Source organism: Staurois parvus, unplaced genomic scaffold (assembly GCF_062004578.1).
Source record: "Staurois parvus isolate SC_StPar_1 unplaced genomic scaffold, SC_StPar_1.0 ptg000529l, whole genome shotgun sequence".
In the NCBI taxonomy this organism is placed as follows: Eukaryota; Metazoa; Chordata; class Amphibia; order Anura; family Ranidae; genus Staurois; species Staurois parvus.
This window is the reverse complement of record NW_028318325.1, coordinates 600,199-672,287: the sequence shown is the minus strand read 5'-3', so window position 1 is coordinate 672,287 and position 72,089 is coordinate 600,199. Positions and strand designations below refer to the sequence as shown.

Sequence of the window (72,089 nt, the reverse complement as noted above, 5' to 3'; positions counted from 1 at the left end):
ACATAGTAACTGCAGGTGGTGATCCACCCTGTAGCACAGGCATCAAAGGTGACAACAGTCTGAGATAATGAACCTACCATACGGGATCGAGTGATCCCCTGTCGGATCCATAACCAGAGACTCCTGCACATCTGAGGAGAAGCACTTTGAATCAGTTCAAGTGCTGACTTCTGTGTTGTAAATAGGAAATTCTTTGGAAAGTGCAGAGAATCCAGTGCCCCCAGGGTAGCATAGGGATGCGCGACATCATCATTTCCAGGAGACCCCTGAATTGGGAAGCTTGACAAAACTGACAGAGATGCCACATTCCAAAGATGCTCCTTGGCCTATTCTGAGAAGGAGCAGAAAAGTACTCACTCGAGCACTGAACTGGGCTTCCATATTGATGAATAGATGGGTCTGCTCCCACTGTTTTGACACCTCAAATCCAGCCAAAACTTCTCAGGCTGGACGGATAAAATACCCTTTTGAACTAGTAGGTGATCTGGGCTCTGGGCCACCAGTAGAATACCATCCAAGTAATGACGGATGTAAAGCACCCCATTTCCTCAGAGGGGCTACACAGAGATTAGGACCTTCACAAAGGTCATCTGTGAGGTGGAGAGCCATGAAGGAAGGGATGTAAACTGGAATGGTCAGTCCCCCACTGAGACTCAGTTTCTTTAAATTCAACACCAGTTGAATCTTCCGTCTTCTTCGTTCAGACACCGAAGAGAATAAAGTCTGTGAGGGAGGACTTAGAATCCTTGCAGTCATATTATTGAAGCGCTGAAAGAGGACATCCACCTCTTGAGCAGAAAATGTTACTCTGGTCTGGATGAAGAATAATTCTAGAGGACGACGTCTGAACCACCAAAAGTAACGAGTTTTACCATAGAAGGCACCCACGGAGCCCAAAAATGGGCTTTACCATCTGTGTGTCGAATTAGCCACAGTAGCCTGGGATGGGGGGGGGGGGTGTCTTCTCAACAAAACTCCTGTAGGGATTGAAAGGAATGAAATTGACCATGGCAGTTCTTTCTTCAGAAAGGTGCCTTTGCACACTCTTCCACCAGCTCTTGAAGTTTCTCATTCTGGAGGAATAGTCTTGAGTCTTGAAATGTAAAGTGGGCCAACCTAGCCGCGAGAACTCACCTGAGCCTTGACCTCCTATGAAGAGGAAGGCCAAACTAACCATTGACAGCTCTCGAAATAGTGCTTAGCATAGGGATGCTGATTGGTATACAGAGCTGCCTGTCAAACATGAGCATTAGGGCTTGTTTGCATGTCCTGATAACATAGCCGCTCCTCTGAAAAGTGATCCCACATAGTCACTTTTCATAGGGCATTGAACAGTTAGTTTAGCATTGTCCATACCTTTGCAGTGAAGTGCAGTGCTGTAATGCATGTTACTGCAATGCATGTTAAGTGCGTTAGCATGTGGCCATGCCATTATCTTCACCAAGTGGCATTTTCCTCCGGGATAGGATATAATTTTGCAGCTGCTTACTAATGAAAAACTTCATACCACTATTGCCACTCCTCTTGAAACAACCTCTTCATCCTTCCATTCATCGGGGAGAATGGAAGGCTGTGCCTTGAAAATATGACTTCGAAACGCAGTTATCTGGGTCACACCGTTCTGGGCCTGTGACTGGACCCAAGAGACACTTGAACCCTGTTTAGCCTTTTCAAGGAGGATGATTGACCTTCTTCTTCCTCTGGTGAAGCCAGGTCCAAGGCAAGGGTGAATGGCTTAGATAAAGGTGCGTTCAGAGCCAGGAATAAAGATGGCTAAGATGGACTTGGGTCCTCCTTGCTAAGGAGGGCTGTGGTGCCCTGTACTCCTGCACAGGGCTGCATCCTTGACGTTGTGCCCAGAGTCTGCTGGAATAAGTGGTTGGAGAACTGAGGATCATTAACTATTTGTCCATGAAGGACCATGACTTGCTGGCTCCCAACCTCCTTTGTCCTTAGACAGGTTTCAGCTGCAATATCATCAGAAATGTTAGTCTGGTATTAGGTCCATGCCGCAGGATGAGCACTCTTTCCCTTTGCCACTCTTAGGCTACGTTCACACTAGCCTTGTGTGCAGGCGGCAGAGAGGCGTTTGGGAAGCGTTTTTACCGCTTCCCAAACGCCTCTGCCAATTCTGCACATTACAGCACATGGTGCTGTTCTAACGGGAGCGTTTGCGTCGCGTTGCGTCGCAGCAAAACGGATGCCTCTGGACGAGTCAGGAGGCTTTGAAGCCTCCTATTCTCGTCTATGGTGCCGCTCCGCAAACGCCCGGCCGGCGTTTGCGGTGCGGTTGCGACGCGGTTGCGCGGCGTTTGCGGAGCGGTAACACCACTCAAACTGCATTATAGGCGTTTGTGGGGCGTTATTAACGCTCGGCAAACGCCTAGCAACCGCCGCTAAACCGCGCATGCGGCGTTTGCGGAGCGTTTGCCAAGCGTTAAAAAACGCTCTGCAAATGCCGGACCAACGCTTGCCAAACGCTATAGGGGCGTTTGGCAAGCGTTGGCAAAACAGCCTAGTGTGAACGAGCCCTTAGAGCTCAGGGAAGCAGAGATGCCACTTACTGGGAACTTTATGTGCATCCCGGGGGAGACCTGCGGGGCTGGAAGAGCCGCTGGACTCATCATGCCATGTCAATGCTATTTTCAGGGGTGTATTTACCACAAGGCAAACAAGGCATTTGCCTAGGGCGGCATTTTTCAGGGGGGGGGGGCAGCACTGCCCCTCGGAAGAAGGGATGGAAGAAGGGACACATGTGGCATGACGACTTGGTGGGTTACCAGAGAGGCTGCGGGTTTCATGACGGTGTACACACAGCCCGACTCTCATTCCTGGGGATGTCCGGAGCTGTGAAGGTGAGTGTCTTTCTCTCACTCGCCATGGGGGATGGTGGCTGGTGTATGGGGGGGCAGTGATAGTGGAAGGCTCTCTCAGGTGGGGGGCAATGGTGTTCTTGGTCAATGTCAAGCTCTCTCTGTGGGGGGGGGGGGGAGGCGCCAATTTTTGCATTGCCTAGGGCAGCACAAAACCTAAATACACCCCTGTGAAAAGTGTTGTGGTCAGATGAGACCAAAATCCAGCTCTTTGGCATCAACTCAACTCGCTGTGTTTGGAGGAGGAGGAATGCTGCCTATGACCCCAAGAACACCATCCCAACTGTGAAACATGGTGGAGGAAACATTCAGCTTGGGGGGGGGTTTCTGCTAAGGGGACAAGACAACTGCACCGCATCAAAGGGATGATGGACAGGGCAATGTACCATCAAATCTTGGGTGAGAACCTTCTTCCCTCAGCCAGGGCATTGAAAATGGGTGGTGGATGGGTGTTCCAGCATGACAATGACCCAAAACACACGGCCAAGGCAACAAAGGAGCGGCTCAGGAAGAAGCACATTAAGGTCCTGGAGTGGCCTAGCCAGTCTTCAGACCTTAATCCGACTGAAAATCTGTGGAGGGAGCTGAAAGTTCGAGTTGCCAAACGTCACCCACCAAACCTTAATGACTTGGAGAGGATCTGCCAAGAGGAGTGGGCCAAAACCCCTCCTGAGATGTGTGCAAACTTGGGGGCCAACTCCAGGAAACGTCTGACCTCTGTGATTGCCAACAAGGGATTTGCCACCAAGTACTAAGTCATGTTTTGTGAAGGGGATCAAATCCTTCTTTCCCTCATGAACATGCAGATCAGTCATCATTTGTTAGACGCATTTCTGCTGAATTTGTTGTTGTATTCTGTCTCTCAGTGTTACACCGAACATTCCATTGTTAGACCGATCATTTCTGTGTGAGGGGCGAACATTCCATTGTTAGACCGATCATTTCTGTGTGAGGGGCGAACATTCAGCATCAGCAGGGGAGCAAATACGCATTTCCTGCACTGTATATGTAAACCAGGAAGGAGGGCAGAACCCAAAAAGCCTGGGAAACCAATTGGCCAAATGCTTAACCCTTCCCTAACCTGGGCAGCTCTCACTTACTAGCAGCACACTTAGTAGGCTGAAATTTCAGCTTTGTAATTGTTCGATCAAATGAAGCAAAATCTCATACCTTCATCAAGCTTGGTGGTTTTGGTTTGGCAGCTCACATACAGAATGCTCCCCTTGGTGGGCACTCGGAATAGGACTTGGGGGATAGGAATGCAGAAAGCTGCAATGAGCCAAATGATGAAAGAGTCCAAGTTGGTTTCATTTTTGTAACATAATCCCATAAAACATCCAATGCGTTTCGGGGACCAATACACAGTCTCTTCATCAGGGCTTGAGGAGAAAATGAGGGCTTTAAATAGAAAACAGTAAGAAATGAGTAGAGATGTGCGTGATGCAAAAGTTTGTTCTGATTCGGATTGCTTCGTTAACCACTTCAAGTCCGGACACTTTGCCCCCCTTCCAGTCCGGACACTTTCCCCCTTCCAGTCCGGACACTTTCCCCCTTCCAGTCCGGACACTTTCCCCCCCTTCCTGTCCGGACACTTTGCCCCCCTTCCAGTCCGGACACTTCCCCCCCTTCCAGTCCGGACACTTCCCCCCCTTCCAGTCCGGACACTTTCCCCCCTTCCAGTCCGGACACTTTCCCCCCTTCCTGTCCGGACACTTTGCCCCCCTTCCAGTCCGGACACTTCCCCCCCTTCCAGTCCGGACACTTTCCCCCTTCCAGTCCGGACACTTTCCCCCCTTTCCAGTCCGGACACTTTCCCCCTTCCAGTTCGGACACTTTCCCCCCTTCCAGTCCGGACACTTTCACCCCCGTCCAGTCCGGACACTTTCACCCCCTTCCAGTCCGGACACTTTCACCCCCTTCCAGTCCGGACACTTCCCCCCTTTCCAGTCCGGACACTTTCCCTCCCCTTCCAGTCCGGACACTTTCACCCCCTTCCAGTCCGGACACTTTCCCCCCCTTCCAGTCCGGACACTTTCACCCCCTTCCAGTCCGGACACTTTCCCCCCCTTCCAGTCCGGACACTTTCCCCCCCTTCCAGTCCGGACACTTTCACCCCCTTAAGTCCGGACACTTTCCCCCCTTCCAGTCCGGACACTTTCCCCCCTTCCAGTCCAGACACTTTCCCCCCCCCCTTCCAGTCTGGACACTTTCCCCCCCTTCCAGTCCGGACACTTTCACCCCCTTCCAGTCCGGACACTTTCCCCCCCTTCCAGTCCGGACACTTTCACCCCCTTCCAGTCCGGACACTTTCCCCCCCTTCCAGTCCGGACACTTTCCCCCCCCTTCCTGCCCCCAGGCCAATTTTCAGCTTTCAGCGCTATCACACTTTGAATGACAATTGCGCGGTCATGCAACACTGTACCCATATGAATTTTTTAGCATTTTTTTGAGACAGATAAAACTTTATTTTGGTGGTATTTATACACCGCTGGGATTTTTTTTTGCTATATAAATGAAAAAGTCCAAAAATTTTGAAAAAAATGTTTTTCTTATAAAATTTTGCAAATAAATAATATTTCATCATAAGTCTTGGCCAAAATATATTCCGTTATCTTATGAGTAAAAAAATAAATACCCCGAATTAGTTTATAACCAAAAATTATAATTTTTTAAAAAACATTTTTACATATTTATTTTATTTTTTTATATTATTTATATTTTTTTCTACATACTGTCACCCTAGCAGTGTGGGGTCACCATGGTGACACTGTACTACTTGTGGGGGGTGATGAAGATTTTTTTTTTTTACACTAATTGCTTTTACACCCATAAAGGCTGTAAAAGCAATAATTTCTCCTCTCTGGCTGCATTCCTGCAGCCATTGAGAAATACTGTGTGAGCTGTGATTGGTCACAGCTTGTCACATGGTACAAGGCTGTTGTGAATAGCCCTGTACCATGTGACCTCTGTGATCATTCACAGATTTCACACGTAGTAAGCAATGATGTCAGAAGTGACATCTTTCTTACTACTCTGCATGTGATCACTGATTGGCCAATCAGTGATCACATGATCGGGACCTCGCACAGAGGTGTCCTGTCTGGACACAGCGGGCACCGTATCGCGGTGCTACGCGCTCCCAGGGAGCGCGCACAGTCCATAATGGTGGGTGCCGTTTATGAACGGTAACCCGCCCCTGGACTGCCACCGTCCCGCCGTTTATATACAGCATCCAGACGGGAGGTGGTTAAGTTCCATCATATTCCTTGTGTTAGAATGATTCATTTTCAGAATTCATTTTGTATCTTCTGATTGGTTTTGTATATTTGGATTCGTTTTCTGTATTCATTATTTTCAAATCGATTTAAAATTTGCATTTCGACATTCAAAATTCAATTATCGATATTGAAATTAGAGAATTCGAATTTCGGAAGACAGCTATATTCATTCTATTCTATTGTAATCTATTCCATTTGTATTCTATCTGTTCATTTCAGTATGAATATTCTATTCAGTTCCATTCCTTTTTTTTGTATTCTATTCTGTTTTTATTTTCAATTCTGTTCTATTCTATTTCTTCTGATTTCTGTTCTGTTTTATTCTACTCTTTAATATTCTATTCTGCTATGCTTTATTCTAGGCTGTTCTTTTATATTCCTTTATTTACTATTTTATTCTGTTTTATTTTATTATATTCTATTCCTTTATTTTATATTTTTTTTTTATTATTGTCTATTCTAGTCTAGTCTCTTTTATTCTGTTCTTTTTTTATATATAATATTCTATTCTGTTTTATTCCATTCTATTAATTTCTATTCTATTCTTTTATTTTGTATTCTATTCCTTTTAGTAGTCTATTCAATATTTTCTTTTTTTATTCTGTCCTGCTCTATTCTATTTCTTTATTTTCTATTCTGTTTTATTGTATTATTTTATATTCTATTCTGTTTTATTTTATTGTTTTATAATCTATTCTGCTTTATTTTATTCTATTCTATTTTTTTAACTTCTTTTCTATTCCTTTATTTTCTATTCTTTTATATTCCAGTCTGTTTTGTTTTATTCTGTTCTATTCTTTTATATAATATTCTATTCTGTTTTATTCCATTCTATTATTTTCAATATCTTCTTTTATTTTGTATTCTATTCTATTCCTTTTTGTATTGTATTACATTTTTTTATTCTGTTCTGCTCTATTCTATTTCTTTATTCTGTTTTGTATTCTGTTTAATTTTATTCTATTCTGTTTTGTTTTATTCTATTAATTCATATTCCAGTCTGTTCTGTTTTATTCTGTTCTATTCTTTTATATTCTATTCCTTTATTTTATATTCTATTCTGTTTTAGTCTATGTTTTTCTATTATTTTCTGTTCTATTATTTTATATTCTATTCCTTTCTGTTCTATTCTAACTATTATTGTATATTCTAGTCTATTCTGTTTTATTCTGTTCTATTCTTTTACATACAATTATATTCCATTTTATTACATTCTATTATTTTCTATTCTATTCTTTTATATAATATAATATTCTATTCCTTATCTGTTTTGTTCTCTTCTTTTCTATTCTATTCCATTCCTTTATATTCTATTCAATTCTCTTCTTTAACGCAGCCTACGTAGAAATCATCATCTTGATTCACTTTTATACCCCACTGCATTTATTGCAATATGTTTCCATTTCAAATGTGGATAATTAGTTTTCTTGTTCGGATTCATTGAAATTCATTACATCTGAGTCCCTGAATAATGTAAATTTCACATGAATCTCGATTCGTAATGAAACAAATCACACATGTCTACAAAAGAGATCTAAATTCAATCTGTTTTTTTTTCCTCGTGGGATATATGTACGGATATTGCCTGTATCAGTAGCAATTACCGTATTTGCCGGCGTATAAGACGACCCCCCTACTTTTCCTGCTAAAATGTAGTGTTTGGGCTATACTCGCCGTATAAGACTACCCCTCTTCCAATGCACACCAGTGGGAGGAATAGTGCCCCATCATTGATGTCAGTGGGAGGAATAGTGCCCCATCATTGGTGTCAGTGGGAGGAATAGTGCCCCATCATTGGTGTCAGTGGGAGGAATAGTGCCCCATCATTGGTGTCAGTGGGAGGAATAGTGCCCCATCATTGGTGTCAGTGGGAGGAATAGCGCCCCATCATTGGTGTCAGTGGGAGGAATAGCGCCCCATCATTGGTGTCAGTGGGAGGAATAGTGCCCCATCATTGGTATCAGTGGGAGGAATAGTGCCCCATCATTGGTATCAGTGGGGGGAATAGGTGCCCCATCATTGGTATCAGTGGCAGGAATGGTGCCCCATCATTGGCATCAGTGGGAGGAATGGTGTCCCATCATTGGTGTCAGTGAGGGGTGGAATAGTGCCCCATCATTGGTGTCAATGGGGGGAGGAATAGTGCCCCATCGTTGGTGTCAGTGGGGGGGGGAATAGTGCCCCATCGTTGGTGTCAGTGGGGGGGAGGAATAGTGCCCCATCGTTGGTGTCAGTGGGAGGAATAGTGCCCCATCGTTGGTATCAGTGGGAGGAATAGTGCCCCATCATTGGTATCAGTGACACCAATGATGGGGCACTATTCCTCCCACTGACACTTGCTGACCCTGTTCTAGTACGGTGCTGCTGCAGCCAGCATATGTGGTTGCAGCAGCACCTCTACACAGAGCACTTACCTGCTGCTCCGGCACTCAATTTTCGCGGGGCCGCTCGGCTCCGCCCCCTCGCCGGTGATTGGCCACCTGTGTGCCTTTCCTGAGCTACAGTTCTAGCGGCCAATCACCGGTGAGGAGGCGGAGCCGCGCAGCCGCACGAACATCCAGTGGCCGAACTGAAGGAGACGCCGCGCTTCCTGGACCGGATCGTCGTGGGACTGGATCCAGGTAAGAGACGTCAGCCCCTGCAAACCCCTGTACTTAATGCCGCAGCCCCCCCTAACATGTGTACCGGCGTATAAGACGACCCCCGACTTTTGAGAAGATTTTCAAGGGTCAAAAAGTCGTCTTATACGCCGGCAAATACGGTAGTTATCTGTCAAGCGGTGTCCAAACTATGGCCCTCCAGCTGTTGAAGTACTACAAGTCCCATTATGCCTCTGCCTATGGGTGCCTTGCCTGTGGATATCAGAGTCTTGCAAGGCCTCATGGGACTTGCAGTTCCACAACACCTGGAGGGCCGTAGTTTGGACACCCCAGTTTGTACAGTAGATATGTTGTCTATTTAAAGCTAATTTCTGGGATCCCCTCCCTTCCCTCTTACTGATCGCTGACTTTACAAAAAAAATTAAAAATAAACCCCAAAATGCCCTTTTTACTCACCTAAAGCCACGGTCACATGACTCTCCAGCCCCAGGTTTGCTCTTGTCTTGTTTGACGTGGACACTTTCTATTGGCTATCCAGTAGCGGGGTACTCTCAGGATCCAGAAGAGGATTGTGCAGAGGTGACATCAGGCCAAGGCGACCCTTGGGAACCAGCCAGCAAGGGACCCAGAAGAGGAGTCTGCAGAGGTGACATCAAGCCAAGGCGACCCTTGGGAACCAGCCAGCAAAGGACCCAGAAGAGGAGTCTACAGAGGTGACATCAGGCCAAGGCGACCCTTGGAAACCAGCCAGCAAGGGACCCAGAAGAGGAGTCTGCAGAGGTGACATCAGGCCAAGGTGACCCTTGGGAACCAGCCAGCAAGGGACCCAGTAGCGGAGTCTGCAGTGGTGACATCAGGCCAAGGCGACCCTTGGGAACCAGCCAGCAAGGAACCCAGAAGTGGAGTCTGCAGAGGTGACATCAGGCCAAGGCGACCCTTGGGAACCAGCCAGCAAGGGACCCAGAAGAGGAGTCTGCAGAGGTGACATCAGGGCAAGGCGACCCTTGGGAACCAGCCAGCAAGGGACCCAGTAGCAGAGTCTGCAGAGGTGACATCAGGCCAAGGCGACCCTTGGGAACCAGCCAGCAAGGGACCCAGAAGAGGAGTCTGCAGAGGTGACATCAGGCCAAGGCGACCCTTGGGAACCAGCCAGCAAGGGACCCAGCAGCAGAGTCTGCAGAGGTGACATCAGGCCAAGGCGACCCTTGGGAACCAGCCAGCAAGGGACCCAGAAGAGGAGTCTGCAGAGGTGACATCAGGCCAAGGCGACCCTTGGGAACCAGCCAGCAAGGGACCCAGAAGAAGAGTCTGCAGAGGTGATATCAGGCCAAGGCGACCCTTGGGAACCAGCCAGCAAGGAACCCAGAAGAGGAGTCTGCAGAGGTGACATCAGGCCAAGGCGACCCTTGGGAACCAGCCAGCAAAGGACCCAGAAGAGGAGTCTGCAGAGGTGACATCAGGCCAAGGCGACCCTTGGGAACCAGCCAGCAAAGGACCCAGAAGAGGAGTCTGCAGAGGTGACATCAGGCCAAGGCGACCCTTGGGAACCAGCCAGCAAGGGACCCAGAAGAAGAGTCTGCAGAGGTGATATCAGGCCAAGGCGACCCTTGGGAACCAGCCAGCAAGGAACCCAGAAGAGGAGTCTGCAGAGGTGACATCAGGCCAAGGCGACCCTTGGGAACCAGCCAGCAAAGGACCCAGAAGAGGAGTCTGCAGAGGTGACATCAGGCCAAGGTGACCCTTGGGAACCAGCCAGCAAGGGACCCAGTAGCGGAGTCTGCAGAGGTGACATCAGGCCAAGGCGACCCTTGGGAACCAGCCAGCAAGGGACCCAGAAGAAGAGTCTGCAGAGGTAATATCAGGCCAAGGCGACCCTTGGGAACCAGCCAGCAAGGAACCCAGAAGAGGAGTCTGCAGAGGTGATATCAGGCCAAGGCGACCCTTGGGAACCAGCCAGCAAGGAACCCAGAAGATGAGTCTGCAGAGGTGACATCAGGCCAAGGCGACCCTTGGGAACCAGCCAGCAAGGGACCCAGCAGCGGAGTCTGCAGAGGTGACATCAGGCCAAGGCGACCCTTGGGAACCAGCCAGCAAGGGACCCAGAAGAGGAGTCTGCAGAGGTGACATCAGGCCAAGGCGACCCTTGGGAACCAGCCAGCAAGGGACCCAGAAGAGGAGTCTGCAGAGGTGACATCAGGCCAACACAACCCTTGGGAACCAGCCAGCAAGGGACCCAGAAGAGGTCCTGGTGAGGGACTCGGCTGGTGGAAAATTTGCAGAAAGTAGGATGTGTGTTGGGGGGGTGCAAGGTAGGTATGGGAAGAGGTCTGTATTTGCCCTGAGATGATCTCTTGGCAGCGTGTTTTGTTTTGCAGCACATCCTGTAACTTTCTCTCGTGCGTAAGAGGTCTTTGGTATGTTTTCCTTGACTTTCTCTCCTCCAAGTTGTTCTCCAAGAATCATTTCACACCTCAGAGCAACACGGGGGAACTGAACAAAGTCCATTGTGTGCCATGAAGGGTATAGAAGGTTGAAGGAAGCTTCCTGAGGATTATCTGTTTGTTATATCAATCATTGTACAAAGAGATGCAGAGAGGAGCCGGACCGACCATGCATCACTTCATTATACCAGAGGCTCGGAATTTTCCACTAGGATGATGGATGAATTCACACATAAGAAAGAAACATTTATTAGGGGAACCATTTAATGTCAATGGCTCTCTGTTAAATCTGTTAAATGCTGTACAATTATCTGATAATTAACTGAAGGAGCTCCAACAATAACTCTCCTCACTATTACTGCACAACATTAAAAGGGTAAGGTGAACGAACTCCAAATATCCTGGCCATCCCTAAGGACCCCCACAGCAATATCCATCTGTACTATCGCCCACGCCATGTATGAATGCTAATTGACCCTGCACTTCTATGTGGTAATGTATACTGCTTTTAACCCCCCTGGCGGTATTCCCAAGTGTAGCTCGGGATTAACTTTCAGTACCAGAAGCCGTAACCCTGAGCTACACTCGGGAATACACTGCAGCGCTGCTCCAGCGATCCCACGAGCACTTACCTTGTCCTTCGCTCCCGCGATGTCCCCCATGCAGTGTCCCCCTGGCCATGTTCTCCGGCCAATGCCGGCATCCATCTTCTGGGTTCCGTTCCCTGCGAGCGTCAGGACGTACGGGACGTATGGGGGACAGAACCGGCGGGAAGTTCAAAAGTGTCAAAATTGTACATTCACTCAATACACTAAAAATTTATAGTATTCCATTCCTGTATCAAACCATTTCACATACATTTTGTCCCGAGTGCTTTGTCCGGCGCCCTGCCTGTATTTTTACTGTTCTTTCTGCCTGGAAACTGAGAAACGTCCATGGCGTCCAAAAAGCGTCCCTTTAGGTCAGACGCGGTTTTAGACCGGCTAGAGAACAGCGATAGTAAATCAGAACCACTTGCAGAATTGAGTGATAATGATTGGTGGGGGAAATTCCTCATCAGACACTGAAAACGATTCTGCGACTGAGCTCAGCGATGTGCGAACTTGGTGCTCTATTTCACATTTCAGTGTTTTTGGTTTGATTATATTATTGAATTAAATGTGTTATTATTATATTATTTTTTATGATTATTATATTATAATTTATGATTTCGTGTTTCAAGTTTTATCATACCCGGGATGTTTACTAGACTCTTGTTCGGACAGATTTCAGTGAGTTATTCCTAAATATTACAGGCCTACAATAAAAAAACAACATATTTCAAATGAAAATAATGTACTGCTTTGAGTACAGAAATACTGATGTAATCAGACCGCTAGGGAGGTTAAAATCCACCTCTAACTGAAGCTGATTCATAACTATCAATGTTCTTATTGGTCATTCTTACTGCTTCAAACATCTCTAACTCTGGCCCATATTACTGTGGTGTTTATTTTGCTCTTATTGTCTAACCCAAATTTATGAGCTGATTCTAATCTTTCCAACTCTGCCCTCCTGCTCTCTTGTTGTCTCTTGTAGTCCTCCTTTGGTGTGAGAAGTTTGCCCTGCTAGCCATGTGTCTCTCCTATGCATTCCTAATCGATTAATTGGCAATACCCCCACCCAACTCAATATAAATGTAGGCCTTCCTTAGGGGAGGCACAGCCAGGGGCAGCATTGGCAACTATCATCTTGGCTAAAGTATTCATCTTGGCTTAAGTATTGAGCATCGCACTTCGTCTCTGCACTTCAGTGAATGCACAAAGCCAGAGGCCACAGCAGACAACCTCAAATACTAAACAGACTACAGGTGACCTGTTTCCCCATTCAGCTCTTTTAGCTCTTATCCAGCGTGCTTCTTCATCTCACCACTCTGTAATATGCACTCCCTACTCCTCCTGCTCATGCACTCCCTACTCCTCCTTCTCATGCACCCCAGACTCCTCCTTCTCATGCGCCCCCTTCTCCTCCTTCTCATACGCTCCCTACTCCTCCTTCTCATGCGCTCCCTACTCCTCCTTCTCATACGCTCCCTACTCCTCCTTCTCATGCGCTCCCTACTCCTCCTTCTCATGCACTCCATACTCCTCCTTCTCATGCACCCCCTACTCCTCCTTCTCCTGTACTCCCTACTCCTCCTTCTCATGCACCCCCTACTCCTCCTTCTCATGCACCCCCTACGCCTCCTTCTCCTGCACTCCCTACTCCTCCTTCTCATGCACCCCCTACTCCATCCTTCTCATACACTCCCTACTCCTACTCACAGCTGTATCCTCTCTCTTCAAACTCTCTCTACTTCACCCCTCTTCTCCACCCCACAGCTTATATATATCATCCTCACTCCTGTCTTCACCTTACTACTGTACTCATCAACTCCTGCTAACTCTGAGCCCACATACTAATAAAACCTCCATGACACTGGGACCTGTCCCTCCATATAAGTCATACTCCCATATAACATCTCTCGCCCTCAGGGGCGGACTGACAACTCATGGGGCCCCCGGGCAATAGGGAATCATGGGGCCCCTGTGACCTCGCCCACACCCAAAAAAGCCTATGAAAAAGCCAATGAAAGGTACCAGGGGCATCTCTTGGGGCCCCCTACTGACCCCAGGCCCTCGGGCAGTGCCCAATTGCTCAAATGGTCAGTCCGACCCTGCCCACCCTTCTGCTTCTCCTAACATCTGGAGATATTTCCCCAAATCCTGGGCCTCCATCTTTTTCCTTTGATCAACACACCTGGCACCCCCTATCCTCCAACAGCAGCCACAATCCACACAATCTAGTTACTATTCCTCTTCCTCCTAGAACCAGCCTCCCCTTTTCCTGTGGCCTCTGGAATGCCCGCTCTGTCTGTAACAAACTCACCTCTGCCCATGACCTTTTTTATCACAAACTCCTTTAACTTGCTTGCAATGACAGAAACCTGGCTTCATGAATCTGACTTTCCCACTCTTCCATGGTGGTCTCCTCTGGACTCATTCTCCCATGCCTAGGGGACGGAAAAGAGGTGGAGTTGGAATCCTCCTATCCCCTCAAAGCACTTTTCAGGTCCTTCATTCACCTCCCTCTCTGTCCCTCTCTTCATTTGATGTTCACTCTATTCGTCTGTTCTCTCCAGTTTCTGTAAGAAGTGCTGTGATCTATTGCCCTCCTGGACCGGTATCAAGCTTCTTTGATGACTTCTCTGCCTGGCTGCCTTACTTTCTCTCTTCTGACACAATCATTCTTGGTGACTTCAACATCCCTGTTGATCTTAAAACTCCTGCTACCTCTAAACTTCTGAGCCCAACCACTTCTTTTGACCTAAAACAATGGACGCATGCTTCTACTCACTCGAATGGTAACTGCCTCGACCTTGTATTCTCCTGCTTATGCACTCCTTGCAACCTCACCAACTTTCCCCTTCCTCTCACTGATCACTCCCTTATTAGCTTATCTATCTCCTTGGCTTCCTCCTCCTTGTCTTCCAACTACCAAACCGTTACCCGTAGAAATCTTCGCTATCTTAACCCTTCTCTTCTTTTTTTGGCAACAGATTGTCTCTATGACAAAATCTCAGCCCTGTCCAGCCCCAACCTGGCCACTTCTGTCTACAATAGTTCACTGATATCCACCGTGGACACATTGGTCCCCCTCACTACACACAGAATTAGGCCCCGACCGCTACAGCCCTGGGAAACAGACAGTACCGGATGCTTCAAAAAACATAGCCATGCTCTTGAGCGTTTATGGTGTAAGACTAAGACCCAGCAAGACTTCGACCAATATAAATCTGCCCTTCAAAAATACAATTCCTGCCTCCACACTGCCAAACAGACCTATTTTATCACTCTCATTGACACCCTCTCACACAATCCCCGTCAACTCTTTTCTACCTTTAACTCTCTACTTCGTCCTTATTTACCTCCACCCACCAACTCACTCACTGCCCAGGAGATCGTTAATCACTTCAAAAAGAAGATTGATACAATTTGTGACGAGATCTCCACTGTACAGATAACTCCCTCACCCTACACTCCTTGTCTACCAGACATCTCCCTCACCCTACACTCCTTGTCCACCAGAAATCTCCATCACCCTACACTCCTTGTCCACCAGACATCTCCATCACCCTACACTCCTTGTCCACCAGATAGCTCCCTAACCCTACACTCCTTGTCCACCAGATATCTCCCTCACTCTACACTCCTTGTCCACCAGAAATCTCCATCACCCTACACTCCTTGTCCACCAGATAGCTCCCTCACCCTACACTCCTTGTCCACCAGATAACTCCCTCACCCTACACTCCTTGTCCACCAGATATCTCCCTCACCCTACACTCCTTGTCCACCAGATATCTCCCTCACTCTACACTCCTTGTCCACCTGCACAGTCTACACTTCCCTTGTTTAACCCAGCTACTATAGAGGAGGTTGGTAAACTGTTTTCTAAAGCCCACCTAACCCCCTGCCCCCTGGACCCTGTTCCCTCGCAAATACTAAAATCACCCTCTGGCTCTATCCTTTATTCTTTAACCCATATCTTCAATATCTCTCTTTCTACTGGCATCTTCCCCAACTCTCTAAAACATGTGCTAGTCACCCCCATACTGGACCCCACCAATCTTAGCAACCTAAGACCCATCTCCTTACTCCCTTTTGCCTCCAAACTCTTTGAACGTCTAGTCTACAACTGACTGAGCTGCCACCTTACTGAGAATAACCTTCTCCATCCCCATCAGTCTGGATTTCACCCACAACACTCCACAGAAACTTCTCTCCTAAAACTCACAAACAACTTACTAACCACTAAAACGAATGGTCACTATTCCGTACTCTTACCTTGGACCTCTCCGCTGCCTTTGAGACAGTTGACCACCCCCTCCTCCTCAAAGAACTCTATTTACTTGGTGTCCGTGACTGTACTCTCCGTTGGTTCGAACCTTACCTATCTCACCACACCTTCAGTGTCATTAGCAACTCTACTTCCTCCTCTCCTACTCCTCTTACTGTCGGGGTCCCCAATGTTCTGTCCTTGGACTTCTCCTATTCTCAATCTGCACTTCTTTTTTGGGTCAGCTGATAGCTTCCCATGGTTTCCAATACCATTTCTATGTTGATGACACAAATTTATCTCTCTGCTCCTCAGCTCACCCCATCAGATTCCTCACATATCACCGATTTACTAACAGACATATCAGACTGGATATCACACCACTTCCTAAAACTCAATCTATCCAAAACTGAGCTCCACATGCCTCTTCCCCTGATATCTCAGTCAGGATCAATAGCACCACTATCAACCCATCCCTGCATGCCAGGGTGCTGGGGGTAACCCTGGATTCTGAACTGTCCTTTCAGGCCCACATCCAATCCCTGTCCAAATCATGCCGCCTCAACCTCCGCAACATCTCCAGAATACGCCCCTTTTTTAACCAATGATATCACAAAGCTCCTAATTCACTCCCTGGTTATCTCTCGCCTCGACTACTGCGACTCCCTCCTTATTGGCTTACCTTTACATAGGCCACCCCCCCTCCAGTCCATCATGAATACTGCTACCAGGCTCCTCCACCTTAGCAACTGTTCAGTGTCTGCTAAGCCTGTCTGGCAATCCCTCCACTGACCTCCACTCAGTGTCCTCCACCCCTCTCTGCCAATCCCTCCACTGGCTTCCACTCGCTCAACGAATAAAATTCTAAATACTAACTACAACTTTCAAAGCCATCCACAACTCTGCCCCCGGCTACATCACCGACCTGGTCTCAAAACACCAACCAAACCGCTCTCTTTGATCCTCCCAAGACCTTCTGCTCTCTAGTTCCCATGTCACTTCCTCCCATGCTCGCCTCCAGGACTTCTCCCGAGCTTCTCCCATCCTATGGCACTCCCTACCCCAATCTGTCCAGCTGTCTCCTAATGTATCCACCGTTAGACGATCCCTGAAAACCTTTCTCTTTAAAGAAGCCTATCCTGCTTCTACCTAGTAAACTGCCACTTATTTCCTCCATCAGCTCCTCCCCCCACAGCTGTTACCTTTTGTATCACTCACCCCCTCCTCCTAGATTGTAAGCTCCCAGGATCAGGGCCCTCTGTTTCCCTTTGTACCAAATCGTATTGTAACTGTAATGTCCGCCTTCATTTTGTAAAGTGCTGAGCAAACTGTTGGCGCTATATAAATCCTGTATAATAATAATAAATGAACGCTTGTCATTGTAAAAACTATGATGGATACTCAATCTGGGGCTGTGTTTGGACCTCTAGACTTGTAGCATGGGACATCATGGCCGCTGCCAGTTTAAAGGTCTGGAGGGGTGACCAGGGTATTTGGAGTTAGGTCAGCTTTCATTTTTTTTTTTGTGAAAAGGTGAACTTACCCTTTAAAGCTTTCCAACGTAAATCCAAACACCAGTAATAAATCATAAAGAATGCTAGCTAGAGCCCCGAGGGACACAAAATGTTGTTCCTGCCCACATGGAAGAAAAATATATCTGAAATTATATTTTAAAAATATTCTTCCCAAATATATTGACATATATTTGATATACTACAATTTTGGCCATATTCAATATATTTAAAAAAGTATATATATATATATACACACTCACACACACACTGCATGTTGAAATGCGTTTTTATATATTACAAAATATCTGAAAAATATAAAAATATTTATAAAAATATATATATTTTTTAAATATATTCAGATTTTTTTTTTTACATATATATGTTAAATACTACAACTTTATCCATATTCAATAAATATATATATATATATATATATATATATATATATATATATATATACACACACACACACACTGCATGTTGAAATGCATATTTTTTATATTTTACAAAATATCTGAAATATTTTTAAAAATAAATTTTTTTAAATATATTCTTCAGATTTTTTTATTTACATATATATGTTAAATACTACAACTTTGTCCATATTCAATAAATATATATATATATATATATATATATATATATATATATACACACACATACATACACACACACACTGCATGTTGAAATGCGTTTTTTATATTTTACAAAATATCTGAAATATTTTTAAAAATACATTTTTTTTTAATATATTTTTCAGATTTTTTTTTAACATAAAAAAGTAATTTTAACATATTTTTTTTACATATATTTGTAAATGCATTCCAAAAGTGTAGATTTAATGTATTTTTAAAGACACAGTATATTTGAAAATGTATTTTTAAAAATATTTTTCATGTATTTTGTAATAAAAGTGCATTTCAACATACAGTATATATATATTCATTGAAATATATTGAATATGGCCAAAATTGTAGTATTTCAAATATATGTCAATATATTTGGGAAGAATAGTTTTCATATATATTTTTCTTCCATGTGGGTATATCCTGCACATAGACCTACACAGAAAGGGGGGCGCGAGCCTTATAGAAATAATCAAAAATGTACCAAGAGGGGATTATTAAAGATTTCTGTTCCAGAGGCAAGGCTAAAAGCCGGCTACCAGAAAACATAAGAAAAGGTGTATCGGTGTATTACTGGTTTGTACACATTTATTTTATGTATTTATTTATTAAAGGCAAGACCTAAAAAATACAACAAAACATTTTTTATATTCAGGTACACATGAAATACATTGCACATTAATATTTTTTACTTTCAAATGCAGCCAGCAGGTGGAGGATGTCAGGTTCAGAATGGTGTAAATTGTTTTGAAAAAAAAAAGTTACAATGTCTTTAAACAAAAAAAAAATGGAACAGCTTTATAAACAGGCCGAGCTCTTAAAATTCATAATTCCCATCAACCCCTCGCCTACCGGACACTTTCCCCCCCTTCCAGTCCGGACACTTTCCCCCCCTTCCAGTCCGGACACTTTCACCCCCTTCCAGTCCGGACACTTTCACCCCCTTCCAGTCCGGACACTTTCACCCCCTTCCAGTCCGGACACTTTCCCCCCCCTTCCAGTCCGGACACTTTCCCCCCCTTCCAGTCCGGACACTTTCACCCCCTTCCAGTCCGGACACTTTCCCCCCCTTCCAGTCTGGACACTTTCACCCCCTTCCAGTCCGGACACTTTCCCCCCCTTCCAGTTCGGACACTTTCACCCCCTTCCAGTCCGGACACTTTCACCCCCTTCCAGTCCGGACACTTTCACCCCCTTCCAGTCCGGACACTTTCCCCCCCTTCCAGTCCGGACACTCCCCCCCCCCCTTCCAGTCTGGACACTTTCCCCCCCTTCCAGTCCGGACACTTTCACCCCCTTCCAGTCCGGACACTTTCCCCCCCTTCCAGTCCGGACACTTTCATCCCCTTCCAGTCCGGACACTTTCCCCCCCTTCCAGTCCGGACACTTTCACCCCCTTCTAGTCCAGGCCAATTTTCAGCTTTCAGTGCTATAACACTTTGAATGACAATTGCTCGGTCATGCAACACTGTACCCATATGAATTTTTAAAGTTTTCTTGCACACAGATAGAGCTTTAGTTTGGTGGTATTCAGTCACCACTGGGGGGGGGGGGGTATTTTTTGCTAAGCAAACTAAAAAAGACTGACAATTTTGAAAAAAAAAAAGTTTTTCTTAGTTTCTATTATAAAATGTTGTAAATAAGTAATTTTTCTCCTTCACTGATGCATGCTGATGAGACTGCAGTGATGGACACTGATAGGGTGCACTGATGGGCACTGATAGGCAGCACTGATGAGGAAACACTGATAGGCGACACTGTTGGGCATTGACAGGCATCACTGATGGGCACTGAAAGGCAGCAATCATATATGGCACTGATAGGTGGCACTGACTGGCACGGTTAGGCAGCACTTATAGGCGGCACTGATGAGCACTTATAGGCTGCACTGACTGACACTGATAGGCGGCACGGATTGGCACTGAAAGGCAGCAATCATATATGGCACTGATAGGTGGCAATGATGGGCACTGATAGGTGTCACTGATAGGCAGCACTGACTGGCACTGATTGGCACTGATAGTTGCCATTGAAAGGCACCTCTGATGGGCAATGATATGTGGCATTGACGTGCACTGATGGGCACTGATATGTGGCATTGATAGGCACTGACAGGTGGCATTGATGGACACTGATATGTGGCATTGATGGACACTGATGGGCACTGGTATGTGGCATTGAAGGGCACTGACAGGCGGCAATTATGGGCACTAAAAGGCAGCACTGATGGGGCTACACTGATGATCAGGGCACTGATGATCAGTGTAGATGTCCCCTCTGAGGATTGCCGCTTACCGACTCTCCTCTCCTCACGCGCTATCAGCGTGAGGAGAGGACTGCCGATAACTGGCATTTCCTATTTACATGCGATCAGCTGTGATTGGACACTGATCACATGATAGAGCTGACGTCATCGGCTCTTTACTGTGATCGGTGATCCGCAGTGTCCCAGGGAGAAACAGCAGTACACTGGTCTTCTCAGTGAATGCCTGTGCAAGAGGGGGGGGCATGTCAGTAGAAGTCTGATCATTGGAGGAGAGCAGGTTGAGCTCCCAGCACAGCTGGATAACTGACCACGCTGTGCTCTCCATGCCTAGTGTGGTCAGTTTGCGATAGGAAAGCAGAGGGGCTGGCAGGAACACCAGGGATTTCACGCAAAGGAAGCAATACAAAGAGAACAGGAGACGTCTTCATACAAGTCCATGGTACAGCCGGCACATATCAGGAATAGGAAATGTTGGATTTACATATTCTTTAAAGAGATCGTAAACCGCAGCCTTTTGAAACAAAAACAAGGCCTGCAAGTCAATGGCATAATGTGCTAGCAGGCATCGCTTACTGGCACGTTATGTAGTACTTACCTGAGAACTAAGCCCTCCCATGGCACGCTGTCACCGCTGAAAGGGCTTCCATCCTCACCTGGTCTTCCTTCTGCACCTGGTCTTCCTTCTGCACCTGGTCTTCCTTCTTCACCTGGTCTTCCATCCTCACCTGGTCTTCCATCCTCACCTGGTCTTCCATCCTCACCTGGTCTGCCTTCTGCACCTGGTCTTCCATCCTCACCTGGTCTTCCATCCTCAGCTGGTCTTCCATCCTCACCTGGTCTTCCTTCTTCACCTGGTCTTCCTTCTTCACCTGGTCTTCCTTCTTCACCTGGTCTTCCATCTTCACCTGGTCTTCCTTCTGCACCTGGTCTTCCTTCTGCACCTGGTCTTCCTTCTGCACCTAGTCTTCTTTCTTCACCTGGTTTTCTTTCTTCACCTGGTCTTCCATCTTCACCGGGTCTTCCATCTTCACCTGGTCTTCCTTTCATGTTCATGTGCTCGTCTGACTGGCCAAGCCGTGATGATGTCACTCCCGTGGCAAAGAGCTCTGAAGGGATGGCACAAGTATGACGTCTCTTTAGAGAACATGTGGCGGAGACGTCACCGGCTGCATGCACCATGAATATCTCCTGAAGTGGCAAGTTTAGGAGATATTCATTGAACCTACAGGTAAGCCTGATTATTGACTTCCTTGTAGGTATAAGTTAAAAAAAAAGACTTTACTTCCCACTTTAAGTAGACAAAGGAATAGGACTTTTTATACGACGGACACTTTTTAATATTTTTTCAACTATTTAACAATTTTTTTATTTTTTTTACGAAATAAAGTTACTCAATGGTATAAATTCATGACACCATGAATTTTGTTCTTGGAAGTATAGTCAGGAACCCATCGGTGGACATTAGAGATAGACCTAGAGCCATCTACGGTTTGATATCTTTCAGTCTGGACTCCAGCCATTGGGATTGTTCTGAGTACAGATACAGTTTTGTTCATATTTGGCACCAAGGTCATTAACCCCTCCCCCCGTCAGTCAGGTGACTCAGGTTTGGTGTCACTGGCGGTGGACGATTGTGAGTCCTCGGCCTCTTTCAGTCTTGAAGCAACGTGCCCATTTTGGGTGATCTCCATCAGTTCCTGATCCATTGGATAGGTTTGCTTTGTTTTGCAGCACTGGCCGACTTTTCTACAGTTCTCCAGGAGATTGATACACAGGTTGATGATTAGAGCCAACCATGCCAAGCCAAACAGGATCCACAGCGACACCATGTTCTTGTACCAGTTGGGGTATTGCTTGCCGGGGACTCTTCCTTAAAAAAAGAAAAAAACATAGTAAATTCTTTCCTGATGAACATATTAGTCAGCAGAGGCATTATCATGGTTCCTTTTAGAGGTTCATATTGGGCCGTTTCACTGTAAATGCTGTATTTACTAATAGCGAGACTTTTGTATCTACCACAAAATCCATTTTTATGTAGCTCATTGAGGGACAGAAGAATTCAATGACTGTTGGCTTGTTGTGCCAGCTACAGGAGGATATGGACACTAGAAAATGAAAAAAAAAACCCAATATAGCTCCTCCTACTGCAAGCAGACCTCAGTTTAGTGGGAAAGCATTACCCAAGAGCAGCGGACTCCAAACTGGGTTCCAAGGGCTGGATGCAGCCCTTTACTAGCCTTTATCTGACCCTTGGGGCACTATTTCTCCCACTGATTTAAGAGCACTATTCCTAATAGTGACACCAACAGTGTGGCATAATTCGCCCAAGTGACACCAATGACGGGGCACTATTCCTCCCACTGACACCAGTGATGGTGCACAAATTCCTCCCACTGACACCAATGATGGGGCACTATTCCTCCCACTGACATCATTGATGAAGAACTATTCCTCTCACTGATACCAATGATGGGGCACTATTCCTCCCACTGACAACAATGATGGGGCACAATTCCTCCCACTGACACCAATGAAGAGGCACTATTCCTCCCACTGACACCAATGATGGGGCACGTTTCCTCCCACTGGCACCAATGATGGGGCACTATTCCATCCACTGACATCAATGATGAAGCACTATTCCTCTCACTGATACCAATGATGGGGCACTATTCCTCCCACTGACCCCAATGATGGGGCACTATTCCTCCCACTGTCACCAATGATGGGGCACTATTCCTCCCACTGACACCAATGATGGGGCACTATTGCTCCCACTGACAACAATGATGTGGCTCTATTCCTCCCACTGACACCAATGATGGGGAACTATTCCTCCCACTGACACCAATGATGGGGCACTATTCCTCCCACTGACACCAATGATGTGGCTCTATTCCTCCCACTGACACCAATGATGGGGAACTATTCCTCCCACTGTCACCAATGATGGGGCACTATTCCTCCCACTGACACCAATGATGTGGCTCTATTCCTCCCACTGACACCAATGATGGGGAACTATTCCTCCCACTGACACCAATGATGGGGCACTATTGCTCCCACTGACAACAATGATGTGGCTCTATTCCTCCCACTGACACCAATGATGGGGAACTATTCCTCCCACTGTCACCAATGATGGGGCACTATTGCTCCCACTGACAACAATGATGTGGCTCTATTCCTCCCACTGACACCAATGATGGGGAACTATTCCTCCCACTGACACCAATGATGGGGCACTATTCCTCCCACTGACACCAATGATGGGGCACTATTCCATCCACTGACACCAATGATGGGGCACTATTCCTCCCACTGACACCAGTTATGGGGCACTATTGCTCCCACTGACACCAGCGATGGGGCACTATTGCTCCTACTGACACCAATGATGGGGCACTATTCCTCCCCGACACCAATGATGGGGCACTATTCCTCCCACTGACACCAATGATGGGGCACTATTGCTCCCACTGACAACAATGATGTGGCTCTATTCCTCCCACTGACACCAATGATGGGGAACTATTCCTCCCACTGACACAAATGATGGGGCACCAATCCTCAAACTGACACCAATGATGGGGCACTATCCCTCCCTCTGACAACAATGATGGGGCACTATTCCTCCCACTGACACCAATGATGGGGCACTATCCCTCCAACTGACACCAATGATGGGGCACTATTCCTCCTCCTACTGGCCACAGGCACTGTGCAACTGAACACCACACCTGAGGCATTGGGACATTTTCTACTCCCAATGGCCACAATCTGCACCTCCCCCGCCCCCCCCCCAAAAAAAAACCCTGAAGGACAGTAAACTGGCCCCTTGTTTGTAAAGTTTGTAGATCCCTGCCCAAAAGCATAATCATAGACACCGAGGGTAGAACCTGTGTTCCTCAATGAATTATAAGAAGTGGACGTCCAAAAGCAGTTCCACTGAATAGTATGTGCCAGCAACAAAGCACTAACAAGCCCACAAAAAACCCAACTAGGGACTGCCGGTAGCCACCTGAAAGACCTTACACCCAAAACTGGCACCAGAACTTGGAGAACGTATGAACGGAGGACCAGGTGACAGCCTTGAAAATCTGCAAGATAATAGTAGTCTGGTGTCAAAATGCCCAAGAAGCATCCAGCGGTCTACTGGAGAACATCTTGACAGGAAAGAGAGGATCCTGACCCTTAAGGTCCATAAGTATGAATGATGATCTGTCTGAGCCACTGACAAATGGTGGGAAGAGAAATGGCCCTTCTTACGGGAACCATCAGGAATAACAAATCGAGAGACAATCTAATGGAAGTGGCTGTGAGCTGAACTGGAACAGGATGAACGAAACCCAAGTAATAGAAGGACATCTCGTTCTGATAAACTGGATCTGGGCAACTGGATGGAGCACATTATCCTGGTTGAGGTGAGAGACCAAAACCACCTGAAGAAGAAAGGCGGCTCTAGGCCTCAACACCACCTTGTCTCTGTGTAAATGTTTGTTTATTAAAAATCTTACAAACAAACAACATAATAAAAAACATATTTACATATATACAGAATAAAATATAAATATATAATGAAACAAAAACAGCTTACTTCAGCAAAGAAGACAAACAGCTTTTTTGACGGAAAAAAACAAAATAGAACCAATCATATTTTAATATTATTATTATCTTTATAAGGCATCTTAACAAACCCGACCGTCACCTGAACCCCCCCCCCCTCAGGCTCAGAAACGATGAAACATTGATCCCGTGCATGTCGCCTTTTTTCAAAAATCTGATCTTACAAAAATTTAGGGGACGTGAGAGGACAGAAAGAGAAGCCACGCCCCCAGAGACTGACAGACAGCAGCTACGGGGACCTGACATTCCTCAACAACAGGGGGAGTCAGGAGGGCACAGTACAGGGGGGGGGGTCAGGAGGGCACAGTACTGGGGGAGTCAGGAGGGCACAGTACAGGGGGGGCCAGGAGGGCACAGTACAGGGGGAGTCAGGAGGGCACAGTACAGGGGGGGAGTCAGGAGGGCCCAGTACATGGGGGGTCAGGAGGGCACAATACAGGGATCAGGAGGGCACAATACAGGGGGATTCAGGAGGGCACAGTACTAGGATCAGGAGGGCACAATACTGGGATCAGGAGGGCACAGTACAGGGGGAGTCAGGAGAGCACAATACTGGGATCAGGAGGGCACAGTGCAGGGGGAGTAAGGAGGGCACAATACTGGGATCAGGAGGGCACAGTGCAGGGGGAGTAAGGAGGGCACAATACTGGGATCAGGAGGGCACAGTACAGGGGGATCAGGAGGGCACAGTACAGGGGGAGTCAGGAGGGCACAATACTGGGATCAGGAGGGCACAGTACAGGGGGAGTCAGGAGGGCACAATACTGGGATCCGGAGGGCACAGTATCGGGGGAGTCAGAACGGCACAGTACATGGGGGTCAGGAGGGAACAGTACAGGGGGAGTCAGGAGGGCACAATACTGAGATCAGGAGGGCACAATACTGAGATCAGGAGGGCACAGTACAGGGGGAGTCAGGAGGGCACGATACTGAGATCAGGGGTGCACAGTAGAGGGGGGTCAAGAGGGCACAATACTGAGATCAAGAGGGCACAGTACAGGGGGAGTCAGGAGGGCACAATACTGAGATCAGGAGGGCACAGTACAGGGGGGTCAAGGGGGCACAATACTGGGATCAGGAGTGCACAGTACAGGGGGATCAGGAGGACACAATACTGGGATCAGGAGGACAGAGTACAAGGGGAGTCAGGAGGGCACAATATTGAGATCAGGAGGGCACAATACTGGGATCAGAAGGGCACAGTACAGGGGGGGTCAAGGGGGCACAATACTGGGATCAGGAGGGCACAGTAGAGGGGGAGTCAGGAGGGCACAATACTGGGATCAGGAGGACAGAGTACAGGTTCTTGGATACTGCCCTGGCCATCCCGTGACAGCTTGGTAAAAAGCGTGACTGTCCCAGCAAATCCGGGACAGTTGACAAGTATGCTGTAAAGCAAGATTATCATGGGGCCCCCATGCACCTGGGGCTTCTTGGCACTGTCCAGGGGTGCCCATGCATTAAGACAGCCCTGACCCACCTTGCTCCTCATACTTACCGATGACGTAGTCTCCAAAGCCAATGGTGCTGAGTGTGATGAAGGAGTAGTAGAATCCCTCCTCGTATGTCCAGCCTTCCATCCACTGGAAGAGAATAGGAGGGAGCAGGAAGAAGAGGAGAAGGCCTGCAATCAGTGCGCAGGAGCTGGAGAAGACCTTCACCATTTTCTGTAAGATACAACCAGAGATGTTGGTGTGAACAGGGGCGGACTGACCATTTGGAAACTCGGGCACTGCCTGAGGGCCCGGGGTCAGTAGGGGGCCCCATGAGATGCCCCTGGTACCTTTTTCATAGGCTTTTTTGAGTTTGGGCAAGGACACAGGGGCCCCATGAACCCCTATTGCCCGGGGGCCCCATGAGTTGTCAGTCCGCCCCTGGGTGTGAAAGTGAATGACTTAGTGAGAGGTGAGACACTTCAGGTCTGTTTTACACCATATGATTCATTACAATGCATTGTAGGTGTGTGTTGTGGTGCAAAGTTAACTGCACCCCCAATGCACATGTACAGTGTGCGGCAACATACACATGTATATGCTGTGCTTTACATTTCGCTTAAAAATTGTATAGGAAATGAATATTTTTTTTAACATATAAAAAAGTCATTTTAACATATATTTTTACATATATTTGTAAATGCATTCCAAAAATGTAGATTTGTATTTTTAAAGACATACAGTATATTTGAAATATATTATTAAAAATATTTTTCATATATTTTGTAATAAAAATGCATTTCAACATACTGTGTGTGTGTGAATATATATATATTTATTGAATACGGACAAAATTGTAGTATTTCAAATATATGTCAATATATTTGGGAAGAATATTTAAAAAAAATATTTTTCTTCCATGTGGGTATATCCTGCACATAGACCTACAGTATATATATATTTATTTATTGAAATATATTTTGAAATATATTGAATACAGCCAAAATTGTAGCATTTCAAATACATGTCAATATATTTTGGAAGAATATTTTTAAAATATATTTCAAACATCTTTTTCTTCCATGTGGGGTGGACCGTGATTGCTAGGGTTCATGAATATCGCAGGGGCGGACTGACCATTTGGAAACTCGGGCACTGCTCGAGGGCCAAGGGTCAGTAGGGGGCCCCATGAGATGCCCCTGGTACCTTTTTCATAGGCTTTTTTGAGTTTGGGCAAGGACACAGGGGCCCCATGATCCCCTATTGCCCGGGGGCCCCATGATTTGTCAGTCCGCCCCTGGAATAGCGTCAAACATTTGGACAATTCATATCCCCGTATCCAGGACAATCTGAGAATTACAATTTTTGGGAAAAGCCTACACTGGTCCAAATTGATAGATTCTCCTGATACCTGTGTAGCGCCCTCTAGTTTTAGATTTTTGCTGTGAGCCAGAGGCTTGTTAAAAGCCTGACATGAGTCAACCTGGGGGTGAGGCAGTGAGGTTACCTCAGGTTACGCTGGGAGGCTTTACAGGTAAGGGCTTCTGGAGCCCTCCCACCCTTCTAGAAACTGGACATACTTTCTAGAAGGCGGTAAAGGAAAGGACGAGGTCAAGATTTGCATGTTTAAGGGAACCTGGACAATCCCCAGGCAGGAGGCCTGTCTAACAGCAACCCTTAAATATGGGAGAGCCTGAACAGCAGGAGAGTTGTTGGAAGATGGAGTAGGAAGGTGCTGGAGCATGGAGTCTGGAAGGGAGCCCCAAGGAGGGGTACCTACCTACAGGCTGAAGTTGACAGAAGGATCTCCACTCTACCACAATCTCCTAGAGAGGACATCCTGTCTGCAGGGCAGGAGCCAGCCCAGCATAAGGCCTGAAAGCAGCTGAAACCAAGCTACAGGACAGGATTGTGAAGGGCCACAAAAGGGAGAGGGTTGTCAGATGCAATATCCAACTAGCTTTCATCTGAGACAGCTTCACAGTAGATTCTGGAAACCCTTTGCCCAGGGATACCCTCAGGACAGCCGTGTGAATGAGGAGTGTTTCATCTGGGGTCTGAGGAGGTGCAACAAAGGTGACTCAGTGCTCCTTAAAAAGACTGTTGTAGATTTTGTCCACATTTTTTAACATGGTTGCTAAGAAGTTGTCCTCTGAAGTTCTACAGTTCCTTGGTCATCCCATATACCCCTAGACCAGGGGTGGGCAAACTTTTTGATTTGAGGGCCGCAATGGGTTCATATATTGGACCCGGGGGCCGGACCAAGAGTAGATGAATGATGTGTATGTGTCATCCATAGTAAGTATAGTAATATTCCCCCATAGTAAGCATAGTAATTAATCCCCCATATAGTAATTCATCCACCATATAGTAATTCATCCCCCATAGTAATTCATCCCCCATATAGTAATTCATCCCCCATAGTAATTCATCCCCCATAGTAATTCATCCCCCATATAGTAATTCATCCCCCATAGTAATTCATCCCCCATATAGTAATTCATCCCCCATAGTAATTCATCCCCCATAGTAATTCATCCCCCATATAGTAATTCATCCCCCATATAGTAATTCATCCCCCATATAGTAATTCATCCCCCATAGTAATTCATCCCCCATAGTAATTCATCCCCCATATAGTAATTCATCCCCCATAGTAATTCATCCCCCATAGTAATTCATCCCCCATATAGTAATTCATCCCCCATAGTAATTCATCCCCCATATAGTAATTCATCCCCCATATAGTAATTCATCCCCCATCCCCCATATAGTAATTCATCCCCCATATAGTAATTCATCCCCCATAGTAATTCATCCCCCATATAGTAATTCATCCCCCCTATAGTAATTAATTCCCCATATTAAGTCCCCAAGTCCCCCCTGTGTCAATTCACTTACCTTTGCTCCGCGCGTTCCTCTCGCCGTGTTCCCGCGCCGTTCCGGTGTAGCATGAAAATCTGTCTCCTATGAAGATCTGTCCCCCTCGACGTATCTGCGCATGTGCCAGTTTCAGGCATTAGCAGCCGATCGGCGATCTCCGGCACATGCGCAGATACGTCGAGGGGGGACAGATCCTCATAGGAGACAGATTTTCATGCTACACCAGTCTTCAGGGCGGACTGTGAGAGGAGCCTAGCGGGAGCCTAGCTCCGCGGGCCGGATTAAAAGGTCCGCCGGGCCGTATACGGCCCGCAGGCCGTAGTTTGCCCATTGCTGCCCTAGACCCTATCCAAGTTGTTAACCTTTAATAAAAACAACAAAAACAAGCTCAAGGACTGTTTAGTGACTCTTGGATGAAAGTGTGGAAAATGTGTGTTGCCTGGCTGTGCAGAGCTTAGGAGGACCCAAATAGATCCAGCAGCCCTCAAGAGGGTTAGCGTTGGACCCAGTCATCTAGTATGGCTATGGCTTCCTCGCTCTCTCACCTTGCGTTGGATCTTTGTCCCCAGGAAGTTGGCATATCGCTGGACCAGGTAGAGCATCTTCTGGCCAATACGGTTCAGCAGGATCACATTTAGTGGAATTCCAAATAACGCAAAGAAGACGCAGAAGATGCGACCTCCAACTGTGCTGGGGCTCAGATTCCCGTAACCTTCCAAGTGGAGGAAAAAGAAAACACAAAGTGTTAGACCTTTCACTAAATAAAGCTTTACAATGAGAACAGAGATGTCTTTTAGAAGTCCCTCTAACCTTTCACCTTCAGATGGGGGCCCCAGTGTTGGCCGCAGATCTGATTACACCACATCCTTTTAATGAAAGAGAAGTCTATGCATTGAGTCTTTGAGGTTTTATTAGCACTCAGACCTGAGACACAACTGTTTTATTTAGTTATGGAGTAAAAAAGACTTTCCTGCTCTATGTGACCCATTATTGGACAGAAAGGGAGGGATTTACTAAAACTGGAGCACTCAGAATCTAGTGAAGATGTGCATGGGAACCAATCAGCTCCTAACTTCAGCTGGTTGAATTAAGCTTTGACAATAAAATCTGGAAGCTGGTTTCTATACAGAACTGCACCAGATTTTGCACACTCCAGCTTTAGTAAATAACCTCCAAAGTGACAGGTTTAGTGTATCACCCTCCTAGTTTAGCTAGGGGGAGCTAGAGTCTTCATTGTCAGTAAGGAAGGCTGAGTAGCAGCCTGGGTGTAATAGCCAGAAGGTCAAATCGTGGTCAAGAGCTGAGAGGCTATACAGACCAGCCCCTCTGGAAATTTCCCCTGCTCTAGGGCTTTTGGAGGAAGAATGTAGAAGCAGTGGGTGGATCTGAGGAGTGACTAGCTGCACTCTTGAGTGGTCCTAGCCAATTACCAACAGGAGGTTGGCAAGGGGCTGGAAACCCTTAGATGTGTTGGAGCTGAAGGTGAGTGGCAGGAGAGCTCAGGTGGAAGACAGAGGAGGATGTGAGGCTGCAGGAAGGAGGCTGCAAGGAGGCTGTGTGGGATGGGGTCTACCTGCAGGTCTGAAGCTGGAAAGGAGGAAAGTTCAGAGCTCACTGCTCCCCTGAGAGAGGACCACCTGTATGGCAAGGAAGGAGCGGCCCAGCTGATAGGCCTGGTAGCAGTAGCCAACCCACAAGCTGTACAGGAGAGGATGTGAGCGAGTACACCTGCACCCCCTGGGCAGATAGGTGAATGAACACTCTGGTGGAAAACCAGATTAGCCATCTGCCAGTGACTGTTCACCTTTTAAAGTGACAGGAACCAGATCCCCTGTTCAGGGATATCTCCAGATTGCTGGGTGAGGAGAAGGCCATCTAGGGCCTGGGGTGGTACATTAAGGAGACCCTGGCTAGCTCTCCAACAGGGACTGTGCTGCAGAGGAGGCTTGTATATAGTTCCAGGAAGTTGTCCTCAGTTTATTAGCACCCTTGGGCCTCCTGTACACCACTAACCCCATCCCAGTTCAAATCCCCTAAATAAAAAACCAAAGGACTGATTTCTGACTTTGGATGCTAGCTTTTGTGAAGATGTGTGATGCCTGACTGTGCAGGACTATAGGGGGACCCATATCTTCTAGCGACTCCTAAGGGGGTAGTGCTGTATTAGGTAAAAATTAGATTGGCTGTAGATGTTGTTTTGATACTTTTTGCCTTTATGTCAATGCAAACTTCCCAGATCACTTACCAGCCAGTCTGCAAATATATGTGTAAGCCGCAGTGGCCTCATCAAGGCACCCCAGTGTACTGCGGTCCTAACTCTATAATTGTGAGAGTTTACCAAGTTGGAGCACATACAGTAATGGATAGAATAAGGGCAGGTATGCCTGGAAGGAGCCCACCCTTCCTTAAAGGTACAGGGACACAGGGGACACCCAGCACAGGCACAATGGCAGCTGAAGGTATCCAGTTCATCCCCACACCGATTCACCAACTATACACCCACAGGGTCAGTTTGCAGGCTGGCTGGTAAGTGCGCTAGGAGTTTTTGTTTGTTTTTGACATGTGTTACTCTTCCATGTGCTCCTTGCTGCAAAGGCCAGTAATAGGTTGGGGCCAGTCCGGGACAGAGGCGGACTGACAACTCATGGGGCCCCCGGGCAATAGGGGATCATGGGGCCCCTGTGTCCTTTCCCAAACTCAAAAAAGCCTATGAAAAAGGTACCAGGGTCATCTCATGGGGCCCCCTACTGACCCCGGGCCCTCGGGCAGTGCCCGAGTTTCCAAATGGTCAGTCCGCCCCTGGTTCAGGACAAAGGGTGAGCAGAAGAGGCGGCTGACCTGGGCGCAATGGCTTGCTGTAGAGATGGGGGTTCCTTCCTTCTGTTACAAGGTTGGGAGGAGTAGTGACAATGGCAGCAATTTTGACAATCGAGTGACTGCTGGGTGTAGGGTCCCCTAAACTTGCACATCATGAACCGGGGGGGTGGAGTTTGGGCACTGGATGACCTTGTCCTGGCACAGGTTGAGGTGGTTGCCATTTTTTTGTATCAGGGTAGCACTGATACTAAGCATTGGACGGGTACTCATGTAAATGCTCCAACACCTGGAACCGATACCTTTGCAGTGTGATACAAGATGAATGGCTCAACTCACACTGGAAACAATTGCATGTGATTTGACCAGGAATGCGGTGTGGCTTTCCTGCGGGTGCGCTGCGATTTGCCTGTGATTTGAGCCATTCATTTTGTGTGCGCTTAGATCGCACCGCAAAGGTACAAAAATGGTATCGGTGCAACCCTAGTTTGTATAATCAGATAAGTAAGTGCAGCGCTAAATAATATATAATTAAAATAATAAAAAGTCCATATAAAATAGCGTAAGTTGAATTCCAGCTGAAAAACTGTAACAATCCACAAGTGACAATCTGTGCAGATATCAGTGCAATAGCAGCAATAATACTTCAGTGATGGTGCTCTAGATCAGTGGGGTAAGAATACGCACTCACCAGATGCGTAATGTAGATACGCATTAAATCAGACAGCGGAGGTCCCCTTTAGGAATCGGATATAGCCAAGCCGAGGATAATCCCCCCTCTGGATAATGGTGGTGCCTCAGGAGCTCTCAGGTAGTAAAGTTTGTATAGTTGGTGTCCAAACCTGCCCCATCGCCCAACTCTCACCCTGCTGGTAATCCCACTGTCAGCCTGAAAGTGGTAAGGGGAACTCTAATTGTAAGGGAAGCTCTGTTAAGGGGGCACTCTGATGTGGACAAGGATGTAAGCTTAGGTGAGGAAGAGCCTCTGATGAAGACCCTGATGCAAATGGAAAAATCTGATGGGGAACCTTATGTAAGGAGGGACTCTGTTGGAGATCCTTATGTAAGGGGGGACTCTGTTGGAGATCCTTATGTAAGGGGGGACTCTGTTGGAGATCCTTATGTAAGGGGGGACTCTGTTGGAGATCCTTATGTAAGGGGGGACTCTGTTGGAGATCCTTATGTAAGGGGGGACTCTGTTGGAGATCCTTATGTAAGGGGGGACTCTGTTGTAACGGGGGAGGGGGGGTGTTGAGGATTATAATGTAAGGGGAACTCTATTGTAAGGGGGGGCTCTGTTGGGAGTCCTAATGTAAGGGAGGGGGGTTGCTGTTAGGGATCCTAATGTAAGGGAGACTCTATTGTAAAGGGGGGCTCTGTTGGGGATCCTGATGTAAGAAGTACTCTAATGTAAGGGGGGGACTATGTTGTGGATCCTGATGTAAGGGGGCACTCTGAAGTGGGTGTGGAGGTAAGGACGGGGGGAAGGGCCTCTGATGAAGATCCTGATGCAAAAGGGGAAATCTAACGGGGATCCTAATGTAAGGGGGGGCTCATTCATATGCAAAACTGATTTTTTTTTCAGCCTTTGAATACTTGTAAAATATTCCATGTGGCCTTTGTACTGGAAATTTTGGAGCCTGAATAGCAGCATTATAGAACATATGAACTATAGCGATGGTCGCCAACCTCTCAGACCTCACAGACCACCAAATTCATCATCTTAAATCCCGCGGACCACAAATATGAGTTTGTTAAAAAGATAAATACATTTGTAAAATGATAATCAGAGAACTTCCATCTTATTAGTATGAAATGCACCGACTTAACCGTTCTCTCGTTCTGGGAGGATGTCATATGACGTCCTCCCACTGTAACCACACGTGTGCGCCCCCGAGGGGGGCCCCCCTGGGACACAGCAGATCACCAATCAGCAGAAAGAGCCGATGATGTCGGCTCGGTCATGTGATCAGCTGTGTCCAACCACAGCTAATCGCATGTAAATACGGAACTGCCAGTTATTGGCATTTCTCTCCTCTCGAGCTGTCACGCTGACAGAGGAGAGGAGGAGAGCCGGTAATCAGCATTCCTCGGAGGGGACAATGTGCCCTAATGATCAGTGTAGCCCCAGCAGTGCCACCTGTCAGTGTCCATCAATGCCACATAACAGTGCCCATCTGTGCTGCCTTTCAGTGCCAACTATCAGTGCCAGTCAGCACCGGCTATCAGTTCCCGTCAGTGCCACATATCAGTGCCAGTCAGTGCCACCTATCACTGTCACCTATCAGTGCTGCCACTCAGTGACAGGCAGTGCCACCTATCAGTGCCAAATATGAGTTCTGCCTTTCAGTGCCCATCAGTGATGCCTGTCAATACCCATCAGTGCCACCTACCAGTGCCTCCTCATCAGTGCCCATCACTGCAGCCTCATTAGCGCACATTAGTGAAGAAGAAAAATTACTTATTTACAAAATTTTATAACAGAAACTAAGAAAAAAAAACTTTTTTTTTCAAAATTTTTAGTTGTTTTTGGTCTGTTTAGCAAAAAATAAAAAACCCCGAGGTGATTAAATACCACCAAAAGAAAGCTCTATCTAAAAAAAATGATACAAACTTCATATGGGTGCAGTGTTGCATGACCGCGCAATTGTCATTCAAAATGCAACAGCGCTGAAAGCTGAAAATTGGCCTGGGCAGGGAGGGGGGAAAGTGTCCGGCAGGCGAGGGGTTAATATAACAAAATGATAAACGATTATTTAATCCTAACAAAATTATTAAAGTTAGTTTAATTGTAACAAAATAATTGAATCTTATTTAGGTATTACACATTGTGTGATATTTGTTTCCGCTTGTTTAAAATAAGTTTGGATTTTTGGGCTCCGATGACGTCACTGCAAGACGGAGAGCCGATTTTATTACAAGCCGAGACCGGCACCAACAATACTGAAGCGTACGGCTCAGCAGCAGTTGCCTCATACAACTTAGGACTACCCTGACGTCACGCTGCGCCTCTCTTGTTTCCCCCTCAGTTGGGGATCCTATTGTAAGGGGGGCTCTATTGTAAGAGGGGGACTCTGTTAGGGATCCTGATGTAAGGGGGCACAGTTCGTGAATTTAGTGCAATGTAAAGGCGAAAACCGTCAGTCACAATATACGTTTTTTTTTTTGCATTTTTTATGTTTTATTAATAATAAAACAAAAATAATACGCTAATAATGTCCAGATTTTTCTGTGGACCCCCAAAATTTTCTCACGGACCATCGGTTGGCGACTGGTGAACTACAATGCTCCATCCCTCTGTCTCAGCTTTTCAGCAACTTTTGTGGTTTCCAGTAGTTAAATGCTGCCACCTGCTGCACATTATTGTAATTACACTGATACAGATCAGAAAAGTAATCACGAAGTTCCTATTGCTGCCTCCTTGTTCTGGGTCACAAAATACTGAAGTCAATGGATTGGCATGACAGCCAGGGATCTAGCATTTTCAGAAAATGAGAAGCAATGCCAACCTCCCTGCTTCTTTAGTACAGTTCTGTTAAAGCAAACCTTTACTGGGATGAATATGGAGTTGGCCATGGCCAGTTACATGGCTATCATTGGCTACAGTATTTTAAGGTACGCTGACTCAGAACAGGCATGAATAATTAGAAAAGTCGGGCAGGTCAGAGCATCTAACCTGCATACTGTTTCTGAGTCAGTTTTTCTGAAAGTATTGAAGCCAACAGATCATCATGACAGCCAGACAATTAATAATTTGAGATGGAGAGATCAGCAATGTCCAGAACATTGACTCCAGCTCATTTTTGTCAAAGCTCTGAGTTGCTGCTTTTCCTTCAGTCTATCATGAGTCAATCCAAGGCACCTTCTATGGATTCCCAGAAGAATAGAAAAAAAGCTTACAAGTCCCTAGAAATATAAAGACTTATATGTTTAGAGACCCAAAACGTAGGAACTTACACAATATGGCAAAATGTAAAGGGACCCCACCTCAAAATGATGGCGTTCCAGTGTCTCCAGTGAAGTCTTACAAAGACATTGTAGACCATTGTGCTTTTCCATTCTTGTGGTACCAGTTTGGTGAAGACCCTTTTCTGTTCCATCATGACTGTGCCCCTGTGTACAAAACCAGCTCCATAAAGACACAGTTTGACCAGTTTGGTGTGGAGGAACTTGAGCGTCCTACACAGAGCCTTGACCTCAACCCTACTGAACACCTTTGGGGTGACTTGGAACACTGATGGGGAGCCAGGTCTTCTCACCCAACATCAGTCCTGTCCTTGGAGGTTCATGATTATGGAACCCTATCAATAATGGTAATAGGGTAATTCTACTCCAAACAGATACACTATATGGCCCAAAGGATGTGGACACTCCTACAAATGACCAAGTCCAAGTTTCTCCAGTGAAGGGTCCTGTTAATATTCCATCATACAAAGACACTGTAAACAATTGTGCTCTTCCAGCCTTGTGGTAACAGTTTGGTGAAGATCTATTTCTGTTCCACCATGAGTGTGCCCCTGTGTACAAAGCCAGCTCCATAAAGACATGGTTTGAACATTCTACTGTGGATGAACTCAAGTGTCCTGCTTAGAGTCCTGCCTTAACCCTACTGAACACCTTTGGGAAGAATTGGAACACAGATGGTGAGCCAGGTCTTCCCATCCAACATTGGTACCTGACCTCACAAAGGGCCACAAAGTCCAGCCACCTTCCAAGTCTTGAGGGAAGTCTTCCCAGAAGAGGGATGGATGCCATAGCTACAAAGAAGGGAAGGGTTAGGGACCAGCTCCATCTTAATGGCCATGGTTTCTAGTGAGGGGTACTTTCAAAACTACAGCAAAAAGACATTGTAGACAATTGTGCTCTTCCAACCTTGCGGTAACAGTTTGGTGAAGACCCTTTTCTGATCCACCGTGACTGTACCCCTGTGTACAATGCCAGCTCCATAAAGACCAGTTTGGTGTGGAGGAACTTGAGTGTCCTGCACATCAACCCTACTGAACAACGTTTGATGAATTAAAACAAGGATGGTGAGTTGGGAACATTTATCTGACTAGTGCCAGAGAGATGTTATAGATTACAGAGCTAATCTTCAGAATTGTATCTCCCTTGGGGCTTCTCCCTGAGAGGAGGCCTATGTGAAGAATTTCTCTCAAGGCCTGGCCTCCACATGAGCCAGGTGCTGAGGGCCCTGGATATGAAACCACACGCTGAAGTGCATAGCTGAAAGGAACTGGGTTGAACAGAGATACTCTTTCCTGAGGAAAATCGTAGAGGAGCTGCCATCTGGACCTTAAGAGAGGGATCTTTGCCCATGGATGGTATTTTTATCTGCTCATGGGAGGACAGCAGTCAGATTCTGAGAAAAAAAAAAACAAAGACTGCTCTCAAAGGGTCATAGATTCCTCTGGCTGTCTTCTGTTGATCAGCATCTACTTTAAAGGTTGCTCCCATAGGACCTACTGCTGATTCAGTATATCTGCCTTTCTATTTTGTGCCTTTTTTGAATATCCTGCACCCCTAAACCCTCTCTCCAATTGTGAGTGTAGCACTCAACCCTAAAGGGCCTGCTGTTTTGGTCACAAGGCTTTTTGCCCAGTAACTTCTGGGGAATATGGAAATGGTGAAAGTACAGCATTATGGCCACTGGATGGGGATGACTATCATACAAAATAAACATTCTTCTTGGCTTCATATAATGGCCACAACGCGGTATTTTCCCTATTCAGATATTCAATTTGCAGAGAATATATCCTCAGAACATTCTATTTTGCCCACCTCACAAGGAACAAATTTACATGCAGTTTCAATACACAAGCAGGTATGAATTTTTTTTCCTGAGTGCACTCCTATAAGTTCTGATGGAAAAATAATGCTGGTCTCAGGGACTTACCGATGGTGGTTATGGCCGTTACTGAGAAAAAGAAAGAGCCACTGAAGTCCCAGGTCTCCTGACCACTATCGTTTCCCAATAAACTGATGCCGTTCTTGTATGCGGTGATAATACCCTGGAAAACAGAATACTCAGGTCACTGCTCTCATCTGGATACAAGACATACAGTTGCAAGAAAAAGTATGTGAACCCCTTGGGATTAAGTGGAGTTTTGCATGAATTGGGCATAAAATGTGCTCTGAACGTCATCTAAGTCACAATAGAAGAACACAGTCTGCTGAACATAATACTACACAAACATTAGATGTTGCCATGGTTTAATTGCGCATAACATGTAAACATTCACAGTGCAGGGAGGAAAAAGTATGTGAGGCCCTAGCTTAATGACTTCTCCCAGAGCTAATTGGAGCCAGGAGTGAGCCAACCTTGACTCCAATCAGTGGGATGATATTGGATGTGTTGCTGACAGCTGTCCTGCCCTTAAAAAACACTCACCTGTTTTGGGTTTACTGGTTTCAAGAAGCACTGTCTGATGTGAACCATGCCTCACAGAAAAGAGCTCTCAGAAGACCTACGATCAAGAATTGTTGACTTGCATGAAGCTGGAAAGGGTTACAAAGGTATCTCCAAAAGCCTTGATGTTCATGTGTCCATGGTAAGACAGACTGTCTACAAATGGAGAAAGTTTAGCACTGTTGCTACTCTCCCTAGGCGTGGTCGTCCTGTAAAAATGACTGCAAGAGCACAGCGCAGAATGCTGCATGAGGTAAAGAAGAATCCCAGAGTGTCAGCTAAAGACCTACAGAAATCTCTGGCACATGCTAACATTTTTGTTGACACATCTACAATAAGGAAAACATTAAACCAGAATGGAGTACATGGGAGGACACCACGGAGGAAGCCATTGCTGTCCAAAAAGAAGATTGCAGCACGTTTGAAGTTTGCAGAAGAGCACCTGGATGTTCCACAGCACTACTGGCAGAATATACTGTGGACAGATGAAACCAAGATTGAGTTGTTTGGGAAGAACACACAACACTATGTGTGGAGAAAAAAAGGCCCAGCAAACCAACATCAAAACCTCATCCCCACTGTGAAACATGGCGGAGGGAGCATCATGGTTTGGGGCTGCTTTGCTGCCTCAGGGCCTGGACGGATTGTTGTCATTGATGGAAAAATGAATTCCAGAGTTTATCAAGACATTTTGCAGGAAAACGTACGACCGTCTGTCCGCCAACTGAAGCTCCGCAGAGGATGGGTGATGCAACAGGACAATGACCCAAAGCATACAAGTCATTCAACAAAACAATGGCTGCAACAGCACAGAATACGCCTTCTGGAGTGGCCCAGTCAGAGTCCTGACCTCAACCCCATTGAAATGCTGTGGCATGACCTTAAGAGAGCGATTCACACCAGACATCCCAAGAATATTGCTACACTGAAACAGTTTTGTGAAGAGGAGTGGTCCAAAATGACTCCAGATCGTTGTGCAGGTCTGATCTGCAACTACAGGAAACGTTTGGTTGAGGTTATTGCTGCCAAAGGAGGGTCAACCAGTTATTAAGTCCAAAGGTTCACATACTTTTTCCTCCCTGCACTGTGAATGTTTACATGTTATGTGCAATTAAACCATGGCAACATCTAATGTTTGTGTAGTATTATGTTCAGCAGACTGTGTTCTTCTATTGTTGTGACTTAGATGACGTTCAGAGCACATTTTATGCCCAATTCATGCAAAACTCCACGTAATCCCAAGGGGTTCACATACTTTTTCTTGCAACTGTAACTGAACTGGCTCCGGGAAACCCAGATATTGGATGGGTCAATCTATCTATCTACTGCATCCATCCATCCATCTATCAATCTATCCAGTATATAGCTACCGCCAAATGTACCCAATCCTGGTACCATAGACTTTGTAGCAGGGGTCACAACCAGGCTCTAGTCTTGGGATGGGGGGTCACAGGTTGGATCCCATTGACTCCTGTACTGGCTCGTTTATACTTGCTTCAACATGTGGCATTGGACACCCTTTTTTAAAGCACTCTGAATGCCAATCAAAGGCCCTGACACTAAATACAATGGTTAGCGTACAGTCCTGTTCACACGTTGTGTTTGCTTCACTTCAAAAATTATACCCCATGTTGCATTCTTGGTGCTTCAAAGCCTCTCCAAAGTCTCCTTAGAAGTCTATGATAACGCTCGCTAACACCACTTGCGGCATTTGAGGGGCTTTTATTCAGAGTTGCCTTTGCTTTGTTTTGGAGGTATTGCAGGTATAAGATATCTCAGGATGCCGGGAAACTAACAAGCTAACCGGAAAGACGTCATCAGCAGTCACTTCTGGTTCATGTGTATATATTCTGGGAGTGTGGTGCAGACGTCACATCTGGTGTGCATTGTGGAGCAGCAGGAAGGAGAGCGGGGTCCAGACTTGAGCAGGGCAACTAGCAGACAGCACATGTGGTGCACAATGTGAAGGTGAGCAGGGACCAGAGAATGAGAGGACTGAGCGACAGAGAATCAGCAGAGCTGGGGGACCAGAGCAGGACAAACTAGCAATGTCATACGTGGTGAGCAACATGGAAGCAATAAACCGGGAGGTGAGTGGGGACCAGAGAGAGAGAAGGATCAGCAAACCAGAGGAACAGTAGAGCTAGGTGTTACTACTGAGTGGGGGAATCAGCAGAGCTGAGGGAACTACTGAGTGGGGGATCAGCAAAGCTGGGGGATACTACTGAGTGGGGAATCAGCAGAGCTGGGGGTTCTACTGATTGGGGAATTAGCAGAGCTGGGGGTACTACTGAGCGGGGGATTAGTAGAGCTGGGGGTACTACTGAGTGGGAAATCAGCACAACTGGGGGTACTACTGAGTGGGTGATCATCAGAGCTTGGGGTGCTACTGAGTGGGGAATCAGCAGAGCTGGGGGTACTACTGAGTGGGTGATCATCAGAGCTGGAGGTACTACTGAGTGGAGGATCAGCAGAGCTGTGGGTACTACTGAGTGGGGAATCAGCAGAGCTTGAGGTATTACTGAGTGGGGGGATCAGCAAAACTGGGGGTATTACTGAGTAGGGGATCAGCAGAGCTGGGGTTTACTACTGAGTGGGGAATTAGTGAAGCTGAGAGTACTACTGAGTGGGGGATCAGCAGAGCTGGAGTTACTACTGCGTGGGGAGGTCAACAGAGCTGGAGGGTACTACTGAGTGGGGAAACAGCAAAGCTGGGGATACTACTGAGTGGAGGATCAGAAAAGCTGGGGGTACTACTGAGTGGGGGATCAGCAGAACTGGGGTTTACTACTGAGTGGGGGATCAGCAAAGCTGGAGGTACTACTGAGTGGGGGATTAGGGGAGCTGGGGGTAGTACTGAGTGGGAGATTAGTGGAGCTGGGGATACTACTGAGTGGGGGATCAGCAGAGCTAGAGGGTACTACTGAGTTGGGGATCAGCAGAACTCGGGTTACTACTGACTGGGGGATCAGCAGAGCTGGGGGTTACTACTGAGTGGAGGATCAGCAAAGCTGGGGGTACTACTGAGTGGAGGATCAGCAAAGCTGGGGGTACTACTGAGTGGGGAATCAGCAGAGCTGGAGGTACTACTGAGTGGGGAATCAGCAAAGCTGGGGGTACTACTGAGTGGGGGTTCAGCAGAACTAGGGTTTACTACTGAGTGGGGGATTAGGGGAGCTGGGGGTACTACTGAGTGGGGGATCAGCAGAGCTGGGGATACTACTGAGTGGGGGATCAGCAGAGCTGTGTGTACTACTGAGTGGGGAATTAGCAGAGCTGTGGATACTACTGAGTGGGGAGTCAGCAGAGCTGGGGGTACTACTGAGTGGGGGTTCAGCAGAGCTGGGGGTACTACTGAGTGGGGGATTAGTAGAGCTGGGGGGTACTAATGAGCTGAGGTGATCTGCTGAGCCCCTTTAAAATAAATAGAAAACCAACAAACAGGACATTTGCCAAGCTTGTTTAAGGCGTCAAAAAAGCATCACAGAAGCATCAAAAACGCAACAATGAATGTTAAACTGAAAGCAAGTGTGAATGAGCCCCTCCTGTACACATGGAGCCAGAGCGCATATAACGAAGCAGGGCTGCAGCAGAGCTGGGAAGCAGCTGGGGACTGGCGCAGTGTGTAGGGACCCCTCCCCGTATGTCTCCAGCACAGGAGTGTAGGACTTTACAAACTAAGTACAGGGACAGTAAGGTGGGAGGAGCAAAAGAGAAGTAAAAGAGATGGATGATAAGGGAATGGGGGAGGGGGGGGGCATTGCTGAATAAACAGGCCATATCAGAAAATGTAAAACTGCTGCTGTCCATCGGGGGCGCTCCGGGGGGCGAGAGGTGACGTGGTTATACCAGGGTGGTGTACACCAGGGGGCAGTATGTAAGTAATTGTTCAATGTAAATATACCCTATAGCAGTGGACTCCAAACTGCGGCCCTGGGGCCAGATGTGGTCCTTTGCTTGCCTGGGGCACTATTTTATCCACTGATACCAACAATGGCTGACACCAATGAAGGGGCACAATTCCTCCCAATGACACCAACTATGCGGCCCAATGACACCAATTAAGGGGCACAATTCCTCCCAATAACACCGACTATGGGGCCCAATGAAGGGGCACAATTTCTCCCAATGACACCAACTATTTCCCACAATTTCTCCCAATGACATCAATGATGGGGCACAATTCCTCCCAGTGGCATAAAAAATGGGGCCAATGATACCAATGAAGGGGCACAATTCCTCCCCATCACACAAATAATGGGGCCCAATGACACCAATGAAGGGGCACAATTTTTCCCAATGACACCAACTATTAGGCCCAATGACATCTATGATGGTGCATAATTCCTCCCAATGACACTGACTATGGGGCCCAATGACACCAATGAAGGGGCACAATTTTTCCCAATGACACCAACTATGGGGCCCAATGACACCAATGAAGGGACACAATTCCTCCCAATGACACAAATAATGGGGCCCAATGACACCAATGAAGGGGCACAATTTCTCCCAATGACACCAACTATGGGGCCCAATGACACCTATGATGGGCAGAATTCTTCCCAATAACACCAACTATGGGGCCCAATGACACCAATGATGGGGCACAATTCCTCCCAATGACACAAACAATGGGGCACTATTCCTTCCACTGACATCAAAGATGGGGCATTTTTTTCCCACTGGCTTTGGGACCTTTTCTACTCCCAATGGCCCCAGTCCAGCCCCCCTAAAATCTAAAGGACGGTAAACTGGCCCTTTGTGTAGAAAGTTTGGAGACCCCCGACAGACAGACAGACAGACACAGAAGTAGTAAATGGCAGCAGGACATTGCTGTGTGCTATACCCACTGTCCAGGCGTAGGTGTCGCTGTGGTACCTGCTGAAGATTGGATGTACCTCAGTGATGTCACAGACTGGACATGTGACAACCATTGAAACTGAAACAATGTATCCAGAGATTTCCAATTCAGCAACATTGTGTATGGGGATAATAATAATACAATGTAACGTCACACAAAACTGTATACAAGTGATAAACATTAAATAAGACCAGACACCATTGTTATGCACTGCAATCAGAACACAAATAATGAATCAGAATTCCTAAATGCTGGAATATATTCCTGAGATGTCAGCTGAGATATGACACGATCACATATATCCTGGTGCCTGTGCAGTTCTTGGCTGTGTTCACAAATGTTCGACACAGGTCAGCCCCTTGCTGTTGCCTTTCACTTTGTGATTTGCTACAAAGTTACAATGTACAGTCTGATCCCTGGGGGAGGGGAGACTGAGGAAATGCCTCCTCCTCCTTCTACAAAGTTACAATGTACAGTCTGATCCCTGGGGGAGGGGAAACTGAGGAAATGCCTCCTCCTCCTTCTACAAAGTTACAATGTACAGTCTGATCACTGGGGGAGGGGAGACTGAGGAAATTTGTCCTCCTCCTTCTACAAAGTTACAATGTACGGTCTGATGACTGGGGGAGGGGTGACTGAGGAAATGCCTCCTCCTTCTTCTTCTACAAAGTTACAATGTACAGCCTGATCACTGGGGGGGGGGGAGACTGAGGAAATGCCTCCTCCTCCTTCTTCTACAAAGTTACAATGTACAGCCTGATCACTGGGGGGAGGGGAGACTGAGGAAATGCCTCCTCCTCCTTCTTCTACAAAGTTACAATGTACAGCCTGATCACTGGGGGGGAGGGGAGACTGAGGAAATGCCTCCTCCTCCTTCTTCTACAAAGTTACAATGTACAGCCTGATCTCTGGGGGAGGGGAGACTGAGGACATGCCTCCTCCTCCTTCTACAAAGTTACAATGTACAGCCTGATCAATGGGGGAGGGGGGACTGAGGAAATGTAGAATGATTCTGCCTCTTCCAGTAATGACGGCAGCGCAGGCAGCCATGTTGGCACACAGCGGATTATGAGACTGGTGTCACTCACAGTGGATGACAGTTGCGCCCGCGCTGCGTTTCCAGCCGGTATAAATAGACTTAATTCTGGATTTAATTCCTTTACAAACATAGCTGAGCGGCCGAAGTACCGACCTATCACAGTCGCTGTGTGACCGGGACAATGGCAGATTCCTGCTGGACGAAGGTCCTAGGGGATGCCAGACCTCAGGGAATCAAAAATGCAGAATACATTTCAAGGGGTTTCCATCTGTAATTTCTGTTTTTCAGTTTTGGGCTGATGGTGACAGCAAACTCAGCATAATGCCGGGGCCAGGGGGGGGTCTCCAAACCGTCCATGCAAAGGGCCCGTGTACTGTACTACTGTGGTCAGAGAAGGAATAGTGTCCCATCATTGGTGTCGGTGGGAGGAATAGTGCCCCATCGTTGGTATCAGTGGGAGGAATAGTGCCCCATCATTGGTGTCAGTGGGAGGAATAGTGCCCCATCATTGGTATCAGTGGGAGGAATAGTGCCCCATCATTGGTGTCAGTGGGAGGAATAGTGCCCCATCATTGGTATCAGTGGGAGGAATAGTGCCCCATCATTGGTGTCAGTGGGAGGAATAGTGCCCCATCATTGGTATCAGTGGGAGGAATAGTGCCCCATCATTGGTGTCAGTGGGAGGAATAGTGCCCCATCATTGGTGTCAGTGGGAGGAATAGTGCCCCATCATTGGTGTCAGTGGGAGGAATAGTGCCCCATCATTGGTGTCAGTGGGAGGAATAGTGCCCCATCATTGGTATCAGTGGGAGGAATAGTGCCCCATCATTGGTGTCAGTGGGAGGAATAGTGCCCCATCATTGGTGTCAGTGGGAGGAATAGTGCCCCATCATTGGTGTCAGTGGGAGGAATAGTGCCCCATCATTGGTGTCAGTGGGAGGAATAGTGCCCCATCATTGGTATCAGTGGGAGGAATAGCGCCCCATCATTGGTGTCAGTGGGAGGAATTGTGCCCCATCATTGGTGTCAGTGGGAGGAATAGTGCCCCATCATTGGTATCAGTGGGAGGAATAGTGCCCCATCATTGGTGTCAGTGGGAGGAATAGTGCCCCATCATTGGTATCAGTGGGAGGAATAGCGCCCCATCATTGGTGTCAGTGGGAGGAATAGCGCCCCATCATTGGTGTCAGTGGGAGGAATAGTGCCCCATCATTGGTATCAGTGGGAGGAATAGTGCCCCATCATTGGTGTCAGTGGGAGGAATAGTGCCCCATCATTGGTATCAGTGGGAGGAATAGCGCCCCATCATTGGTGTCAGTGGGAGGAATAGCGCCCCATCATTGGTGTCAGTGGAAGGAATAGTGCTCCATCATTGGTATCAGTGGGAGGAATAGCGCCCCATCATTGGTGTCAGTGGGAGGAATAGCGCCCCATCATTGGTATCAGTGGGAGGAATAGTGCTCCATCATTGGTGTCAGTGGGAGGAATAGTGTCCCATCATTGGTGTCAGTGGGAGGAATAGTGTCCCATCATTGGTGTCAGTGGGAGGAATAGTGCCCCATCATTGGTATCAGTGGGAGGAATAGTGCCCCATCATTGGTATCAGTGGGAGGAATAGTGCCCCATCATTGGTGTCAGTGGGAGGATGGTTGCCCCATCATTGGTGTCAGTGGAAAGACTAATCTATTTACATCTGACAGTGTTACAGACCTCCAGGAGAGTAGCTATCCTTATGCTTGTGGTGCTCCAATGTTGGACCTTCTGACGTCAGCTCCTCCAGCTGCAGTACCTACCTCTCCCCCTTCTCTTGCCTACCACAGTGTGTGGTGAACCCATTCACAAAATACAAAGGCTTCTGTGAATGAACAGTGAAGAGACGGGGCAGGCAGAGATGCTGTATATATATATATATAAAAAAGACAAAATATCTGCAGTCCAGGGAGTGCAGAGACAAGCTTTACTCCCGGAGCTCCGGAAAACTGTCAGATGTGAATAAAACGGGTGGCATGCACCTCGTTGGACTTAACCCATCGTATGCCCGCGTGTTTCTCAAAGGGGGGAATTCCTGGAGTTTAGATTTAAACATTACTCCACAATACCCCCCCCCCCCAAACATTACAAAGCCGCGAGGACATGTTCGGATTTTAGGCAAGTAAAAAGGCGCTTAAAAAAGGTAAGGAGCTATTTTTAGATTTGTTTTTTTCAGTTATGCCATGTTAATGGGAATATCAGGGGTGGACTGACCATTTGGAAATTCGGGCCCGGGGTCAGGTGGGGGCCCCATGAGATGCCCCTGGTACCTTTTTCATAGGCTTTTTTGAGTGTGGGCAAGGACACAGGGGCCCCATGATCCTCTATTGCCCAGGGGCCCCATGAGTTGTCAGTCCGCCCCAGGGGAATAAGTAACAAATATAAAGCAGGGGTTTGCAAAAATAATTTTTTACTAATTAGATTCGACTTTCTAACAAAATCAGAAAGGAAAATGGAGGAAGGAAAGTTTTATCGTGGAAGATAATAGATCGGTCGTGGAATAGAACCGGAAGCCGGCGCTGGTGAGGTTGCTACAGCAGCAGATAGAAGACAGATAAGATCTCCGCTTTATGATCATCCTTTGTAGGTGAATCCTCCCAGCAAACAACGTATCAGCAGCCCGGCCCGGGATATAATGGCTGTATTGTTGGGACACGAGATTGTTCCGTATATCAGATCAGAGATCTCGCGTTCTGACGCACAATTCCACGAAACCATTTCTGCGGCCATGGACGTGCGGCTGGTAGAGGGACCCTGGGAGGCATAGAGGGGATGGCATGTTCAGTTGTTCTAAGGGGGTGTGGGGGGGGGGGTCGGCCATCTTCCTGGATTCACTAATTCATTCACCTGGAATGAATCTCCAAAAATTATAAATTAAAAAAGTAATTTATTGTGTAGATGGAGAAACGCGGAGTGTTTTCCGGTGCATTCAGCTGGCATTTGAGGTCAGTTTAAGATGTTCAAAGTTCCTTTACAGGTGCATTTGACACCCTAGTGACCCCCCAAGACCTCCTAACTATCCCCCTCTGACCCTCTTCTAACTCCCTTATGACCTATCTATTGGTTCTCCTCCAAAACTTTACTGATCTGCCTCTCACCCCCTGTAAACCCCCTACTGATCTTCATCTAACCCCCTAATCCCCCTCTGACCCCCTATTGATCTTCATCTAACCCCCTAATCCCCCTCTGACACCTACTGATCCCTCTCTTACCCCCTTTTAACATCCTACTGATCTTTATCTGACCCCCTACTGATTCCCCTTTGACTCCCTCTTTACCTCCTTCTGACCCCCCTTCTCCTGCTCATTTGACCCCTAATAATTCCCCTCTAAGCCCCTTCTGACCTCCTTCTGGATCCTCCTCCAACCCCCTACCAATCTTCCACTGACACTCTATTGATCTTTATCTGATCCCCTACTGGTCCACCTCTGACTCCCTTCAGATCCATCTATGACTCCCTCCTGATCTTCGTCTGACCCCCTATTGATCCCCCTGTCTCCCTACAGATCCTCCTCTGACCACCTACGGATCTTCCTCTGACCCCCTACTGATTGCCCTTTGACTCCCTTCAGATCCATCTCTGACCCCCTACTGATCCCCCTCTGACTCCCTCCTTACCTCCTTCTGACCCCTATTCTCATGCTCATTTGACCCCTAATAATCCCTCTCTAAGCCCCTTCTGACCTCCTTCTGGATCCTCCTCTAACCCCCAACTGATCTTCATCTGACCCCCTATTGATCTTTATCTGATCCCCTATTGGTCCCCCTGACTCCTTTCAGATCCATCTATGACTCCCTCCTGATCCTCCTCTGTCCCCCTACTGATCCTCCTCTGTCTCCCTACTGATCCTCCTCTGATCCCTACTGATCCTCCTCTGTCTCCCTACTGATCCTCCTCTGTCTCCCTACTGATCCTCCTCTGTCTCCCTACTGATCCTCCTCTGATCCCTACTGATCCTCCTCTGATCCCCTACTGATCCTCCTCTGATCCCCTACTGATCCTCCTCTGATCCCCTACTGATCCTCCTCTGTCTCCCTACTGATCCTCCTCTGTCTCCCTACTGATCCTCCTCTGTCTCCCTACTGATCCCCCTCTGTCTCCCTACTGATCCTCCTCTGTCTCCCTACTGATCCTCCTCTGTCTCCCTACTGATCCCCCTCTGTCTCCCTACTGATCCTCCTCTGTCTCCCTACTGATCCTTCTCTGCCTCCCTACTGATCCTCCTCTGTCTCCCTACTGATCCTCCTCTGTCTCCCTACTGATCCTCCTCTGATCCCCTACTGATCCTCCTCTGTCTCCCTACTGATCCTCCTCTGTCTCCCTACTGATCCTCCTCTGATCCCCTACTGATCCTCCTCTGTCTCCCTACTGATCCTTCTCTGTCTCCCTACTGATCCTCCTCTGTCTCCCTACTGATCCTCCTCTGTCTCCCTACTGATCCTCCTCTGTCTCCCTAGTGATCCTCCTCTGATCCCCTACTGATCCTCCTCTGTCTCCCTACTGATCCTTCTCTGTCTCCCTACTGATCCTCCTCTGTCTCCCTACTGATCCTCCTCTGTCTCCCTACTGATCCCTCTCATCCACTTTTATCTCCCTCAAGAATGACGCGTTCACCATGAATCATGCCGCGACCAGAAAAGCGTGGAATCCCGGACATGGCAGCATCTCTCAGGTGTGTCTGAGGCTCTAGAAATATAATAAAAGACGTCTTTGATAAGAAAATATAAATTTCTTGTTATTTACTGTTTTTTTTTGTTACCATAAACTTCAAATGAGAACACAATAGAATGAAATCTGCTGTTTCTGCTGTTTCTGCCTCAGAACCCCCAAACATGATACATTGTTTTAAGCAGAGACCCTGGAGAATAAAATGTCGGGCGCAGCAATTTTTTATGTCACGCGGTGTTTGCGCAGCGGATTTTCACATGAAATTTTTTTGGGGAAAACAAAGACACCGTAATGAATTGTAAGGCACAAAAACACAAATGAATTCCTGAATGTTTGGTAAAAAAAAGATACCCAACATGTCACGCTTGTGCGGTGAAAACACTCTTTCCATGTGTGTGCGTGACCGACGTATGCGTTTGCCTTTGCGCACAAGAATGGAGACGACGGGGGCACTTTAAATGTTTGTTTTCTGCACTCTGTCTCTTTAATTTTTTTTTAAATCACCTTTGTGGATATAGCAAGAGATGAACACCATCCCTGTGATAGCCGGAGCCGTGACAGGCAGGGCTGGGGGAAGGGGTGGGCAAGAGGAGCAGCTGCTCTGGGCACTGTGGTGGGGCGGCACCACAAGGAGATTGGGGGGAGGGGATTTGTGTTGAAAGGGGGAAGTTAGAAGGTAGCAGGGGGTAAGAACTGTTCTAGGAGGGGAAATTTGGGGAGTGCTGGTTTGGAAGGATTTGTGTTGGGAGGGGGGATGGGGAAGAGGATGTGTGCTATGAAGTGTGGTAGAAAAGGTAATATGGTACGGGGGGTAAAAATTTGTGCAAGGAGAGATTTGGTTTTTTTGTTTGCGGGGGGAGGGGTGAATTAGTAGGGGTGTTTGGGGAGGGGGGTATTTGTGCTAGGAGGGGAATTTTTGCTAGCATGGAAAATTCAGGGAGGGGAATTGGTGCTGGGAAGGAGGAATTAGAAGTGGGGGGGGGAAGAGGATTTGTACTCTGAGGGGAAATTTGAGGGGCAGAGGATTTGGGCTTGGAGGAGGAAATCTTTTTTAGGGTGGGGGGGGGGGTTGTGATTGGGGCCTATCGGGACAGAGAGGATTTGAGCTGGGGGGGGGCAAAGATTTGTGCTAGAAGGGGGGGACTTTTAGCAGGGGGGTGGATATGTACTGGGGGTAGGGAGGGAAAATTTGGAGAGTGCTGGTTTGGGAGGATTTGTGTTGGGAGGGGGGATGGGAATTTTGCTAGCATGGAGGATCCAGGGAGGGGAATTGGTGTTGGGAAGGAGGAATTTGGAGTGAGGGGAGGATGATTTGCACTTGGAGGGGAAATTTGAGGGGCAGAGGATTTGTGCTTGGAGGAGGAAATCTTTTTTGGGGTGGGGGGGTTGTGATAGGGGCCTATCGGGACAGAGAGAATTTGAGTTGGAGGGGGGGGGATTTGTGCTAGAAGGGTGGGATTTTTAGCAGGGGGGTGGATATATACTGGGGGTAGGGAGGGGAAATTTGGGGAGTGCTGGTTTGGGAGGATTTGTGTTGGGAGGGGGATGGGAGAAAAGGATTTGTGCTATGCAGTGTGGTAGAAAAGGTAATATGGTACAGGGGGAAAGAAATTTGTGCAAGGAGGGATTTTTTTTTTGTTTGGGGGGGAGGGGTGAATTGTGCTAGTAGGGGTGTTGGGGGGGGGGTATTTGTGCTAGGAGGGGAATTTTTGCTAGCATGGAGGATCCGTGCAGGTGAATTGGTGTTGGGAAGGGGGAATTCGGAGTGAGGGGAAGAGGATTTGTACTTGGAGGGGAAATTTGAGGGGCAGAGGATTTGGGCTTGGAGGAGGAAATCTTTTTTGGGGTGGGGGGGTTGTGACTGGGGCCTATCGGGACAGAGAGGATTTGAGCTGGGGGGGCAAATATTTGCGCTAGAAGGGTGGGATTTTTAGCAGGGGGGTGGATATGTACTGGGGGTATGAAGGGGAAATTTGGGGAGTGCTGGTTTTGGAGGATTTGTGTTGGGAGGGGGGATGTGGAAGAGGATTTGTGCTATGAAGTGTGGTAGAAAAGGTAATCTGGTACAGGGGGGAAAGAAATTTGTGCAAGGAGAGATTTTTTTTTGTTTGCGGGGGGAGGGGTGAATTAGTAGGGGTGTTTGGGGAGGGGGGTATTTGTGCTAGGAGGGGAATTTTTGCTAGCATGGAGGATTCAGGGAGGGGAATTTGTGCTGGGAAGGAGGAATTAGAAGTGGGGGGGAGAGGATTTGTACTCTGAGGGGAAATTTGAGGGGCAGAGGATTTGGGCTTGGAGGAGGAAATCTTTTTTGGGGGGGGGGGGGGTTGTGATTGGGGCCTATTGGGACAGAGAGGATTTGAGCTGGGGGGGCAAAGATTTGTGCTAGAAGGGGGGGATTTTTAGCAGGGGGTGGATATGTACTGGGGGTAGGGAGGGAAAATTTGGGGGGTGCTGGTTTGGGAGGATTTGTGTTGGGAGGGGAGGATTTTTTTTTTTGTGGGGGGTGAATTGTGCTAGTTGGGGAGGGGGGGTATTTGTGCAAGGAGGTGAATTTTTGCTTGGATGGAGGATCCAGGGAGGGGAATTGGTGCTGGGAAGGGGGAATTTGGAGTGAGGGGGGAGAGGATTTTTAGCAGGATTTGTGTTGGGAGGGGGATGGGAAAAAAGGATTTGTGCTATAAAGTGTGGTAGAAAAGGTAATATGGTACAGGGGTGAAAGAAATTTGTGCAAGGAGGGATTTTTTTTTGTTTGGGGGGAGGGGTGAATTGTTCTAGTAGGGGTGTTTGGGGGGGGGGGGATATTTGCTAGGAGGGGAATTTTTGCTAGCATGGAGGATCCGGGGAGGGGAATTGGTGCTGGGAAGGGGGAATTTGGAGTGAGGGGAAAGAGGATTTGCACTCGGAGGGGAAGTTTGAGGGGCAGAGGATTTGTGCTTGGAGGGAGAAATCTTTTTTGGGGTGGGGGGTTGTGATAGGGGCCTATCAGGACAGAGAGGATTTGAGCTGGGGGGGCAAAGATTTGTGCTAGAAGGGTGGGATTTTTAGCAGGGGGGTGGATATGTACTGGGGGTAGGGGGAGGAGGGGGAATTTAGCTTAGAGGGCAGGCATGCCGATTAGTGATAAATTTCTTTTTGGTAGGAGGGAAATTTTTCTGACACATGATGCTCATATATCTTGGGGGGGGGGGGGAACAATTTGGCATCTTCACTGCAGGCTCTGGATGACCCTTCACCTATTCTATGGTAGGCCGGTAGAGCTGCCGGCTTCAGTCCCGGGATTCTCGGTGGAACGGAAGAGCCCGGAATGTCACCGGAAGGGGGGGGGGGTTCTTGTATTTTATTCAGCTTTGCCGGCTGAGAACACCGACACCAGAAGTTCGTTCTACAGGCGAGAAGTGACCCGGAAACAAACGATGATGTTCAACACGTTCTGGGTGTTAACAAGATATAAAGTGGCAGAGATGGTGGAATAAAACCTAAAACGTGGAATCAGGGGCGGGCTGACAACTCATGGGGCCCCCGGGCAAAAGGGGATCATGGGGCCCTTGTGTCCTTGCCCACACACAAACCACACACAAAAAAGCCTATGATAGGTACCAGGGGTATCTCATAGGGCCCCCTAGTGACCCCGGGCCCTCGGGCACTGCCTGAGTGCTCGATTGGTGAGTCTGCCCCTAGTCAGAACTTATCACAAAATCCATACAAACCATCAAAGTTCATTGAACCCGGAATGGAGTCTTTTGTTCTGTAGGGTACTGGATGTGGATTTCCGGAATTCCACCGATTTTCCGGAGGGAAGAAGCCTCTCACGGAATCTATTTCCGTTTTGCTGACCTGAAGGAAAACTGGAGCATCAACCAAGAGAACCGACCAGAGTCACTGGTGACATGGAATTCCCTTCCTGTGGATGTTTTTCGAGAAGCTGACACTTCCTGACCTTGTCTGGTCATCGATTGGATCTTCCATCACAGGGCAGCAACACGCGCAGAGATGTGTTCTCGTCATGTTCACCTGGTTTTATGGCGCTTGCCAGGGATTCAAAAAGTACACAAAGTTTCTGCAAGCCAATTAAAAATTCATGGAGTATTTAGAGAAGAATCCAGATATGGATATCCTACATAGTTACATAGATCCAGCTTGGACCAACTGTATACCTGTGGGGTCCCTCTAGAACAGCGGACTCCGAACTGCTGCCTGGGGGCTGCATGTGGCCCTCTGCTTGCCTTTATCTGGCCCTTGGAGCACTATTCCTCCCACTGACACCAATGATGGGGCACCATTCCTCCCACTGACACCAATGATGGGGCAATATTCCTCCCACTGACACCAACGATGGGGCACTATTCCTCCCACTGACACCAATGATGGGGCACTATTCCTCCCACTGACACCAATGATGGGGCACTATTCCTCCCACTGACACCAATGATGGGGCACTATTCCTCCCACTGACACCAATGATGGGGCACACTTCCTCCCACTGACACTAATGATGGGGCACTATTCCTCCCACTGACACCAACGATGGGGCACTATTCCTCCCTCTGACACCAACGATGGGACACTCCTCCTCCCACTGACACCAATGATGGGGCACTATTCCTCCCACTGACACCAATAATGGGACACTATTCCTCCCACTGACACCAATAATGGGACACTATTCCTCCCACTGACACCAATAATGGGACACTATTCCTCCCACTGACACCAATGATGGGGCACTATTCCTCCCTCTGACACCAACGATGGGACACTATTCCTCCCACTGACACCAATGATGGGGCACACTTCCTCCCACTAACACCAATGATGGGGCACACTTCCTCCCACTGACACCAATGATGGGGCACTATTCCTCCCACTGACACCAACTATGAGGCACTGTTCCTCCCACTGACACCAACAATGGGGCCCTATTCCTCCCACTGACACCAATGATGGGGCACTATTCCTCCCACTGACACCAACGATGGGGCACTATTCCTCCCACTGACACCAATGATGGGGCACACTTCCTCCCACTTACACCAATAATGGGGCACACTTCCTCCCTCTGATACCATTTATGGGGCACTATTCCTCCCTCTGATACCAATGATGGGGCACTATTCCTCCCACTGACACCAGTGATGGAGTACTATTCCTTCCACTGACACCAATGATGGGGGCACTATTTCTCCCACTGACACCAATGATGGGGCACTATTCCTTCCACTGATATCAATGATGGGGCACTATTCCTTCCACTGACATCAATCATGGGGGCACTATTCCTCCCACTGACACCAATGATGGGGCACTATTCCTCCCACTGACACCAATGATGGGGCACTATTCCTCCCACTGACACCAATGATGGGGCACTTTAAGGGCCGCAGTCTGGAGACCACTGCTCTAGACCAGGAGCGGACTGACCATTTGGAAACTCGGGCACTGCCCGAGGGCCTGGGGTCAGTAGGGGGCCCCATGAGATGCCCCTGGTACCTTTTTCATAGGCTTTTTTGAGTTTGGGCAAGGACACAGGGGCCCCATGATCCCCTATTGCCCAGGGGCCCCATGACTTGTCAGTCCGCCCCTGCTCTAGACAAGCAAAATTGTCCAACTCTGGGTTCAGAGGTAACCGGGAGTTCATCAGTGAACACCATTAAAATATTTTTCTAGTTCATATGTCGGTATATCCAATACCCCCCTTGAAACAAGGGTGTAGGACTCCAGCTGTAGGATACCCGGGCACCCATCAATGTCCTCCATGGTGTAGGACTCCAGCTGTAGGATACCCGGGCACCCATCAATGTCCTCCATGGTGTAGGACTCCAGCTGTAGGATACCCAGGCACCCATCAATGTCCTCCATGGTGTAGGACTCCAGCTGTAGGATACCTGGGCACCCATCAATGTCCTCCATGGTGTAGGACTCCAGCTGTAGGATACCTGGGCACCCATCAATGTCCTCCATGGTGTAGGACTCCAGCTGTAGGATACCTGGGCACCCATCAATGTCCTCCATGGTGGAGGTTCCGCAGTGGCTGGGTCATGAACTAAGATGAAGTACAAGTCTGTAACCTGGGAGATGAATTTTCATACAGCTCTTCCCTATTAATAATACAAATGTTTAGCTAAGGTTCATCATCAGTTCATATAAAAGAATCACACCCAGAGAATAAATATATCGTTCCCTCTCGTTCCTCGGCCAGACCCCACCTGCTGAGATCGTCTCAACAAACACACCATGGCGTTGCGTCCTCGCTGTAATCGGGTTGTTATCTTATAAGGTTCTGCAGGAAATTAGTGCCAATATTAACTCCCCCCCCCCTCCCCCACCGGAATCTCTTTTCATCTGTTTATTCTGCTGCGCTGGAATGTTCTTTTATGGTTTTATATCAAAGTAATTGGGTTTCACAATTACGGTTCCAAGCAAAAGATACAGAGATATGAAGCGTACCTTACACTCATTACCCCCCCGAGTTAATTTACAGACAAGGAAAACAAAAATGTTTTTCTTGTAAATGAGACGCCGGGGGGGGGGGGGGAAACGGTTCACTTGTTTAAAATTAAACTCAATCAAATAGGTCATTCTGTTCAGCCAGTTCTGCAACCTAGAGGACCCCAGTAGACCTCCTTGGCCTCCATTACAGCTCAAAAAGGACATTCCCAACCTGCTAACTAGACAATGAAGGAGAAGCAGAAGGCTGATGAGGACCTCCCTGTGCTCTCTTCTCTTATACACGTGTTCATCATGTTACACTGCAAGACAGGGACGCAACTATGCCTGATGGGGCCCCATAGCAAAACTGTTAGGAGGCACCTCACTCTCAACCCTTCATCCTCAAGGCAACCCTTCATAGTTCCCAATTCCTTAATTATAGATACATTCAGCTTCTCCTAATGTATTTACATTGCAACTTGTACACTTTGGGAGCCAATACAAGTGAAAGGATGGACGCTGCTCCACCGACTCCAGGAGTCCAATGTAGAGGAATTACCTCAGTCGCCGTTCTGGCCATGCCCTCTAGACTTGGAGGAGAGGGCTCTTGTCCTAGGAGAAGGAGATCTCAGCCTGGAGGGCTGTGAGTGCAGACGGGTGACTGTGCAGGACTATAGGGGGACCCAAATCTTCATCATCTCCTAAGGGGGTAGTGCTGCAAAACCCTGGCCCATCCCTGGGGAGAGATTTCCAGATGGTGGCTGGGGGAGTATATAAATACCCTGGGACTTGGAGCAGAGGGCTCTTGTCCTAGGAGAAGGAGATCTCAGCCTGGAGGGCTAGGAGTACAGACGGGTGTGAGTGCAGACAGGTGACTGTGCAGGACTATAGGGGGATCCAAATCTTCACCAACTCCTAAGGGGGTAGTGCTAGGAGAATGAGATCTCAGCCTGGAGGGCTGCTGCTCTTCCAGGCAGGCCTGCCATGTGTCTGCTGTTCATCAAGGTCCCAGCTAGACTAGCTAGGGGGCCTATTCTGCTAACTCTGCTGAAGCTGACTGAGGGACTATTTCTCTTGGGATCTGCTCTGGTATGAATGGAGAGGTGTCTGAAAGATATTGTAAGAAGGCTGCCAACTATCTAAGGACATTAGTGAGTGCAGACGTGCGACTGTGCAGGACTATAGGGGGACCCAAATCTTTATCAACTCCTAAGGGGGTAGTGCTGCATATCCCTGGCCCATCCCTGGGGAGAGATTCCCAGATGGTGGCTGGGGGAGTGTATAAATACTCTGGGACTTGGAGCAGAGGGCTCTTTTCCTAGGAGATGGAGATCTCAGCCTGGAGGACTGCTGCCCTTAAAGGCAGGCCTGCCATGTGTCTACTGTTCATCGAGGTCCCAGCTAGACTAGCTAGGGGGCCTATTCTGCTAACTCTGCTGAAGCTGACTGAGAGACCTTTTCTCTTGGGATCTGCTCTGGTATCAATGGAGAGGTGTCTGGAAGATATTGTAAGGAGGCCTCCAACTATCCAAGGACATTAGTGAGTGCAGACAGGTGAGAGATCCCTGAAACTGTGCTGGCCCCCCCCCCTCTGGTGCTATAGTTAGCATTACTCGAAGGGGACATTGTGCCCAGTGTCCTGGTATAGCTCAGTCCACCATTTGCTTGTACAAGGACTGTGCTCAGAATAATATGAGGAATATGTGTGTCATCAAGTTACTGCTAAAGTTACTGGAGTATCCCACAGTTACCCCCAAACCTATCCAAGTTCATATTCAGCAACAAAGCATCAGAAAAGCGTACCCCTAGACCGTTCATTGAGTGAAAAGAGTAATTGCTACTGAGTACCTGCCTGCTGGTGCAACTACAGGAAAGGGACCTAGGGACCTTAATGTGTGTTCCTGTGGGAGTGAGCACTACATAATTAAAAATGTAAAAAATTTTTAGGAAAATTAATGTTGTAACACCTTTCTTTATGTGATGAAAGACACCCAGACCTTCCATGTGATCACTCAGTGGAATATTCCCTTTCCTTGGGGTAACATGGGCTGTTTTCCCCTAGGAATTCCTTGCCGCTGTCTGCAAAATTCAGGACTATCCACCACCATAGGAAGAAGAAAAGGTCCTGTGATGTCACCTGACTGTGTACCTTGATTTTAAAAAAAAAAGATTCAATAGGGCTTTGTGTGAGGTGGGGGAAGGGGGTGGATTTGGACTGAAGATTGTTTATAAACTCCATCAACCAAAGAAGATGGACAGTGTTGTTGCTAAAATGAGTGCCTGAGATGTGGATCAAGATGTTCTGTTTTAGAAAGGTTTTCAGTAAAAGTTCCTCAGCATTAAGTTTGGGTCTCATCTCCAATGGTGCTAATAAAAAATAGTTTGCTGTGGGAATTGTCGTGATTGCCAGCTGGAGGATCAATGTTGGGCTAGCAGCATGCAGGCAGGTGCAGTTAGCCACTTTGCCACTAAGTGACTCTGTACCAGAATAGTTTCTGGTACAGAAGGTAGTGACGCCAGGTGTTAGGCCCCTTTTAGGTAGAGCGCTCCCACAAGTGATCTCAGTGGGGAGTCAGCACCCCCATATAACCTAGGTATGGAGAGGACACTGGGAGTCTCTGGACATAGGAGTCAAACACTCCACACTTGTGAGCATGCTCTCTCCATGGACAGGGCAGGAGGACAGTTGGAGTGGACCTGTAGGCAGGAGGAACCATTCTGTCCCTGATGGAGGTGGGGGCCAGGACAGATTGCAAAAGGCCTTTTAGGCTAGCCTGGAGATCCCTGTATAAGGCTTCTTCCCTCGTGCTTTCCCAGGAGAGATGCACCTAGCAAGGAGGGGTCTACAGAGAGCAGTCCTGTGAGCACTTATGACCCTGGGCAGAGGAAAGACTGTAGTGAGATGTTTCAGGGGCTTTCATGTGAGACTACTGCGGATCGTCCACTTTATGTGATTGACCGTGTACATCAAGGGACTCTGGACTGTATGTCCTTGTGATGTGACTGTCTTACCATTCCCTGAACAACACCATAAAGTGTAGTAAAGTTATTTATTGTGTGGACATTTTTTTCATTCGGATATAAAGGTCTATGGCCAAGGATGTCATGAGGAGGTTGGCATGGCACAAGATTGCGCAGGGATCGGCCTCACCCGGTGGAACTGTGTTCCAGCAGAGCTGGAGCTGGGATAGGGACTTGTGCTTGGCACCAAAATTGACCAACCACAAAGCCCCTCTTACAGCAAGGTGGGCAGCAGCCATGTAGAAGTGGCTACACTGATAGAGACCATCTCAGGTCTGTTGCCCGGTGTGAGGAATTCCAAAGGAGTTGATTCCTGAAGGAATAGATTTGGAGCCTCCCGGAATTGGTATTGAAACCAGTAGGTGAAGGCCATTCCATGACTGCAGAGGATGGAGCTAAGTCTCAGACACCTACACTCAAAAGGCCTACTGAGTACTGTAGGGCGTACCCTGGAATCATGGACTAACCATGAAGCTCTTGATATTGCGTGACTCAGTCTTGGCTCAGAAGATGTAGTGTGCAATATTGCCCCCTTTTGCTTCTTTTATGATCAAGTGGGCTTGATATGGACCTCTCTCACTCTCCAGGAATGGTTCCTTACAAGGTTCTTCTCGAAAATCTGCTGAACTTCTCCAGAAGGAGCTCATGCTCATTGAGCTTGCTCAGTGAGCAAAAAGGAGTCCTAACATCCAAACAGATTTCAGCTCGCACTAGCCAGGTCTGTGATTTCTGATAGGCTGCTCTGAATGACCATACTTTGTAGATTTTCATTGCTTCTCCATATTAAACCAACCTGTTCGTGTGAATTGTGTTTGTACAGCAGTCAGTAGATAGGTGTGTACAATGTGTCGCTATACAATACTTGCCCCGTTTCTCTGTCTTCCAACAGAGTAGGACGTGGCTTCATAGTACAAACATTGGATTATTTAACTCTGCGTTTTGTTGACACTGGCGATAAGACAACTAAAGATGATGAACGGATCAAACACTAAAAATAAATACAGTTATGGAAAATTGCTATTTTTACCATCATGATTGTTTGGCTGTGGTATAAAGTAATAAGAAAAAAGATGATGAGGATGATGAGGTAGCACCCTCCGAGATAGGTGCCAGCAGGGTTGGACTGACAACTCATGGGGCCCCCGGGCAATAGGGGATCATGGGGCCCCTGTGTCCTTGCCCAAACTCAAAAAAGCCTATGAAAAAGGTACCAGGGGCATCTCATGGGGCCCTCTATTGACCCCGGGCCCTCGGGCTGTGCCCGAGTCTCCAAATGGTCAGTCCGCCCCTGGGTGCCAGGTTGGGTAAATTTAGTTATTGCTCTCTACTGTAATCAGTAGAACTGCTTGGGATTGCCTTGGTCTGTTTCAAAGGCTGCAAATTTGACTGCTTCCCACTATTTTCTGGATGGTTGTGGAAATTAATGGGCTGGGAGAAGCAAATCTACAGTGTGAATATTTATGTAGACCCAGCCAATCCCTGGGGTGGGGGGGACAGATGGTTGGAGTAGGGGGTCTGTTGCCTGGTGTGAGGAATTCCAAAGGAGTGGATTCCTGAAGGAATACATTTGGAGCCTCCCAGGATGGGTATTGAAACCAGTAGGTGAAGGTCAGAGGCCAGGAGTAGGGGGTTCCTGTCCACAAAATGGAGATCCCAGCCAGAAGGGCTGCTGCCCTTCTGAACAGACCAGATGTGCTTTTCTACTGCTCATTGAGGTCCCAGTTATGCCAGCTGGGCGAAAAGGGAAAAATCTTCTGGTTCAGAACACAGACGTGCCGGTGATTTGACAGTTACCGGCCGCCTTTACACCCAGTATGCACTCTTCATGGACAGGGCAGGAGGACAGTTGGAGTGGACCTGTAGGCAAGAGTAGCCAGCTTTAGCCATTCTGTCCCTGATGGAGGTGGGGGCAAGGACAGATTGCAAAAGGCCTTTTAGGCTAGGCTGGAGATCTCTGTATAAGGCTTCTTCCCTGGAGCTTTCCCAGGAGAGATGTACTTAGGAAGGAGGTGTCTACAGAGAGAAGTCAAGTGAGCACTTATGACTGTAGAGAGATGGCTGTAAGATGTTGCAGGTGCTGTGGTATCCCTAACCTCTTGTGCAGGGGCGGACTGACCATTTGGGCACTCGGGCAGTGCCCGAGGGCCCAGGGTCAGTAGGGGGCCCCATGAAATGCCTCTGACACCTTTTATAGGCTTTTTTGGGTATGCTTTGAGTGTGGGCAAGGACACAGGGACCCCATGATCCCCTATCGCCCGGGGGCCCCATGAGTTGTCAGTCTGCCCCTGCTCTTGTGTGAACTTTACCCAGCTCAGTCCTCTTGGTCTGCCACTGGAGGAACACTGAAAAACCGCACAGCGGGGATGGATGGATTGGAGGGCCACAGACAACCAGCCCTTTGTGACAGGGTTGTGTACAATCGATGTTTCGTCCTTAATAAAAAGAATTTTCAACTTGCCTTAAGCCGGCCATGCATGGGTCGAATTCCGAAATAATTTTTGTTCGAATTTTTACCATTATTGGGTCACAGAAACGGCCGATTTTTGTATGACCATCGAATTTGAGTGATCGTGCATGTTGGAAATTTTTTAAAAATGAACAAATTTTGAATCAATGATGGGAGAATCGTGCAACAAATATAAAGTTGTGACCTGGAAAGAAAAGAAAATTCTTGGCCACGACAATTCTTTTCCGTAGCAACTCAAGCAGAAATTGAAGGCTCGGTTGGTTGAATTTCATAATCAATGGTGGCGCCATCGGATTACAAAGCACATGAAATTTCTGATTTTCTAAAGAAAATTCGTTCGGACTTCGACCCGTGTATGGCCTGCATAAGAAACACATTGCTCTGCAGACCTTGTTGGCAATTTGGGGTAAAGCAGCTGCACCTGGTGGAGCAGTGGATGGGTGGGACGTCTCACTCACGCAGGAGTGGATTACTTTCTTTGTGCATTCTAGCTGGAGGGGGCCTATTCTACTAACTCTTCTGAAAATGACTGCAAGACCTCTTTTTTGGTATTTTGTCTGAAATCCACACAGTGGAGGTATCTGAAAGATATTGGAAGGAGGCATCCAACTATTCAAGGACATTAGCGAGTACAGACCAGTGTGAGAGATCCCAGTTGCTGTGTGTGATGCTGCCATCCCTCTTGCATTAGATGAAGGGTACATTGTTCATGGTGTCCCAACATTTGCAGTTGCAAGGACTGTGCTCTGAATCTTTAGTAGGAAGTTAGGTGTCCTCAAGTTACTACTTAAAGATTTGTAGCTCCCTCCTAGATAGCTAGGGGGAGCTAGAGTAGGTCAGTTCCCTGATACCTCCCCTTGCTCTAGAATCTTGGAGAAGATACTAGAAGCAGTATTCAGGGGAGAGGAGGGGTTGGCCTTCACACTTAGGGAACCCTGGACAATCCCCAAGCAGGAGGCTTGGCATGGGGCCGGGGCAGCCCTTAAATGTGAGAGAGCCTGCTCAAAAGCAGGAGAGTTCAGGTGGAAGATGGAGAGTGAAGGCTGAGGAGCAGGAGCCTGAGGCGGGGGGGGGGGCAGTTGGGAAGGGGCTCAGCTACAGGCAGTGATGCTGGAAAGGAGGAAAGCTCAGGACCTCATTGGCTGCCAGAGCGAGGACCATCTGTGCAGCAGGGAAGGAGCAGCCCAGCAGAAGACCTGAAAGCAGCGACCAACCCATCAGCTCACAGACTGGGTGAGTAGACCTGCAATCCCTGGGCCTGTAAGGGGAAGGAGCACTCTGGTGGGAAACTGGATTAGCTTTCTATCTGGGACGGTCTTACATTTAAAGTGACAGGCACTGGATCCCCAGCCCAGGGATTCCTTCAGACATCTGGATAGAGGAGCATCTGGGGCCTGGGGTCTTACATTAGGAGAGGCTGGCTAGCTCTCCAAGAAGACAAGTATGCTGTTTAAAGAGACTTGTCCATTGTTTCAGGAAGATTGTCCTCAGTTGCCATTCCCTTGGGCATCCCCATCCCCAAACCTCACCCCATCCAAGTTCAAATTCTTTTAATAAAATAAAAAAAAACTGGACTGGTTACTGTCTCCTGGATGCAAGTCTGTGTGGAAAATGCATGTTGCCCGGCTGTGCAGGACTATAGGGGGACCCAAAACTCTAGGCACTCCTAAGGGGGTAGTGCTACACATTGATGGAATATCCCACGGTTACCCTGAACCCATCCAAGTTCACATTATTCAATAAAGGAAAAAAACGTGTAACGTTAGACTGATCATTGAGCCGGGGGAGTGACTGAGACTGTGTGCCTGGCTGCTAGAGCTCCTACTGGGAAACAACCTCGGGATCAAATCAGCGGGCCCATTAGAGGGTAAGAACTACAATGATACCAGTATAGAGACTCTAGAAGAACACAGTAGATTCGAAAAACTGAAACCGCCCTACTCAAAATCACTAACGACCTGCTAACCGCCAAAGCTAATGGCCACTACTCAGTCCTCTTACTCCTCGACCTCTCCGCGGCCTTCGACACAGTCGACCACCCCCTCCTCCTTAATAAACTACACTCCCTTGGTATCAGAGACTCCGCTCTCTCCTGGCTCTCCTCCTATCTATCCCAATGCTCCTTCATCGTTACCTATAACGCTACCACCTCCCCCTCTCTCCCCCTCTCTGTTGGGGTCCCCCAAGGCTCTGTCCTCGGGCCCCTTCTCTTCTCCATCTACACCTCCTCCCTTGGCCAACTGATACACTCCCAAGGCTTCAACTATCACCTCTAGGCCAATGCCACGCAAATTTACCTCTCCACTCCTCACCCCTTCAGTCTCCACCCGTATCGCCCACCTACTGAACGACATATCAGACTGGATGTCGCTCCATTTCCTCAAATTGAACCTTTCCAAAACTGAGCTCCTAGTCTTCAGCCCAGCCTGCGCCCCCCCCCCCATCCTCTCCATCACGACCAACAACGCCACCATCAGTCCCACCCCGCAAGCCAAAGTCCTAGGTGTCACTCTAGACTCAAACCTGTCCTTCCAACCCCATGTCCAATCGCTGGCAAATTCATGCAGGCTCCATCTCAGCAACATCTCCAAAATACGTTCGTTCCCAACCCCAGACACTACTAAACTACTCGTTCACTCCCTTATTATCTCATGTCTGGACTACTGCAACTCCCTCCTCACCGGCCTACCTCATCACAGACTATCCCCTCTTCAGTCTATCCTGAACTCCGCGGCCAGACTCATCCACCTCACCAACCGCTCTGCTTCTGCCACCCCCCTCTGTCATTCTCTCCACTGGCTCCACCCCCTCTGTCATTCCCTCCACTGGGCTCCACCCCCCTCTGCCATTCCCTCCACTGGCTCCCGATTGCCCAACGCATTAAATTCAAACTACTAACACTGACATACAAAGCCATCCATAACGCTGCCCCAAACTACCTCACCGACCTGATACCCAAATACCACCCAACCCGTAATCTTTGCTACTCACAAGACCTCCTACTTTCTAGCTCCCTGGTCTCCTCCTCCCACACCCAACTGCAGGACTTCTCCAGGACTTCCCCCATCCTCTGGAACTCACTACCCCAATCCATCAGACTGTCACCTACCCTCCTCACCTTTAGGCGCACCCTGAAAACCCTCCTCTTCAAGGAAGCCTACCCCACACTCACTTAACAGCCGATCTCCTCCATTCCTCCTACCACTCCATCCCCCACAGCTATCTCCTCCTGTACCACCTTCCCCTCCCTCCTAGATTGTAAGCTCGAAAGAGCAGGGCCCTCGAACCCCTCATGTATTGTTTTGTTACTGTCTTGTCTCATGTTCTGTCCCCACTATAATGTACAGCGCTGAGCAAACCTTCTGGCGCTATATAAATCCTGTATTATAATAATAATAATAATAATAATATCCAAGAAATCAGTATGTGAGCATTGTAAGAAGTCTCATCATTACAGATCAGCCTGTCCAACGTCTCGTTCTGAACCCAAGATGTTAATATGATGGTTTGGCAAACGGTACAGGGATGAGAGAGACCATCTGATAAACAAAGAATCACTTCCCATTGCGTGTCCTCAGAAAATGACCGACATGCTGGCAAATTGTGGGAACCCCAAGTTCCCCAATCCAAACAGAGGTGACAACTAAAAACAGCAGGAGAAGAGAAAATGGTGTAGCTCTGCATCCTTTCCGTGGGTGCTGAATGATCCTGTCCCAGTATTGGATGATGGATCAGGTGTAAAAAAAGGGTCAGGTGTCATAGTAGTTGGTGGGTCAGGTGTGAAGGGGGGTTATAGTAGTTGGTGGGTCAGGTGTGAAAGGGGGGGTCATAGTAGTTGGTGGGTCAGGTGTGAAGGGGGGTTATAGTAGTTGGTGGGTCAGGTGTGAAGGGGGGTTATAGTAGTTGGTGGGTCAGGTGTGAAGGGGGGTTATAGTAGTTGGTGGGTCAGGTGTGAAGGGGGGTTATAGTAGTTGGTGGGTCAGGTGTGAAGGGGGGTTATAGTAGTTGGTGGGTCAGGTGTGAAGGGGGGTTATAGTAGTTGGTGGGTCAGGTGTGAAGGGGGGTTATAGTAGTTGGTGGGTCAGGTGTGAAAGGGGGGGTCATAGTAGTTGGTGGGTCAGGTGTGAAGGGGGGGTCATAGTAGTTGGTGGGTCAGGTGTGAAGGGGGGTTATAGTAGTTGGTGGGTCAGGTGTGAAGGGGGGTTATAGTAGTTGGTGGGTCAGGTGTGAAGGGGGGTTATAGTAGTTGGTGGGTCAGGTGTGAAGGGGGGGTCATAGTAGCTGGTGGGTCAGGTGTGAAGGGGGGGGGGGGTCATAGTAGTTGGTGGGTCGGGTGTGAAGGGGGGGTCATAGTAGTTGGTGGGTCAGGTGTGAAGGGGGGGGTCATAGTAGTTGGTGGGTCAGGTGTGAAGGTGGGGTCATACTAGTTGGTGGGTCATGTGTGAAGTGGGGGGTCATAGTAGTTGGTGGGTCAGGTGTGAAGGGGGGGTCATAGTAGTTGGTGGGTCAGGTGTGAAGGGGGGGTCATACTAGTTGGTGGGTCAGGTGTGAAGGGGGGGTCATAGTAGTTGGTGGGTCAGGTGTGAAGGGGGGGTCATAGTAGTTGGTGGGTCAGGTGTGAAGGGGGGGTCATAGTAGTTGGTGGGTCAGGTGTGAAGGGGGGGGTCATAGTAGTTGGTGGGTCAGGTGTGAAGGGGGGGTCATAGTAGTTGGTGGGTCAGGTGTGAAGGGGGGTTATAGTAGTTGGTGGGTCAGGTGTGAAGGGGGGTTATAGTAGTTGGTGGGTCAGGTGTGAAGGGGGGTTATAGTAGTTGGTGGGTCAGGTGTGAAGGGGGGTTATAGTAGTTGGTGGGTCAGGTGTGAAGGGGGGTTATAGTAGTTGGTGGGTCAGGTGTGAAGGGGGGTTATAGTAGTTGGTGGGTCAGGTGTGAAGGGGGGTTATAGTAGTTGGTGGGTCAGGTGTGAAAGGGGGGGTCATAGTAGTTGGTGGGTCAGGTGTGAAGGGGGGGTCATAGTAGTTGGTGGGTCAGGTGTGAAGGGGGGTTATAGTAGTTGGTGGGTCAGGTGTGAAGGGGGGTTATAGTAGTTGGTGGGTCAGGTGTGAAGGGGGGTTATAGTAGTTGGTGGGTCAGGTGTGAAGGGGGGGTCATAGTAGCTGGTGGGTCAGGTGTGAAGGGGGGGGGGGGTCATAGTAGTTGGTGGGTCGGGTGTGAAGGGGGGGTCATAGTAGTTGGTGGGTCAGGTGTGAAGGGGGGGGTCATAGTAGTTGGTGGGTCAGGTGTGAAGGTGGGGTCATACTAGTTGGTGGGTCATGTGTGAAGTGGGGGGTCATAGTAGTTGGTGGGTCAGGTGTGAAGGGGGGGTCATAGTAGTTGGTGGGTCAGGTGTGAAGGGGGGGTCATACTAGTTGGTGGGTCAGGTGTGAAGGGGGGGTCATAGTAGTTGGTGGGTCAGGTGTGAAGGGGGGGTCATAGTAGTTGGTGGGTCAGGTGTGAAGGGGGGGTCATAGTAGTTGGTGGGTCAGGTGTGAAGGGGGGGGTCATAGTAGTTGGTGGGTCAGGTGTGAAGGGGGGGTCATAGTAGTTGGTGGGTCAGGTGTGAAGGGGTTATAGTAGTTGGGAGGTTAAGTGTAGAAGAAGGGTTATGAATGTTGGGGGTTTTCGCTCAGGAAGTAATGGGGTGGGCGGGTCACCTGCAGTGGAGTTATAAAGGTAATTCGAATTTGGTCTGGAGTGGAGGATTCTGGGGGAGGGTATAAATACTCTGGGACTTGGAGCAGAGGGCTCTTGTCCTAGGAGAAGGAGATGCCTGCCATGTGTCTGCTGTTCATTGAGGTCCCAGCTATACTAACCAGAGGGGTCATGCATCCTCGAAGGACAGTCAGAGCAGAAGGAAAACTCCTCCTACAAGAGTAAACAGTGCTCTGCTGGACACTGATAGAAGTCACAAGCAGGGGCGGACTGACCATTTGGAAACTCGGGTCAGTAGGGGGCCCCATGAAATGCCCCTGGTACCTTTATCATAGGCTATTTTGAGTTTGGGCAAGGACACAGGGGCCCCATGATCCCCTATTGCCCGGGGGCCCCATGAGTTGTCAGTCCGCCACTAGTCACAAGACTGCTATATACTGCTGAAGAGGAAAGGTATTTTGCTGTTTATATTTACTAAGATCAGGGCGTTTTTTTCTCTGACGATAGGTGCAGGAACTCTCCCCTTCTGAGCCACCCTTTGTCTCCTCCTCTGCCCTCTTCTGAGCAGCATTCCTACCCACCTCCCAGTCACCCTTTGTCTCCGCCTCTACCCACCTCTGGGCAGCATTCCTTGGTTCCACCCCCTACACCACCTCCCAGTCACCCCTTGTCTCCTCCTCTGCCCTCCTCTGAGCAGCATTCCTTGGTTCCACCCCCTACCCACCTCCCAGTCACCCTTTGTCTCCGCCTCTACCCACCTATGAGTAGCATTCCTTGGTTCCACCCCCTACCCACCTCCCAGTCACCCCTTGTCTCCGCCTCTACCCACCTATGAGTAGCATTCCTTGGTTCTACCCCCTCCCCGCCTCCCAGTCACCCCTTGTCTCCGCCTCTACCCACCTATGAGCAGCATTCCTTGGTTCCACCTCCCAGTACTACCCCTTTGAAAGAATACAAAACCAAATGTAATTTTGTGGTGCTAAGTTAATTATATGGAATTTGTTAATGATAACAAGAAAAGCAGTAAAATAGATCCCAAGCAGCAACAAAAGATCTCCCCAGCATCATCAGATTCCCCCAGCAACAATAGACCACCCGCAACAAAATACCCCCCCCCCCCCCAGATCTCCCTGCAGTCAGCATTAATGGTGCCTCCAGCAGCAATAGACACCTCCTTCAACAGCAGATCCATCCCAGCAACAATTGGCCCCCCAGCAAAATAATACCCACCCCCAGTAATACAAGACCCCCAGCAGCGACAGACACCCCCAGAAAAAAGATCCCCCTCAGCAACAATAGATCTCACTGTAGTCAGCATCAATAGATCTTGCAGCACACTCCAGTACCAGTTGCCATGACATATATTTGGAACTGGAGGTGCCGGAACTGCATTCCCCCCACATTCTTGCTGATAAAATGCCCTGACTAAGATAATTGCGGTTCCATATTCTTTATACTGTGGGAGACCAGATATAGTGAATGCAGGGTCTGGGGAGAGCGAACATAGTGAATGCGGGGTCCGGGGAGAGCGGATATAGTGAATGCAGGGTCCGGGGAGACCGGACATAGTGAATGCAGGGTCTGGGGAGACCAGACATAGTGAATGCGGGGTCCGGGGAGACCGGACATAGTGAATGCGGGGTCTGGGGAGACCAGACATAGTGAATGCGGGGTCCGGGGAGAGCGGACATAGAGAATGCGGGGTCCGGGGAGAGCGGATATAGAGAATGCGGGGTCCGGGGAGAGCGAACATAGTGAATGCGGGGTCCGGGGATAGCGGATATAGTGAATGCGGGGTCCGGGGAGACCGGACATAGTGAATGCAGGGTCTGGGGAGACCAGACATAGTGAATGCGGGGTCCAGGGAGACCGGACATAGTGAATGCGGGGTCCGGGGAGAGTGGATATAGAGAATGCGGGGTCCGGGGAGAGCGAACATAGTGAATGCGGGGTCCGGGGATAGCGGATATAGTGAATGCGGGGTCCGGGGAGAGCGGATATAGTGAATGCGGGGTCCGGGGAGACCGGACATAGTAAATGCGGGGTTCGGGGAGAGCGGATATAGTGAATGCGGGGTCCGGGGAGACCGGACATAGTGAATGCGGGGTCCGGGGAGAGCGGACATAGTGAATGCGGGGTCCGGGGAGAGCGGACATAGTGAATGCGGGGTCCGGGGAGAGCGGATATAGTGAATGCGGGGTCCGGGGAGAGGGGATATAGTGAATGCGGGGTCCGGGGAGAGCGGACATAGTGAATGCGGGGTCCGGGGAGACCGGATATAGTGAATGCGGGGTCCGGGGAGAGCGGACATAGTGAATGCGGGGTCCGGGGAGAGCGGACATAGTGAATGCGGGGTCCGGGGAGAGCGGACATAGTGAATGCGGGGTCCGGGGAGAGCGGATATAGTGAATGCGGGGTCCGGGGAGAGCGGACATAGTGAATGCGGGGTCCGGGGAGAGCGGATATAGTGAATGCGGGGTCCGGGGAGAGCGGACATAGTGAATGCGGGGTCCGGGGAGAGCGGACATAGTGAATGCGGGGTCCGGGGAGAGCGGACATAGTGAATGCGGGGTCCGGGGAGAGCGGAGATAGTGAATGCGGGGTCCGGGGAGAGCGGAGATAGTGAATGCGGGGTCCGGGGAGAGCGGACATAGTGAATGCAGGGTCCGGGGTTTAGGAACACTTTAAGACCAGCAAGCCACAAAGCAAAACACTGTACAAAAAACTCAGCTCATGGATCGCTGTCTCAGCCTGATAAATAAATATCCCCTAAGGATACATTTTCTGTGTGTCTGCGAAACCTTCCTGAAAAATTCTGCGAAATGCAAGCTATACCATTAAATCTGATACTAATGAGCAGGACGTACACTGGTCACACACGTTACAATATGATTCTTCAATCTCTATAAGATCTCCGGTAATACCATGTACCTGAACCCTCACTGAAAAGTCCATTTGCCTACAATCAGGTTGTACGGTGTATGGCCAGGTTTGTTTTAAAGCCAGAGACGAGACGCTTTTGGTTTGCACCTCCCTGTGTCCCGGGTGGCGGGTGGCGGGTGGCTGTGTGAACTCGGTTGGGATGTTTCTCTCAAATGAAAAGTAGATTAACCCCTCACCCTCCAGAGGATTTCCCCCCTTCCTGACCAGGCCATTTTTTGCATTACGACACTGCGTTACTTTATCTGACAATTGCACAGTCATGCGACGCCGCACCCAAATTAAATTTACGTCCTTTTTTTCCCACAAACTGAGCTTTCTTTTGGTAGTATTTGATCGCCTCTGCATTTTTTATATTTTGCGCTATAAGCAAACAAAGACTGACCATTTTGAGAAAATTTAAAAATCAAATTTCGTCACAAATTTAGGCCAAAATGTAAAAAAAATCACAATACTGTAAATTAATTGATTTACGTGAAAGTTACAGTGTCTATAAATGGAGGTATGGGTTTTTTTGTGTTTTTTCCTAGTAGTAATGGCGGCAATCAGCGACTTATAACGGGACTGCGGCGGGCATTCTGACACTGGGGGGGGGGAACTAACTTGGTGTCACTGACATCTCCAGTGACACCAATACAGTGATCAGTGTTAAAAAACTGCACTGATATTGTACTAATGACACTGGACAGGAAGGGGTTAATATGAGGGGCGATCAAAGGGTTAACTGTGTGCTGGGAGTATTTTACTAGGTGGGGGGGGGTTCTTCACTGTAAGCACACTGATCAGGATGGCTGTGCTGTGCAGTGTGCCCGAGACTGTTTGTAAACAAAATAGTCTTCCTCCCCATCGGTGATTGTTGGTAATCACCGGGCGCCAGCAGGTAATCACCGGGCGCCAGCAGGTAATCACCATCCGGGTGATTGACATACGTGGCCGCGAATGGATAGCGCAGGTGGGCTGCGTGCACGGCTCATGCGTGCCCCCTACCCGGAAATGCAAAATCACGTATATATGCGTGATTTTGCGCACCAGTATATCTGCTATACGGCGGCAGGGAAGCGGTTGCACTCAGCAATATCAGAAAGTTTAGTTGAAGTTGACCAGATTGGCCAGGACAGGGTCACGGGTACACAGAAAGGGGAGTCCTAAGATTTTTTTTAAAGCTCATCAATGTAGTTGATCAGATGGGCATTTGTCATCTCCGCAACCAAATCGAAAGATCGTTTAAAAAAAAAAAAGTAAAATATATTGAATAATGATGGATTTCTGCCCACATAATCATTATGTGTGGATCAGGGGCGGACTGACCATTTGGAAACTCGGGCACTGCCCCAGGGCCCGGGGTCAGTAGGGGGCCCCATGAATGCCCCTGGTACCTTTTTCATAGGCTTTTTTGAGTTTGGGTAAGGACACAGGGGCCCCATGATCCCCTATTGCCCGGGGGCCCCATGAGTTGTCAGTCCGCCCCTGGTGTGGAGTCAGTGTTGTCTCTCACCGAAATGAACATCTCCAGGGTCTTGTTGTCCATACAGGTGTGGTTCCTCAGCAGCTCCCATTTCTCCTGCTGGAAGTTGAGGGTCAGGTCGTGCTCAGCCTTGCTCTCCAGGGCCCAGAAGACCGTGGCCCCCAGCAGCAGGTAGCAGAAGTAAAGGATGAGCAAGATGAGGGTGATTGGCACCCGGCAACACTCAGGCTTACAGCAGAAGGATGCAGATCCGGCATTCTGGCAGCAACAAGGTCCAGCCATGGTCAGTGACAACAGCAAAGTCCCAGCATAGTCAGTAACAGCAGGAGAACCCAACAATGGTCAGTGGCAGCAACAGAGCCCAGCCTTAGCCATCAGAATGGAGCCCCTCCATGTAAAATGTGGTGCCATGGTCCATCCATAGTCAATGATTGCAGAGTCTCTCTGTATGACAGTGTCTGTATGATCTCTTCATCTAGACATCAAAGGTTCCTCATAGAGCCATCTGCAACTTCTGCTGAATACTCCATCTGACGGCAGCTACAAGCATGTGCTGAGGCTGAGAAAAGGAGGTGGGTGGGGCCTGCTCGGGGCAATAGGCGGTGCTAAGTGCGAACTTTTCTATCTGGTACAGAAGACAATGCATTGCACAACTGCAAAGTCGCTGTGATGACGCTCGTGTAGTACTACATCCTATATATGAGGGCTGTACTGAAAGTAATGCAAAAGTCGGAAAAACTGTTATATTAATGTACATAAGTCATTCAAATTTCACATGTTGGTGGAGTAACCCTTCCTCTATAGTGACCCTTCCTCTGTAGTGACCCTTCCTCTATAGTGACCCTTCCTCTGTAGTGACCC

The 72,089-nt window shown here is 48.2% G+C and overlaps 1 protein-coding gene across 1 annotated transcript; it reads right to left on the bottom strand.

Annotated features, from left to right (window-relative positions):
• Positions 1–21,765: 21,765 nt before the first annotated feature.
• KCNK17 (potassium two pore domain channel subfamily K member 17) lies at positions 21,766–71,788 on the bottom strand. Its single transcript, XM_089690369.1, has 5 exons — positions 71,259–71,788; positions 38,105–38,219; positions 29,943–30,109; positions 26,580–26,748; positions 21,766–22,325 (listed from the first exon to the last, which is right to left on the bottom strand). The coding sequence occupies exons 1-5, from the start codon at positions 71,508–71,510 to the stop codon at positions 22,045–22,047; spliced, it is 984 nt and encodes a 327-aa protein (XP_089546495.1). The 5' UTR covers positions 71,511–71,788; the 3' UTR covers positions 21,766–22,044.
• Between the last annotated feature and the right edge of the window lie 301 nt (positions 71,789–72,089).

Bases quoted from the DNA above. Each gene is read 5' to 3' on its own strand.
- KCNK17 (XM_089690369.1), bottom strand. From the start codon at position 71,510: ATGGCTGGACCTTGTTGCTGCCAGAATGCCGGATCTGCATCCTTCTGC. The intron at 38,220-71,258 runs GTGAGAGACAAC...TCTGTTTTCCAG, and splicing joins CCCTGGAGATGTTCATTTCG to GGTATTATCACCGCATACAA. The intron at 22,326-26,579 runs GTAAGTATGAGG...TCTTTTTTTAAG, and splicing joins CTTTGGAGACTACGTCATCG to GAAGAGTCCCCGGCAAGCAA.